This window comes from Oryctolagus cuniculus, chromosome 6, assembly GCF_964237555.1.
Source record: "Oryctolagus cuniculus chromosome 6, mOryCun1.1, whole genome shotgun sequence".
Lineage (NCBI taxonomy): Eukaryota > Metazoa > Chordata > Mammalia > Lagomorpha > Leporidae > Oryctolagus > Oryctolagus cuniculus.
Window position 1 is genome coordinate 46,743,480 of NC_091437.1, and position 72,089 is coordinate 46,815,568.

Sequence of the window (72,089 nt, forward strand, 5' to 3'; positions counted from 1 at the left end):
GCTATTGCATATCCTGGTCCATCTTCTGCCAGGGATCTGAAAGAACAGGATTTAAGTGTTTCTTTACCCTGCTTTGGGGCCTCTGACATTACATGGTCATGTTTATAACCTATTTTGCCATTGAGATCCTCTTAATAATTGATGAAAGGGAAGAAAATTGCTTGTTACCTCTTCCTAGAGTAATCAATGTGGTCCCCATCCCAAGACAGCCTATTTGGCTATTAGCTATTAGCTAGAGAAGAGGTATTGAGTTAATCTATTTCATTTTTGTCCTAAGTATCTAGTTCTTATCTCAGTATCTCCTGCAGGAAATGGAACTGGCCAGGGACTCCAACATGGACTGAGAGGTCCCCACCCCACACTTTCAGGACACCAGCACAGCATTCTGGAAATACCACCATTGCAAAAGGCAATTGCTCTCAGTTGTCTCCCCCTATGAAAGCTGATACTGAATGTACTGTCCCTGTGCATTCAGCCTTCTGCTTCCAAAGAGCTCAGTGATGAAGCCTTTCTTATCTTTAAAATCAAGACTTAGTCTCCTGTCTCATAGTGGGTGACAAATACCTAGACTATTTAAAAATATAGGCAATGATCTGATTATCTATGACTGTGTAATAAATGACATTAAAGCACAGTGGCTTAAGACAGCCATTTTATTTTGCTCAGGATTTTGATGGTCAGGAATTGAGGGCAAGTGTAGTAGGATAGCTCTTGTCAGCATTTCTTACACTGCACTCAGAGTCGGTGGGGGCTGCAGGCATCTGAAGGCTCAGCTGGGCTGGGTGCCTGTAAAGGTCCTCCCTTGTAGCTGCCAGTTTGGATGGTTGACTACTGGGAGCTCAGCTAGAGCTGCCAATCAGGACCCTTAAGACATGGCCTCCCCATTTGGGCCATTTCACTTCCCACAAGAGAGTGGGCTCCCCCTGGAGCATTCCCAAGAAAACCAGGCGGGGAGCTGCATGTTTTCTTTTCCTGATCAAGACTCAGAAGTCTCGCAACCGTATGGGTCAACAGGATCACAAGTCTGCAGGCATTACTCAAGGGACCATCTCCATCTGAATGATCAGATTTGAGGGGAGCAGAAATGGACCCCATCTTTGGAGAAGAGAGTGTCAACTCACATTGTACTGGACCCCATGGGATGGACTGTATTGCTATGGCCATCTCTGGAAAATAATATAATTTTAATATATAATATATAATTTGTGATCATCAGCATTTTAGAAAATCGTCAGATATTTCATATCTTATAGGCCAGGATTTCTCAGCTTTGGCACCTTTGATATTTTGAGTTGAAGCACTATTTGTTGGCCGGTGCCGCGGCTCAATAGGCTAATCCTCCAACTAGCGGTGCCCACACACCGGGTTCTAGTCCCGGTTGGGGCACTGGATCCTGTCCCAGTTGCCCCTCTTCCAGGCCAGCTCTCTGCTGTGGCCCGGGACTGCAGTGGAGGATGGCCCAAGTGCTTGGGCTCTGCACCCCATGGGAGACCAGGAGAAGCACCTGGCTCTTGGCTTCAGATCAGCGCAGTGCGCCGGCTGCAGCGCACCAGCCATGGTGGCCATTGGAGGGTGAACCAAAGGCAAAAGGAAGACCTTTCTCTCTGTCTCTCTCTCTCACTATCCACTCTGCCTGCCAAAAAAAAAAAAAAAAAAAGCACCATCTATTTGTGGTAGGGACTGTTCTTGTTATAGGATATTTAGCAGGATCCCTGTCCTCTGCACACCAGATACCTCACCCCCAAATTTGAGACAAATTGTCTCCACATATTGCCCATTTTCATATGTCCCTGAGTGGGAAATATGCCCCTAGCTAAGAACCACTAATACAAATACTACTTACAGCCAAAAACCATAAAGCTACAGGGGCAGACATGGGGATCTTTCTTAACCCAAGAATCCTACCTCAAAAATGGTTTTAGCCACAAAATCAGAGGCAGCATGAATTGGTACCAAATAGAGAAAAGACAAAGGTTCTTTTTGGGTTTTTGTTTGTTTGTTTGTTTTGACAGGCAGAGTGGACAGTGAGAGAGAGAGACAGAGAGAAAGGTCTTCCTTTGCCGTTGGTTCACCCTCCAATGGCCACCACGGCTGGTGCGCTGCAGCTGGTGCACCACGCTGATCCGAAGCCAAGAGCCAGGTGCTTCTCCTGGTCTCCCATGGGGTGCAGGGCCCAAGCACTTGGGCCATCCTCCACTGCACTCCCTGGCCACAGCAGAGAGCTGGCCTGGAAGAGGGGCAACCGGGACAGAATCCGGCGCCCCGACCAGGACTAGAACCCGGTGTGCCGGCGCAGCTAGGTGGAGGATTAGCCTAATGAGCTGCAGCGCCGGCCAAAAGGTTCTTTTTCAAACTGTTGTTTTACCTCTGATTTTTTTTCTGGCATCCAAATCTTCTTTCCTAGCTCCCCTGGGGTTGGAGTAAGTAATGCAGAGTAGGGGCAGAGTAGAGGCTCTTAGGAGTGGTAGATGTCCAATTCTGGGGATATTCACCACAGACAAAGGCAGGAAAAGAGCTTTGGTTTGCTTTTTAATGCTAGAAGAAGCCTCCTGCAATCAGCACTCAAGATGGACAGGGCAGCACACAGAATTTATTTCAATCATTTCTGTTGTTTAAAATGGAACTTTCATAGTACAGTTTGATTATATCACTTTTTTTAAAAGATGACATGAGGGGAAAAAATCAAGTATGATTCAATCCTACAGATATAATGGAACACTTACTGTGCCTCCACTACACCATACATTGGTGCACATGAGCGAAGGCATGGCAGAGAATCCCCAGTAGAACCTTGTTTGCATTTGGAGAACCAACTGCAAGTTGTTGGTATAGCAGGAAGGTGGGAGCATGAGGGAAACCAAAAGGGACAGGCTTAAAAGATAGATCAAAGTCAGATACTCAGGGCCTTGAATGCCAGGCAAAGGAATTTAAACTTCATCCCATAGGATATAGAAAAATTTGCAAGCAGGGAAGAGTCACTGTTATATCTATCCTGGAATAGATACTTCTATGAGAAGAGTCAAGAATCCAAAAACATTGTCCTTGTATTCAGCACCAGAGGACTACAGGGTTAATGTTCACCTTCAGCAAAGCTGACCTCTTGAACCTACATCTTATCCCAGCCTTATTTCTTCACCATTTGGCGCAAGTCAGCATGAGGGGCCCAGGAGGGAGAGCCAGGAGCCTCCCTGGGGAAACAAGCACCATCCAACCATTGCTACATCGTTCCAGATGGATTCCTGCCCCCCACAGGGTCATAGCGCTTGCCTCTGAAGGGAGTGGGAGGTGAAGATGTCTCCGGGACATATCAAGGCTTGGCAGCCCTGGAGATCATTTGGGAAACTTTGTACCAGATTTTATTTTGTTTTCTTCAACCGTCTTAAAGAAAGCTGCAAATCCCTCTCCAGCTTCCATAAGCTGCCAAGTGCCTCTCCTGATCGTTTCCCTGATCAGCATCCCAACTCCCTCAGGGTGGCAGCATTCTTTCCAAACTTGCACCTATCTGCCACAGAAGGACATATGGCCCCTGGATCAGCTCTGGGCAAAGGCACAGGGTGGCAGGAGACTGCTGATAATCACCACACAAATAATAGCTGTGATTGCTTCAGAAGCTTCATTTTATTTGAAAGGCAGAGAGACATATAGAAATCATCCATTCACAGGGTTGCTCCCTAAATTCCCTCAATGCCCCCAGAATTCATTCTGGGTTTCCCAGCTGGGTGCCCGAGTACTTGAGCCATCACCTGCTGCCTCTGGTGTTGCATCTCTGTAGAAATCTGGTTCGGAAGCAGAGTAGCCAGTACTCAAAACAGGCACTCTGATATGGGGTTCAGGTCCCCAAGCAGTGGCATAACGGCAGCACCAAGTGCTCACCCCCATCTGTGACTTGTTAAAAGAGTCTCACACACTGGACACCAAGTTAAATAAATGTATCCTCTCATCTAATGGTCAGAACAACCTCACAAATTAGCAGTCATAATTTTCTTCCCTTATCAGATAAACTAAAGCAGCTTGCAGTCACACTACTCTATTTGGCAGACCCTAGATTCAAGCTTGATGCTGACTCCAAAGCTGGGGTGCCTGGGCCCTCCAATTCCATGTCTCAGTGCTTCCTTGGAGAGTCACTATTCCTCTCTCCTTGCACCTATATTCCCAGATAAACATCATTCTTCCCCCTTAAAGCTCCTATACTTAGGGAGTCTCAGCTCTGCCATGAATTCATTCTCTGAGCTTGGGAAGACTCCCTTCATCTGTCAGACCTCAGTTTCCTAGTCAGGAAAAGGGGGATGCCCTGGCTAAGTTGTAGTCATGTTGGGAGGCCTTGAGAACCTGGGTTGTGCACATCCTCGAAGGCTGTGGTGAGGATGCAGTGGTGATTCACGTAGCTGTGAAGCTCAAACCCTACCTGGGGACAGGGAGCACCAAGGAGGTCTCTACAAATAGACTCAGGCAACAGGTGTCTGCACCTGGGGCCGCCTGGCACCAGCCAACTCTGTTGGCAATGCTCACTCTTGGCTCTTTCCACAGAGAGAGGTCACATTCCATGGCCCGGCAGCCCAGTACAAGAAAAAGTGAACTTTAAGGAGCTCTATTTGTTTTGAAAAGGCTTATGAACTTCTAAGTTCTCTTGTTTGCTGCTGAAGTAGAGAGGGGGAAGGACAGAACTGGGGCCAAGGGCAGGGTGGAGAATCCCCCAGGTCCTAACTGTTAAACAGAAACACCTCTGCCCAGAGCTGAATCCAGTGTCTTTCCCTACAGACAGGCTGTGAAGCCCTCAGTTCAGACCCACTTGGGCCTGCCTTAGAAGGAGCCTGGAAGACACATTGCAAGGTTGTGTCCTATCTCCTGTGTAATTCCCTTCAGTGCTATAATAGAGTGCCACAAACTGTTGTCTTAGAACAACAAAGATGTACTTTCTCACAGATCTGGAAATTAGAAGTCCAAGATCAAGCTTCATAGGACCATGTTTCCTCTGAAACCTGTAAGGCAGACGAAGATCTTCCCTTACCTCTTCCAGATTCTGGGAGCTTCAGATATCCCTTCTCTTGGGGCACCCCAATCTGTACCTCTGTCTGCAGGGGACATTCTCCCTGTCTTCCCTTTGTGTATGTCTTACTCTGTCTCTAAATGTCCTGCTTCTGTAAGAACACCAGCCATTTTGGATTGGGGTACACCATAATGACCTTCTAACTTGACCTCTGTAGAAGCTCTTTTGCAAGTAAGATATACTTCTAAAGTACTTGAAGTTAGGACTTCAACAAATATTGCAGGGAGGGGTGTACAATTCAACAACATCTGCAGTTCTTGGACTATGTGCCTGGTGAAAAAAAATTAGGAGCTCAAAAGATCTGAGTCTGGATTCCAATTTTCCAGTAACTGGCTACTTGCCTTTGACAAGTGATTTTTGACCATAGTTCCTCCTCTTGCTTACATGAGGAAAAGATTAAATGAGATCATAGAAATCACCAGGTTTATAGCTTGAAGCAGCCTCTGAGCTCATCCACCATTTCCTGAAATGTGCTCACCAGAATATTAATCCTACAAAGTCACCTTGGGATAGGAAGGAGGTCTAGTTCTGTGAGTCCCTCTCGGTGTCAGTGCACATCCACGGGGCAAAGCCCTGAGAAGTCCTGCAATAAAGAAGCCTTAGTGTAGCCCAGCAACTCCAGTCTCATTCACTGCAGATCCCTGCTATTTGTATCAACCCTTGTGGTTCCAATGTGGTAACCGATTCCTATTTAGAAAGCACTCATCTAGATTTACTCTTTTAGTGCACCTGAGAAAACTAGGACTTAGATCATCTCCTACATATACTGCCTACTCCCAATTGTTGCAGGAGTAACCCATATCAAGACAGACCTTTGTTTCCCAGTTTGCAAGCAGATTAACTGCTATTTTAACATTTCAAAACTTATGTTAATACTTTGCACTCATTAGTAAATTTTCAAACAACAGAAAAAATAAGGAAGATAAGAAAAGCTCACTTTGAGCCTTTCTACCCTAAAATGACCTGCTAATGTGACATTGTTAGTTTATTACTTTATTACTTCTGCCATCTTATAATCCCATGGGGAAGTGATGGGACTCAGGAACTGGGATAGAAACTGGACTCAGATTCAGTAAGCTTGGAAGCATGTCCTGAAGTTAGTTGTTGCTCAAATTTTAGACAAGTCCTTTGGCCTCCTTGTTTCCAAACCCTCTTAACTCCTTTAAGGAGATTGTGTCTATGGCAGAGTTTGAAAGTTAATAATATTCAAAATTGGCTACCATTTATTGGATGCACACAATAGTATAGCAATGGTACTGTACCCAGAAAGTAAGCCTAATCCTCATCTCTGTCCAAGGAGGCTGGCAACATCATTGAGGCTTTGAGAGTTTGAGTGACTTACCTCAGGTCTCACAGCTGGTAGCAGCAACAGAGCCAGAATCTAAACCCAGAGGTGCCTTGACTCCTCCACAATTAGAGCACTTTGACTCTCACATCGCATGATACACGGATCAGTATTGTATTCTGACTTCCTAGATCTGGTCAAGTGCCTTTGTTGTATCTGGGGTAGTCTCAGCCCTGTGCCTTCCACTTGTCCCAGGCAAAGCCCAGAAGACTAAGATCCAATCTCAGCCTCTCTGGAAGCTTGGATGAAGGTGTACGTCCAAGGTTCTGGCAGTCAGATGCACTCCTGGGACATACTGAATCCTAAGTACAGGATTTCTAAGTGGTCAAAGAGATCCATTTTGCTGCCAAGAATGGTGGAAAAGGATCTGACTCTGGGAATAAAAATGTTTGCAAGGTTGAGATCTTGGCACAGCAGCAGTGGTGGTCTCTTCTAGGACTAGGTGGGACAATAGCAGAGCCATCATATGCCCATCAATCCCATTCTGTTGAGTGGTATTTTCTTTACTTTTGAAGCTAAGGCTTCAGCTCTCCATTTCCCCTCACGAGCTCCTGGTATCCTTTTGATAATCTTCTCTATCAAGTCAGCCAGAAACAATTTCTGTTACTTGCCACCAGAAACCCTGACTAATATGTCTGTATCAGAGAAAGAGCTACACCTCACAGTGGTTTTGCATGTCCACAAACTACAAGCTAATAAACAGAATGTGTCAGTTTCTAATTGATTTCATCAGGATAGACAACACATTCATTTTTTTCCCCAAAGTGAACTTTTGACCAAAGTTGTACACATTTGTTTAAGCTGTACTTGTCTTAAAAATTACTCATCAATGGCCAATTTTCCAGTTGACATTGTATTTTGTGCCTAGAGTCCAGATGTCATAAGCCAACAGGAAACTAGACTTGCTTGAGTGAATCTTCTGAAAAAAAAGCTTAATTGAAAATCATATTTATCCTTTAATCCCCTGGTTCTCAACTTTTTAGTGTCGAAACACTTTCATACTCTTAATACTGAGGATTCAGACTGCTTTTGTTTATGTGAGTTATGTCTGTCCACATTAAGAAAATGGTATTATTTGACATTCTGCAAATCTCTTTAAGAATAGCCTTGTCAAAGACAGCTGGATTCTCATACTTCCTTCTGCATTTAGTCTGTGGTATGCCACATGTCATGTGGCCTCTGGAATACTGCACCACTTGTGGAGACTGAGAATGAAAAGACAAACATCATCTTGCCATTATTATGAAAAAAGTTTGACCTCATAAACCTCTTAAAAAGACCTCCCCATTTTGAGAACCACTGCTCTAATGTCTGAACCTGTTCATCCCTTAGAAGTTACATTTCAGACACAGTATGCAACTGATTCATGTGGCATGGCACTTGTATGTCCTGACTGTCAGCCTAACCATGCAGTCTCATATTTCAGATTTATTCTATTCACTGGACCCCACTCCTTCTATGTTGAGGTGTTATTGACGCGAAAAAGTTCTGTTCAAGAATTCAAGGAACCTTATTCTGCCACTAACTGGCTATGTGATCTTGGACAGATCCTCTCTGGGCCTTACTTCTGTGCTTGCCAAAAAGATACATGTTTACCTCATAAAACTACTTAAACAAAGATCTTGAGGCTAGTGCTGTGGCTTAGTAGGCTAAGCTTCCACCTGTAGCACTGGCTTCCCATGTGGGCACCAGTTCATCTCCAGGCTGCTCCTCTTCTGATCCAGCTCTCTGCTATGGCCTGGGAAAGCAGTAGAAGATGGCCCAAGTGCTTGGGCCCCTGCACCCATGCGGGAGAACCAGAAGAAGCTCCCAGTTCCTGGTTTCGGATTGGCCCAGATCCAGCCATCGTAGCCATTTGGGTAGTGAACCAGCAGATGGAAGACCTTTCTCTCTGTCCCTCTGTCTGTAACTCTACCACTCAAATAAATAAAATCTTTTTTTTAAAAAAAAAAAAAGGTCTAATGGTATGGTATACATTAAAATGTTTATACCACTTACTTAGGATATAATATTTCATTATTTAAAATAATTGTGGGGCCAGTGTTGTGGAACAGCAGATTAAGCCATTATTTGTAATGCTGGACTCCCACACTGGAATGCCAATCTGAATCCTCATTACTGCACTTCCAGTCCAGCTCCCCACTAAGATGCCTGGGAAAGTAACAGATGATGACCTATGTACTTGGGACCCTGCCATCCTTGTAAAAGACCAGAATGGTTTTTCTGGGTCCTGACTTAAGTCTTGCTCAGCCCTGGCTATTGTGGGCATTTAAGATGGAAGATCTCCTTTTCTCTGTATGTCAAATAAATGCATACACATATTTTTTTAAAAAATACATAATGTAATTATATTACTGAGGATTTTTTGGTTGCTAGCAACAGAAAACCTAACTTTAAAAAAGCACAAATGCATTAGCTCATTTAAATTTGGCTCTGTCTAGCTTCAGTCTTAACTACCTGCTCCAATAGCCACTGAACTTTCAACTCCACCTTCTTGTGTCACACCCCCAAAGATAAAGCATCAGTCCCAGAAGCTTACATGAGAGACAGAAATTTTCTATCTCAGAAGTCCTCACCAAATATATCCTCTTTGGTCTAAACCAGCTCAAGTGCCCATCCTGAACTAATCACCAAAGTGGGTCTTCAGATAAGCTGATTAGCAAAGTTAATCAAAGTGTACCCTGGAGCTGGAAGTAGGCTGTCTCACTCATATCAACTGGCTTAGAAATTCTGATTTCAGGCCAGAATTGCAGCATAGCATTAAGCCACTGCCTACAGTGCGAGCATCCGTGTTGGCACCTGTTCTATTCCCGGCTGCTCCACTTCCATTATAGCTCCCTGCTGATGTGCCTGGGAAAGTAGCAGAAGATGGCCTAAGTGCTGGGGCCCCTGCATTCACGTGGGAGACCCAGAAGAAAGCTCCTGGCTCTTGGCTTCAGCCTGGCCCAGCCCAGACTGTTGCAGTCATTTGGGAAGTGAACCAACAGATAGAAGACTTCCCTTTCTCTCTCTCTCTCTCTCTCTCTCTCTCTCTCTGTAACTGTCTTTCAAATAAATAAAATAAATATTTTAAAAATGGCTTTAAAAAATAAATTGAGTTAAGAAATGAGACAATATGAATAGATGTTTGGAAGGCAATCAACGAATATCTAGGTAACATCACATACCTGCTATTATTGACCTCCCCCCCAAAAAACCCACAACATTTTATGCAATTAAAAATGTCATTAAAGAGTATGTCTTCTAAAATAAGCATCCTACAATATACATGTGTATACATACACACATGTGTGTATGCTTATGTGTATGAATGGGGATATGTCTATCCTTAGTGATAATGAATGAAGGATGAGATTATATTTCACTATGCGCCTTTGTTTATTGCTTCACTTGTTTGTTGCTTCTCTACTTTTTATGTAATTAAAAAGTGTAGCATTTTATGTGAAATTTCAGTATATGAACAAGTCCAAAGTGCAATGTGAAACATGATCATTAACTCTCCTATTTCCCACTCCTAGCAACCTCTCATCTTACATCCTAGGACCTAAGACTGACGTCACCCATCATCCTTCATGTCACCTAATGAAATTCCCATCAAATGGTCGTGTCAACCTCATGAAAATTCTCCCATCTGTGTACATTTTACTTCAACATCCATAAGAATCACAAAACCCAGAGCTGTTGCTCAGAATAGAAAGCAGTCTATTTTCATTCAAATGCAGTTCTAATTTTCACTGGTTCTCTTTCCCTGTCTTCCCCTCTCCCCAAGCCCTCCATCAGCTCCCATGACCTCATCATGATATTTAGAATAATAGTCTTTTCCCACAGGTCATCAACTTCTAAAATAAATATATTTCCATCAACGGAAGCTGCAGAGTCACCGAAATTATTATACCTCAGTTCAGAGTCACAAGCTCATTAAAGACTGATTATTGTGTTTTCCAGAAAGAATGGCAGTGGAAGAATCAGAATGATTCTTTTTTATTTAACGGAGGAAAGAAATGCATAGGCAGACTAATGTCAAAGTCAGACTTCGGAGGAGGAAGCTGATACAGTTAAAAGGTAAGAAAATGAGAAACAACAATAAAACCAATGTGTTGGTAAGCATTTTGTTGACTTATGAATTTCAACAGAAGTGAGGCATTTTGATAAGGAGAAAGAAAACTTAAGAACTGACATCAAGAATCCTAGATCCCATACCGTACCTTACTCCAGATGGGACCTTGTCTACCTCTTGGCCTTTTCATTTTGGTAACATGAATGATAGCAAATGACTGGCATCTTTCCACTGCCCTCCACTTCTACTTCCTGGCAGTCATCACCAATCCAAACCAGCATCCTTTCTCAGAGAGCCAAGATGTGGCCTGAGAATCAACACTGATCCAGCCAATCATCCTTCCTTTACCAAAATGAGCACATGAGGCTATCTATTATCTGAAGCTAAAGGTGTCTCTAATGCCCTCAAAATTCTGACATTCTGATTTCTCTTTGCCAACCCAGGCTTACATTATTTGCTAAATGCTCATAACTGGCATTTAACCAATCCTAATATTATTAGAATCATTTATAAAAACAATTGATAGTTATTTAAAATGCTCACTATGGAGAGGAGTTTGACACATGTCAATGTGTTCAGCATGAAATGTCAGAAGGACTGCCATGTACAAGAGACAGTAAAATCTGTCTGAGCCCAAGAGCTAAAGCAAGAAGCCCCTTTACAGGAAGTTACAGGTGATGTTTGCAGGCAATGTATTGACCCATAGGAAAGCTATTCTTTATTTTTGGAGGTGTTATTAGTTCAGCCACTTACTGGCCTGGCTTTAGAATCCAGGATATAGGGCCAATGGAATTACGTGAGGATGACCCCATTGTAAGAAATTTATGGTAGAGGTGAGGCTTATGGTATGGTATAGTGACCACACATACAGTCCAATCTAATAGGGGTGTCCACCCCACAGCTCCAAACACAGGCAGCCCCCTTCCTCTCTTCCCTCCTGGACTCCCAACTGCCCTGCTTTCCTTCATACAAGTCTCCTTCCTGTTGTTTTCCTGCTAAGAACCTTGTAGTATTGGTCTGCTCAGACGTATATGTAGATAATGGGAAGAAAGTGTAAGTGGCATAAACCAAGTATCATGAGAATGCAAAGCAAGGAGAATAGATTTGGTATGATGACATTGACAGAAATTTCCCAAAGAATATGGCTTCAGTACTGCACTTTGAGATGGGGTTGAAGTGTATTGTTCAGAATTAAAAAGGAAAGGCCCTCCAGGCAGGGAAAGAGCATGAGCAAAGGACTGGGCTAAGAAAATGTTGAAGCAGGGGGGCCATGAAGATGGAAGAGATAAAGTTGGAAACATAGGTGTTAATAAGGCAATTTAGGCATTCGTACATTGTACCTTACATTGTACCCCACTCCTCAGCTTTCTGAGAATAGTCTTGCTGATATCTCGCCCCAGTCTTTCCTCATGCCTGCACTGGGAAGGGGTGGGAAACAGGCACAGCTCATCTGATCAGTGGGTTTGGGAGGAGAAAATGGGTGCAGGTAGCTCAACTCCTGGGGGCCCACCTGTCCTTGGAGCACCTGTGCTCTGGGCTGCTCCCTGCCAGGGCATCAAAGGCAAAGGTGTCCACCACTTGGTGGTCTCATGGTGCCCACAACCAGGTGTCTGTCTAATTCAGGAATGGACATGTTACAGAGTCTGCTTGGCTGGTACACCCAAAAGCTGGGTACCTGGGACATTAATGGCACAAAAACTGTGATTCTCACAGGAACAAGCTTTGCCCCTGAGAAGGGGAACAAATCCATGTGAACATGTACCCTGCTAACCCTTACTGTAAACATTTAAAACATATATGAAACAGTATTCTGAGTATAATGTGTCCTGTGAAGCCCAATGGCATGTGTCTATTGCCAAAAGGATCAGCCAAACAAGCTTTCATATATTGTGGAGCTCAGGATGGTGGTGGAAAAACAGATGGCTTTCCTGTTGGGAAATAAACATCAAAGAGAGAAGAATGTGTCCCTTGAGTTTATATATGAGTCCACAAAGCTCTGCTTTCTTAGCCAAACACAACCACATGCCCAGGAACCTCCAGTTATCAAATATTAGCATTTATTAAGAATTTCCCCTGGAAGATCAGGGCTCAGTTGCAATGTGTCAAGATGGAAGGGAAGTAAAAATCCAAAATGAAAAAAAAAAAGGAAGAAATGCCTTAGTGCTAAGGAGAAGGAGGAATGGTGAAACAATTCAAGTTTCCTGGCAGTTTCTCCAATTAACTAGTATGACCTAGAGCAGAAAATTAAACAAGAGCTCCTTTTTAAAGCAAGTTGGTGCTCACTCCAGAAGCAATAGATCTCAACCCCAGTGAGGCTAGGACCACTGGCGCCCTGGCTTGAAATGTAGATGCAAGAATCATACTCAAAGTGGATAATATTATAACTCACCACACAGTGAACTTTAGACAGGTGCATACTGTGTCTGTCAAGGAATATTGTTTGCAAGTTATTGGAACCTCCCTCAAACTGTCTTGCCACAAATGGCATGTATGGGCTGCCATGACTTGGCAGCCCTGCAGGAGTGCAAGTTTCAGGCATGGATTGGTGGTCATCAGGACCTGGCCCTTTTCCATCTCTTGACTCTGCACACCTTGGTGACGTCTCCTGAGAGCTTCCACATCCTGACTTACTTCCTTCTTCCTTGAGACCCAACAGGAAAAAAGAGCTATGATTTTGCCCAACAGTTCTCTTTGGTCAGAATTGGGTCAGATATCCGTCCTTAGCCAATCACATCAGCCAGAAGGATTAAAGGCCAGACTTGACACCCACAGGCTCATTCCTGAAGTAAAAGGTGAAGTCAGTATCACTGACTTGAGACATATGGGTTGTGAGGGGAGTCCTTAGCAGGAGCCACTGGAGGAAGATCAGGCACTATAACCAGAAGAAACATAATGAATGCTTCCTTGGAAAACAAATGCCTGCTATAAAATGTCAGAACACATGGTCCTTCATCTTCTGCTAGGTCTCCTCAAGGGAGAGTACTCACTACCTTGTGAAGGCTATCTACTCCATTTTTGTACTAACTTTCTAGAAAAATACATAGGGTCATGTATAATTTCCACAGACTATTGGTGACTTTGCTCTCAGAAAACCAGAGGGGGCCTAATCAGACACACAGCAGCCCTTGAAATCACCATGAACAGTTTTCATGAGCTTCTCAAGTTTCCATTCTTGTAGACAAACCATTCCAGTTTCTTCAGCTGTTCTTTTGACATTCCATCCTCCTTATGAGCTCTGACACGTCAACATACCTCTTAGATTAGAGCAGAAGCATCACATCCATGGATTGCAACATAGTAGACTCACAGCTCACATAGAAGGTGGACCCTAAAATCAGCACATGGTAAAAAATGGGTATTTCCTAAATTATGCTCCAGGAGAGATGCCACTTTGGAGAAGAGCATTACTACCTCTCAAGCCATCCACACCTACAGGTTTTCTCTGATGCTGGAGCAGATGCCTGCTCTTGGTTGGATGACACAATTGATTGCTTCATTTATGGAGCTGCTTACACTGTAAACTCAGCATTAATGTCTGTACCTATATATAGCAGAATCAGACTCAAAACAGGGAAGTACTCAAACTCAGAGAGACACAAAGGAAATGAAGCTAGCAGATTAACGATTCCCAGCTTTGATTCACACTGAAGCATACACTCATTGAGTGGCAGGCAAACAAAAATTCTGTACAATTTAACCTCTTTCTGTATATAGGTAAATATACATATATTTGTACATATGTATATAATATTTATCAACAAGTATGAGTATATCCCTCTCCCCTTCTTCCTAGTCTAACTGTTCCATCCAAATCCTTAGACTAGAAAGAAGACTTCACTATTCTTCTATTAACAAAAAATTATTACACCACCATATTTTTAGCAATACTTTCACATTAGTTTATATAAAGCTTACTTTAAGTCAAACTTCCAGGGCTTATAATGTTTTTTTTTTTTTTTGACAGGCAGAGTGGACAGTGAGAGAGAGAGACAGAGAGAAAGGTCTTCCTTTTTGCCGTTGGTTCACCCTCCAATGGCCACCGTGGCTGGCGCGCTGCAGCCGGCAGATCGCGCTGATCCGAAGCCTGGAGCCAGGTGCTTCTCCTGGTCTCCTATGGGGTGCAGGGCCCAAGGACTTGGGACATCCTCCACTGCACTCCCGGGCCATAGCAGAGAGCTGGCCTGGAAGAGGGGCAACCGGGAAAGAATCCAGCGCCCTGACTGGGACTAGAACCCCGTGTGCCGGCGCCGCAAGGTGGAGGATTAGCCTATTGAGCCACGGTGCTGTCCAAGGGCTTATAATGTTTTAACAAAAAAACAGTTATCAAATCAGATCTCCCTAATATTCTATTTATGTAATCAGTTATTACAACCTAAATATTGTACCTTAATATCTACTCCTATTCAATTTTATCTGGCTGATTTCACCCATGATTTATGTCTTCGATGATTCTTTGGGGATCCTAGTCCTGTCACAGCTTGCATTCATTACCCCTTCCCAGGTTAGTGTCTGGAAAAGAACTAATGACCTATGATTCAACCCAAATATTGCCAAAAGTACAGACAAAATAGAGAGAGTCTACATGCAAGGTCCTGAGACAACTCATCAACCTCTTCATTCTTACTTGTCAGATATAGTTGATTTCTCAGCAAAAAATAAAGGAGCGGGGACATCCTAGTCACATTTCTTTTCATCCCAAATAGATGGTACCACAGTTCTACTGAAGCCCAGATTACCTGTGCATGCCATTCCCTGAGCCATCAGTATCATAAACCCTTTAAAAACAAATGAGTCACATCTGGGGTGATTCTTAGAGAACTAGGCTGAATCACACAAACCACTCCTTAATCCGATTGCTCATCACTGTACAAAAGCTCATTCTCGAATTTTGCTGCCCCAAGTGGAAGCTTGTTATCAATCTATTTCATTAAGTTCCAATAAGAATCACTTTTCTGGGTTGAGCATTTAATCGGACTGTCCAGGTGTGATCCCCAGCTCCATGCAGCTCCTGACTCAGCTACCTTCTGCTGCAGACCCTGGAAGGAAGCGATAGCTTAGGTATTGGGGTTGCTACCTTCCATGTGCGAGACCAGGATTGTGTTCCCTGCTCCTGGGTTCAGTCTTGGCCCAATCTCAGACATTGCAAGCATGTGGGGAGTGCACAGGAAGATGAGAATGCTCGCTGTGTGTGTGTGTGTGTGTGCGTGCGCGCACGTGCCTGCCTCTCAAATTAATTGTTAATTAACTTAAAAATTTTTAACCACCCAAACCAATTTAAAAATGTTCATCAGTTTTCCAAAGTTTTACATCAAGCTCAGGTTCATTCTGGCAGAAATGCAGAAATACTAAAGAACTAAAAGAGCTTGAATGTTATCTGTCTCTGATCTATGGTATCAGTGTTCCCAGTGACTCCCAGTGAAAGGATTAGGCATCAAGTAGGCCCTGTTTCAGTAGGAATTTTAGGAATTAGTTACCTAACTCAGCATGCCTCTGTCAGGACTGCACTTTCAACCTGGGCCCAGAACAAAGATTCCCAGTGAGTGCAGGGAGGCAGCTGACTCAGGGCCAACATGCAACGCAAGAAAGAAATGGACCTTCACTGCTGTCAGCACTAAGACTAGGGGGTCTTTGTTGCCACTGGAAAGCTGAAGAATACTAGTTCATCATCACCCTTCAAATACAAGGAAATTGAGGTCCTAAAACTTTAGGTGATTAGTCAATTAATGTAACTACTTAATAATTACCCCTAGAGCTTGAATTCTGGACTACTAATAGTCACTAATTTAGCCTTCAGTAGATGCATGTTCAAATTTTATCAAGTAATAAAGGAAAAAGATCTTAAATTTTATGAGGAAACCACTCCTGTGAGGCTACTGTGGTTACTCTACTGATATTAACAGGAGACCTTCACGATAAGAACTAAGTAATGTTATGTGAGAATTTAGACATCCAGAAGAATTCCTGGGCACATCTTAAAATTGCTGTTAGTTTGGATATTTTCAGCTCAGCAATCCTCACACACTCACCATGAACCTACTGCAGTTGTGGGTTCTGAATGCTTAGGTGGAAGACCCAGACTCCATACAGCATAAGCAACTTTACAGCCTATACTACTGTTCTTCTAATGTGAGCTGAGCAAGATCTCTCTGGTGGATCCACTCTGATTTATTTTCCTTTTTCTCATGGATTCAAGGTGAAGTTAGTTAAGTAATACTCTTAAGAAATCTTATAGTGGAAAAATTTTCTCGACTTTGCCTAAGTCAGTATTTTCCCAATTAATTTGATCATGGAATCCCCATTTTGGACCACACGTGTTGCATTCTGCAAAACTGTACAGCTTTGTGGACACAGTACTCTGCCCCTGTGCCCAATACTACTGGCACTCTTTGTGCCAATCAGGCCAGTCACAAGGTGGGGTGTCACCACCACCTCCCTTTTAAAACCGATTGACCTTGAGTCCTCCTATGCTCTGGTCCTTTTCTTTGATTTCCACCTATGTAATTACTTCCTTAGCTCATGGATACTGGAGAGAGAATAGCTGGATGCAGCTCTCACACCAGTCCTGAGTAAGTTAATTTCATGTTTATCAGGTGGGAGCTTCCTGGAGCAGGCCAGGAGGTGGGACTATTTTGGTCCAGGTAGGCGGTAAATCACAGCACTGAGACAGCTGCCTACTCCTCCGACTGTGAGGCTGCCCTGTGAGATGTTCTCACTCTGCAGTGCTGCTGCTTGCTCTTCTAGAATGTCACCCTAACTCAACAGAACTGGAACAGAGCTGGGTTATGTGACTTGCTTACATAATCTACTCAGCCTCCCTTATTTGCACATTCTTTCTGCCTGGAGTTTCAGGAGCCCAAAGGTCAAAGAATTCATAGCATAGAGACGACTCTTCTGGTCCAATACCCTCATTTTGCAGATGAGAAAGCTGAGGTACCAAGAAGCCCTATGACATAGCCAAAATCAGTAAATTGCTATGGAAGCCCAAGGTTGTGGGCCTTCAAATCCAAGATGTTTTCAATTCTATAATGAAGTGTTAGTAACAGCAAAGAGCTGGGACAAATACAAAAGCTCTTCATGCATAAGCGTTTCTGGTATGAAAATACATACATGTAAATGAATATTCTGAAAAGTACAGAGTGTACCTGTAGGCACTTGACACAGCAGTTAAGATGCTGCTTGTGATGCCCATATCCTTTATCACAATGCTGATTCCAGCTTCCTATCAGTGCACACCCTGGAAGGCAGCTAGTAATGGCTCAAGTAGTTATGTCTCTGCCACCCCTGTGGGAGATCCAGGTTTGGTTGCCAGCTCCAAACTTAAGCCTAGCCCAGCCCCAGCTGTTGTGGGTATTTAGAGAGTAAATAATGGGGGAGAGATCTCTCTGTGTCTGCCTCTGTCTCTGACTCTATGTCTTTCAAATAAAATGAAAACAAATAAATAAAAAAAATTTAAATAATAATAAAAATTACAAATAACATACTTACAATTCTGCAACTTATTTTATTTTGCATTTCATTCAGTGATGTTGAAATGTCTCCCTTGTGGCTACAGATGAGCTACATCCTTACAAAATCCAGGTTTTCCTGCTTAGGACCCTGTCTTCTCGTCATCTCTGCTGAACAGTGAAGTCAGAGTAGTCTTTTAAACGGTTGATCAGATTCTGTTACTTCAAGGCTTAGAAAACCTTCAGGGCCGGCACTGCGGCTCACTAGGCTAATCCTCCGCTTTGCGGCGCCAGCACACCGGGTTCTGTCCCGGTTGCCCTTCTTCCAGGCCAGCTCTCTGCTGTGGCCGGGGAGTGCAGTGGAGGATGGCCCAAGTGCTTGGGCCCTGCACCCCATGGGAGACCAGGAGAAACACCTGGCTCCTGGCTCCTGCCATCGGATCAGCGCGGTGTGCCGGCCGCAGCACGCCAGCCGCGGCGGCCATTGGAGGGCAAACCAACAGCAAAGATGTCTCTCTCTGTCTCTCTCTCTCACTGTCCACTCTGCCTGTCAAAAAATTAAAAAAAAAAAAAAGAAAAAAAAAGAAAACCTTCAGAGGTCTCTGTTTACCCCCATGAGAAAGGCCAAACTGCTCAGCCTGATGTCCCAGGCCTCAGGCGAACTTGTTCCTCACTCTCTCCCTGGCCTCACCTCCCTACAGCACCACAGACTTCTTTTTGGTTCCTTAAAGGCATCAGGCTACTTTCCCCACCTCTTGGAATTCTAGAATGTTCTTTCTTGTTATGTAAATATCCCCATACATGCACACATACATGTACACCCTTGATCACATTTGTACATACTCTTATACACGTACATACTTCGTCTTATCTTGAAAACTCAAAGACTTCTAACCCCCAGTCCAGACTATGTCAGAACGATTACTATAACCCTTAAAGCAGCAGCAATTTTTCTTTAAGTTTTCATCCCAGTGTATATATAGGTAAATATCTGTAGAAATTATTTGGTGATATTTCTTCTTTGTAAACTGTAAAATCCATGGGTCTGCTTTGTGCATTTTTCTTTCCTCTGCATTAAACACAGTAGCTCATAAATAGTAGAGCCTCAATTAATATTTAGAAAACAAATGAATAGATGGAATAAAGAGTATTGCAGGTTCTGAAGGAAATTTTGCCAAGGAAAAGATCCACCCTGCCCTGGATAAGTCTACACCTAGAATCAAGAGAAAAAGTACAAAATGAAGGACCTAAACTCGAATTTGATAAGAATAACACCTTTTTTTTTATAAAGTTTTATTTATTTATTTGAAAGTCAGAGTTACACAGATAGAGAAGGAAAGGCAGAGAGAGGGGTCTCCCATCCCCTGGTTCATTCCCCAGTTGGCCACAATGGCCAGAGCTGCGCCGATCCAAAGCCAGGAGCTTCTTCTGGGTCTCCCATGTGGGTACAGGGGCCCAAGGTCTTGGGCCATCTTCTACTGCTTTCCCAGGCCACAGCAGAGAGCTGGATTGGAAGTAGAGCAGCCAGGTCTCGAACCAGTGCCCATATGGGACGCTGGTACTGCAGACAGCAGCTTTACCCACTACACCACAGTGCCAGCCCCAGAATAACACCTCTTTATTTTTTTTTTTCAGTCAATTTCCCACTCTGATCCCTCATCTGTCAGGCTGGAAGTGGAGGCATAAAACCCCATTGGGCTGATGCTGCAGCTCACTAAGCTAATCCTCCGCCTGCGGCGCCAGCACCCTGGGTTCTACTCCCGGTCGGGGCTCCGGATTCTGTCCTGGTTGCTCCCCTTACAGGCCAGCTCTCTGCTGTGGCCCGGGAGTGCAGTGGAGGATGGCCCAGGTCCTTGGACCCTGCACCCGCATGGGAGACCAGGAGAAGCACCTGGCTCCTGGCTTTGCATCAGCACGGTGTGCCAGCTGCAGCGCACCAGCCACAGCGGCCATTGGAGGGTGAACCAACGGAAAAAAGAAGACCTTTCTCTGTCTCTCTCCTCACTGTCCACTCTGCCTATCAAAAAAAAAATTTAAAAAAAAAAAAAAGAAACCCTATTGGAGTACCCCATCCTTGTCACCTCCCAGCCGTGGATAAGAACAAAGTTCAATCAAGTGATACCCCAAGAATAGAAAATGGGTGGGCTCTTCAGCCCACCGTGGAAACCACTGATGTTTTCCAGGTCCTCTTGGTGACCCCAGAATCACGGTAGGCCTGGGCCCTTTCCATATCCTACATGGGACACAGACTGCCACTGTGATTCAGGCCCCCAGTCCCAGGGGTCCTGTCCTCCTGCAGATACCAGCTGCCTTCCTCTGGGGTCTCCTTAGGGTGCTCCCACAGATTCATAGGCCCATGTGCCCAAGAGCAGAAAACACTACTTTTTAAGAATGTGCCTAGGAGATGCATCCCCTGGTCCTTACCCTGGTCTACCTTGGTCCAGATCACTCTTCCTTTTTCTGTTCCAGAGGAATAACTTGTTCCTTTGCTTCCTTTCCCTGAGGACACCTAACAGTATCTCTTCAAAAGGGGCAGAGGAGCTGTGGGCTACAGGCTACTTCTGCTGATAGCAGTCTCTGAATCTAAAAGCCCAAAATAGCCAAGCTGCCTGTTTCAAATGAGGAAGGAGAATTGAGAGAGCTCAAAAACAAAGTAATATTTCAGTAAATTATCTTGCCTTACAAGTCATTTTGACACTTTATATGCCCCCACTTCCTGCCTGAGCCTTAGCCAAATGCCATTTGCAAGAATATTCTGCACAGAATGAGAGGGAATTAGGGCCAGAGGAAAGAGAAGGGCTTGAACAGAGACTTGGGGAGAACTAAGATGACCGAGAGGCAGAGGTGTTATGTATTAGTCATCCTTTTGTTTCTATAACAAAATATCTAAGGAGGGCTAACATTATAAAGAAAAGACATTCATTTTGGCTCATGATTCTGGAGATGCTAGATCTATGGGCCCCATGTGGCTGTGGCCTTCTGGCTAGCAGGGTCCTGAGGTGGCACAGAATATCTCACAGTAGGAAACAGAAAGCACTCATGTCTGTCTGTATCAATCTGTGGTCTCCCCCTCCTCCTAAGCCACTAGGATTCAATCATGCAGGCTCCACTATAACAACCTAATCTAATCTTAATCCCTTCCCAAAGACCGTGCCTCTGAAAACCATAATTAAATGAAGTTTCCACATTCTTAGTTTGAGGTTTAAACTTCTTCGTGAGTTCAGGAGCCAAATCATATTCAAACCATACCATGAGGCACCAAGTGGGACACCCACCATAGCCTACACTAGAAGACTCCTCCTCGGAGTCATGACTGGCCCTTCCCTGCCTATACTGCCTCATAGTACTTTTACAAGACCATGTTGGGAAAGCTCTTACATCTCCAGGGAAATTCAACATGGTTGAGTCTGGAGATGATGAGAATGGCAAAATTTAAAAAGGGAATCCTGCGAAGTGTAGGTGGTACATGGTGGGTGAAACCAGCCATGTCAGTATTAGACTACTGGGTGGAAGAAACTGCAGGCCCTATTCCTCACAGCCAATCAACCAGAAGGGTCATCTCATCCCATGGAATACCAAAGACATAAATACATCAAATGGGGAGATTTGTTCAAGTAAGCTGTAACATCTTAGTACTTAGAAGGCAAGCCAAAGGGTAGACTGTGAGGGCATGGCCTGAAAATAGAAGATAGCCATACACGCTCCCATTCACAAAGCTTTCACCTGAGCTCAACTGTTCTCTCTGGCAGCTTCCAGCCCTCCCAGGAAGAGCCTCCCAGCTTCCACGCTGGTGCCAGCCCTCAGGTGAACTGCATGAGACTGGGATGACTTGTTTCCTTAGCTGATCTGTAGCAGCCCAGCTGGCTCATGACTCAAAGACAGAAATTCTTCCTTCAGTTCATCTGGCACATGAATCAAGACGCAGGCTGTGGTCAGTAGAGCCACTGATTACACAGGACCCTGAGCTCAGTGCAGTGTCATCTAGGATAGGGTATCTCCTTACCATGCACCCCACTCATCTGGAAAGCTCCTGGACCCTGGTAGTGATAAGCAGGGTGATTGTAAAGGCTTCACCTCACCTTGTCCTAGACAAAAAAAAATCCCCAGAGGACTAAATACCAATGACTGTGTTGGCCCTCAGTGAGTATTTGTCGAGCATTCATTGTGTTAGTTTCATATGGGTAATTAATTGCCTGGCATCTTGTAATTATTCGAGGTGCTGTTTTGAATACTCTCCCTCTATGATTACAGCCTAGGTAAAGAACCCAAATAACACAAGGAGCTCTGTTCATTCAATAACCATTGACTGAGCACTCTGTGTAAATCACTGATGGGCAACAGCTGAGACCAGAACCCTTCCCTTCACGAGGCTATGCTTTCATGAGCACAATGAGAAATTAACAAGTAATTTGCTGTGAAGTGCTATCAATATTAAGGAGTGCTGAGGAATGCCAAAAGAGGGGCTCTTTGATTAGAGCATGCTATTCAAAAAAGACCCCCCTGGGGAAAGCAGAAGGGTGGGAAGGTAGGAGATAGTCCCATGCTGTAAAGACTTAGAGAACAGACCACGGGCAGCCAGACCAGCTCAGAAGCTGGATGTGATGAACTTACATCTGAATCCCAGCACTACTACTCACTGTGGTTTGATGCTGGACACCTTCCTCACATGGAGCCTCAATTTTATCACCTGTGATAAGATTGTGATAATCATAGTACCTATTTCAGAGGCCGGCTGAGTGGATTAAGTGAGTTCATTAAAAAAAAAAAAAAAAAAGGAAAACTCTTACTTAGCTGAATAAAGTCTCCATTTGCAATAATTAATATTCTTGCTATTATCACAGGCGCTTAGCTGAGGGTAGAATGAAAGAAATCATAATAAATCATCCAAATATAGTGAAGTCATGAGACTTGTGAATAGGTTGTTTCCAGGTAACTGATAAGTAAAAAGAATCAACAGTGATTCTGTCATAAATAAGCAGAGTGCAAGCCGCAATAAACCCTGAATCAGAGCATTAGAAGACCTGAGCTTGACTCCCGGCTCTGACGTTTTGTAGCCAGCTTATGCTGCAAAGTCACTTGATACTATGAACCTCAGTTTCCACACCTGCAAAATGGAGGAGATGTCTGCTCTGCATACCTCACAAGGTGGCACTGCAAAGCAAGCAACATGCAGGGTGTGGAGGACTTTCAGTCACATTGCAAAATTTTCCAAGGGGTGAATTGCTATTCTAAAGGTTCTACTTTGGGAAATCAGAAGTATGTGCTTTGGGCAGAACCTTCAATGATGGAAAAGAAATTCTAAATTTTCACCACCTTGTTTTACTTACTTTTAAAAGTTCTAAGACTGTACTTCTTAAATTTCATTGTGCCCACAACTCACCTGGGAAGGTTGGTTAAAAAGCAGAGCATGGCTTGGTATGTCTGGAATGGGGCCTGGATCTCTGCATGTCCAACAAGCTCACAGGTGGCACTGTAGCTGCTGGTCCATGCACCAGACTTTGAGTAGCAAGATTCCCTAGAGAACCATGAGGCAAAGTGGCCACATTCTTCAGCATGAGCTGACAGTGTAGACTATGGGGATAAGTGTGAGCCTGTTCAGAATCCACCGCTGTTGGCCAACCACTTGCCCTTCCTTTATTAACAATTGCTCTCTGCTACCTGCTGAAATTCAAGTGCTATCCTAAATGCTTGTCAAGTATTTACTCAAATAATCCCTGCAAAATCCCTACCTGTTACTACTATTGTCTCTATCTTACAGAAAAGGAAATCAAGGTCCAGAAAGGTTAAATTATTTGTCCAAGATCACACAGCACACAGTCCTTACATCTCAAAATACAGAGCTGAATCCAGAGTGGAGGGTAATAAAACAGTGCTCAATCTGTGATCAGCTTCCCCTCCAAACCACAAGACAGAAGAGCAGCTGCTGACCCATCATCCACTCCTGAAGGCTGCTCATGGCTGAGTCAGTCCATCCCACCCAAAGATCCTCTCTTGTCAATTCTATGAGCCACCTAGGATCTGTCCACTCACCATTTCCCTTTGCATATCACAGGGCTTAAAACTTGGACTCTGAAGCCAGACTGGCTGGATTCAGATCTTGGCCTCACACTGACTAGTTACTTTACTGCTGCAAGGCTCAGTTTTCTCACCTGTCACATAGGAATAACAGTGGTGCTGACTGCCTGACCCGGTGGAAGAGGACTGAATGTGACCCAGCACAGTGAGCACACAGCCTGACGCCCAGTACACAGTATAGGTTGATCACTGTTCCTGGTATGATTATTAAGGCAAAAATAACAGGTCCTCAGCTCCTGCAGTGTGAAATCAGCCCACCAGCTCACAGCCCTCTGACCCCCTTCCTCAGATGCTCTGAGAGACCCCACGGGTGTGCAGGCTTGGGCAGCATGAACAACTCACACTTCTGACAGGAGCGTCAGGCCCATTGCACCTGCCAACAGTGTTTGACACTGCTTCTCTTGGAACATGGGGATGTGTCACATGTGTGGGGACCCTTTATCCTACATCAGGGAAGTGCTTAGTACGAATGTTTGGGTCGACTTCTCTTGATTATGGCCTGGGGCCTGCTGTGAGTCAGCCTTGCATCCCATCACAGCAGAGATGTTCCTGAGGTTATGGTCCCCATCCCTGCCTGCCTCCAGCCCCTCCTCCTTCTAATCCTACCTGCTGTCACTAGCCAGGGCCAGAAATCCCTGAGAAGCCCAGAATGAAAAGGAGAGATGTTAAGTGAAGTGATTGACAATTGCCACACTGGCCCTCGAGGATAGGCTAACTGCTATTAAAAGATACTCCGAGTTATTATTGCCACATTATGGGGACCTTGCTGATTGCAGCTAATCTCAGACTCCCTTTGTGCTTGGAATAGAGGGGAACTGCCTCCTGAAAAAAATCCCATTTTGTGCCTTTTTTCTAAAATTTGGTTTAAGAAAAATAGCTAGGGGCAAAATGTGATATTCAACAATTGCAAATGAGTGAGATAAGGGTTTAAGTACAGAGCAAGTGAATCACAAATAGAACTTTATTCAGCCAGGTAGACAGGAGAGACCACAGACACACAGGATGACTTAAGGGCCAGAGGACAGTGAATCACTTGGTGAGCAAATTATTCCCTTTTGATTCTCTTGCTCAGCCACCGATTACATCAGCGAGAAATTCTCTTTTCCTGCTGTGTGTCTTCAACACCCTGTAGCACAAGACTATCTCCCTTTTCTAACAAGGAGAATAGGCCCATACTGATAGGCAACACAGCACAGCCTGCTTGGGTTACAATCCAGCCAAGAAACACAGGGACTCTGGGACACTGGGAAAGTTAATAATACTCTCTGTGGCTCAGTTTCTTGATCTGTACAGTGTGGTTAATAAGGATCTTTCCTTCCTAGACTTACCATGAGGGTTAAATGAGTAACTTTGCAACAAGCAGGCTTGACACTCAGCTGATACAAATGCCTTTATCTGCAGGTTCACAGTATCTGACTGGAATAAGGTTCCCTTCTACTCTGGTTGCTACAGAAATCTGAGGTGGGAAGACTCCCTTTGTTCAAACAGGCACCAGAGACAGTGGAGGATCGAAGCAGTTTATTACGCCAGCGGGCTCAGCTGGAATCCTTTCCCGAGAACTGAGCAACAATCCTCAGTTTCTTACAATATTTATAGGTTCATCAGCATCATACCTTAGCTGTTAAGGTGGGTTTAAATTGCAGCCTACATAACTTAGGACCACACTTCCAATGGCTGGTGGGCCTGGTATGTTTCTAAAAGAGATACCCGGGGCAGATTTATTGGGACAGATTTATGACTGGAGTTATAGAAGCAGAACTTAGAACTGATGCCAGTGGACAGTGGCTTCATAGTTAATTGTGAGCAGCCACTTTTCAAGGTCTGTGTTGGGAGGAGGGGTCTGCTTCTCTTTCTTTGTCTCTGGTTGTGGCCATATTTCCTGTATGTGGTGACATGATACTGGTTTTCCATTTTCAATGGAAATGTAAGAATCTGTTTGTAAAAGAGATTTACTTAGCAGTCAGCCAAAAGAAGTATATGAACAGTAGTGCAGATCATAGGAGGTTGTGGCAAAAATCATGAAAATGAATGCCTGTATTTCGGGAAGCCTGATCCAATTTAATCCACTCGTTTTACAAGTGAGGACATAAAGTCGAGAAAACAAAGGTGAATTCCTCAAGTTCATGCAGCAAGCTGGTAGCAAAGCAGTTCTAGAATCCAGAACCCTAACTCCCAGCTGAGTGGTTCACACTACACACTATAGGCCACTAATTTGATAATATCTTAGAAAGGACAAGTAGGGGCCAGCACTGTGACCTAGCTGGTAAAGCCACTCACTGCCTGAATTGCCGGCATCCCATATGCGTGCAGGTTCAAGTCCCAGCTGTTCTACTTCCCTTCCGGCTTTCTGCTGTGGCCAGAGGAAGCAGTGGAAGATGGCACAGCTCAGACCGTTGCGGCCATCTGGGGAGTTAGCCAGCAGATGGAAAACCTCTCTCTCTCTCTCTCTCTTTCTCCCTCCCCTCCCTTCCTCCCTCTCCCTCCGCCTCTGCCTCTCTATAATTCTGCCTTTCAAATAAATAAATAAATATTTTTTTAAAAAAGAAAAGGACAAGTAAAAATACTCTTTGAAGTGAGTTTAACCCCTTTGAAGCCCTAGAACTGGGGTTATTACTACGGATATCTGCCACTACAGTCAGTCACTTTGTCATATATATATATATGCCATATTATATATATATATGTATGTATATATGTATATTCTGGCTACAGTACAAAATACTGTTATGACTTTTTCATTTAAGCACAAAGGGCAGGCAAAAAGGCATTTGTCCCAATGGTGAGCTGAGGATGAATTTATGTGCTCCAGTGTAGCCTCAGCATAACAAGATTACATCCTAGGGTAAAATCAGTGCAATGGCAATTAGAAAGCAAAAAAACAAATTGCTTTCCAACCCTAGGCTGAGTGGTCATTGACTCCAAAACTGAATGTTGAATTCCCAAGCCTCTTTATTGTTTCTCTTTAGTAGACAGGGCTAGGGGCCTTTTAATTTCCAACTTTGTTTAGGTATCAATAGCTTGCCAGTACTCCAGAGACCAGAGAGTGGGCTTAATTCTATTAGTCTGAATGAATAACCACCTCCACCCTGCACCTGCTGCCATGAGCAACATATTAAACTCCTCTGCCTCTTAACAAGTCCTTCCTCCCCTTTAAGGAGATCAGATTCATGTCTGATGAATAGAATCTGGGACCAAGAGGAAGATTTGATGTGGAACCAGAAAACCTGACTGACCCGAGAGAAGATTACTCAAAGAGTATGAGTATTCCCAGGAGTTCTACCCACCCATTACTTTGAGCTTCACAAACTCAGAAGTCTTCAGTGGCCAAACAGGCAATGAAAAAGAGAGTAGAGGGTCGTCTGAGGATAGTGGGGACATGGAGAGTGTGTGGCTCTCTAAAGGTAGCCACAGCTCAGCTCCTGTCACTTGTTGCCTTGTGATGTAGACCCTGAATTGGCAGATATGTGCATCATTAAACTGAAGCTAGAAACCCAGATTTCTATTTCAGTTGGTCTTATTTTCAAGTGTCAGTGACTAATTCACCTTTTCCACCCCAAAATTCAGTGTAAGCTCAACAAAGGCATCAGGCTTAACACCAGATTCAGCCTGCAGGTGCCTCAGTCCTGCACCCTTCCCCCATGGCTCAGTTTCAAAGCGTGAGCAATGACTCCAAAGGCCACACTCCAATCTGGACCTCCTCAGAGCTCTAGATCTTAACCTCTCTGCTCAAGCTCCTCCTCCCAGTTGAGGTATGTGTATGGTTCTTGTTTTCCTTTGCTCCTTTCTTTTTTTAACCAACATTTAAGGAACTGATTAAGGAAAGAGGAGAAGAACCAAGTGAATGATACCCAACATGACAGAAAAGTCAAGATAGACTCTTATTCTTCCTTTTAGACCAAACCCTGAACACAGTGCCTGGTACATAGTAAGCGCTTAATAAATGTTTATGACCAAATGAAATGAACTGGAAGACAAATAGAGACACTGTGATGTCCATAAGGAAAAATGGTCAGGATCTGAAGCACATATTATCATCTTGAAATGGAGTCAGGAATAGGAAAATGAGATCCTACAAAGTCAAAGCCAAAGTCAAACTGGAAAGGAAAAGAAAGAGAAAATTTTAAATTTCATAGCCTTAATTAAAGTTTGGATGTATCATTTGGAGATAGCCTGGATCTGAGTCAGTGTTTTACTAATTAGTAGCTATGAGATTTGGAACAAGTAATGAACCCCACTGAGTCTTGATTTCTACATATGAAAGTGAAGACTTGGATTACCTAGCTCCTAAAGGTGATTCAGGGATCAATCATCTTTGTTGTCCAAAAAACACCCCAGAAGAGGGAAAAGGGGACAGGAGAGTCAAGTCACATAATGGAGGATGAGTCAGAAGGACAGAGCAGAGCCAACATATTTCTTGGGCTGTCTGTATCATTCAATGTGTCAAGATGGCTGGTGTCTTAGCCCTTGGCTTGAGTCACCCTGATACCTGGCCTGCTGGAAGTTTGACTCCGATTAAGCTGATTGGATAATTGAGTGGGGAGGAGCTCCTTAATTTGACCAGTAATGGGAGAAAGCTGAAACAGTAGCCAAAAGACAAGGTAAACTTCCCCACCCATCCCAAGGACAAGTGGATCATCTATGAAGCTCATCTGACAGTCTGTCTGGAAGGGCACATGTGTAACATTCTTCCAGGGCCTCAGTGTTGATGAAGAAAGCACACCAATGAACAGGCTCCTTCAGGGTGTGAATTATTTATGTTTGTAACATGCAAGTTTACACATATCCATTAACAAAAATTCCATCTGGCAAGCACTTTGAAACAATTAAAGTCACTGTGGTTTTAAGTAGTGAGCAAGACCAAAAAATAGAGCAGCCATCCTCACGCCTGCTAAGTGTCTCTCTCCTTGACCTCAGCAGCTGGAAACTGGATAAATGGTTAGGAATGTGGACTTGGAAGACAGAAAGACCTGGTGCAAATCCCAGCTGAGTCACCTTTGACCACTTACCATTTCTGAGTCTTAGTTTCTTGAACTGTAAAGTGGGGATAATAGTAGTAGCAACTTTACAGAGAGCTTCTTGGATTAAATGAGATGACTTTGTCAAGACTCTGGGTACAGTTCTTCTATCAAGGAAAATGCCACAAAAATGATAACATAGCCACACCTATAGTCACTTTGAATGACATCTTAGATGCAGTCCCTTTCTTGCTGAGATCTGGAGGATTCTAGACTATTAAAAACAGAAAGACTTCATTAGAATGAAGAGATTTACTTTCTTGGAACCAGAATGAATCTTTATGGGATATAACAAACTCTTTCAGGAGACAAAGAGAACCCTAAATTACAAAAACTCTAGGCCGCCCATGAGCTCTGCAGCCAGAAGAGATCTTGCCAGCGCCATGGCTCAATAGGCTAATCCTCCACCTTGCGGCACCGGCACACCGGGTTCTAGTCCTGGTCGGGGCGCCGGATTCTGTCCCAGTTGCCCTCCTTCCAGGCCAGCTCTCTGCTGTGGCCTGGGAGTGCAGTGGAGGATGGCCCAGGTCCTTGGGCCCTGCACCCCATGGAGACCAGGATAAGCACCTGGCTCCTGCCATGGGATCAGCGCGGTGCGCCGGCCTCAGAGCGCCGGCCGCGGCAGCCATTGGAGGGTGAACCAACGGCAAAGGAAGACCTTTCTCTCTCTCATTATCCACTCTGCCTGTCAAAAAAAAAAGAGATCCATTTTGATCTGCTTTCTTATACTGGTGTTGGGTGTAGGGTTTCTCTTGAGGAAAGGTTTTCATTAGCATAAGAGATCCAAACTCTTCATTATATGAAAGAGAGGAGCTGAAACCCAGAGAGAAGTAACTTTCCTGCGGATATATTGTGAATGTGTCTCAGACACAGGGATGGCTTTTATGTCTCTCCAAAATTTAGTAAATAAAAATAATAATCTAAATGATTAATTATTAGGAAATTAGTATCTCCAATGCAACTATTTTGTCTTTAATCAGATCAATGTTACACTTAGCCCAGTGTGTTGCTTCTCCTTTAAGATATTATCTAAAAGTGCCCATCTCACATGCAGAGACATGGAGAATCTCACTTAGGCACATATACACCTGTATCTGGGATCTGCAATATACCCCCAAGAATCTTTGCATTCTGTTGTTTTGCTTTTGCTTTAATTTTCAAACTGGGTCATAGAAAAATAAACCAAGCCAATTCAAAACAGATAAGGAAGAAGGAAGGGGATTACAGTAAAAACAATCTATGAAATCCCAAAATAGAAGGGCTCTGTGTGTGTGTGTTTACACACACACACACACACACACACACATATATATATATATATAAAAATATATATATATATATAATGACTACCCCCCCCCAGGAAAGCCATTGAATTATCTTTGTCACACACTCATGAGCTGGCAGCTCAAGAGTATTTTCTTAGCTAGGCCCCATGCCTAGCACTTACACCTGTTTTCACATCTAAACCTCTCAAGAATCCTAAGAGGCAGATATTATTTTTTCATTTTACACATAAAGAATGAGATACTGAGAGAATTAAGTGAGCAATAGAGCCAAGATTACAAGATAAAGGCAGAACTGGAATCTGTATTCACATCAGTGTGAATCCAGAACTCTTGCTCTTATCCATGATCTACAGGCGGACTCCCCTACAAATTCAGCTAGGTATGTCCAAACAAGCAAACACAAGAGGGAGAAGGAGAGGGAGAGGGAGAGGGACAGGGACAGGGAGAGGGAAGGAGAGGAGAGAGATAAGTCAACAGAGTCTGGGGTCCCACCTGTCCTTCCACCCACAGATCATAGGTCCAGGATGAGTGTCAGGGAGATGTGCTCTTATGGTCAAACACAGGCATATGCCTTTTATAGCATCATCCTCACTGCAGGCAGAGAGTGACTCCAGGATTTAAAGACACATTTTTTCATTTCACCAAAATCTAAGCCATCTACATCATCTGGGGCTCTGAGGAACGGCAGCATTCTGGTCCAACTTCGGGAAAAATGATTTGTCTCCAACAAGAGCAAACAAACCCTCCTGATGTATGTTCAAGGGAGATTTAGGCCGCCTCCTATTTTTCTTCTAAGGAGCTCACTTTAGAACCCCTCTCCCTTATAAGATATGTCTCCTATCTCCTGAGCAAAAGGGAAATGGGAAAGCAAGAGTTTCTTTTTTTTTACTTTCATATATTTGTGTTTATTCTTTTTTTATTTTATTTTATTTAATGAACATAAATTTCCAAAGTGCAGCTTATGGTTTACAATAGCTCCCCCCCCATAACTTCCCTCCCACCCACAACACTCCCCTCTCCCACTCCCTCTCCCCTTCCATTCACATCAAGATTAATTTTCAATTATCTTTATATACAGAAGATCAGTTTAGCATATATTAAGTAAAGATTTCAAAGTTTGTACCCACACAGAAACACAAAGTGTAAAATACTATTTGAGTCTTCCATAGTGGCTTTACCAGTTTGCATTCCCACCAACAGTGGATTAGTGTCCCTTTTTCCCCACATCCTCGCCAGCATCTATTGTTGGTTGATTTCTGTATGTAAGCCAATCTAACCAGAGTGAGGTGAAACCTCATTGTGGTTTTGATCTACATTTCCCTGATGGCTAGGGATCCTGAGCATTTTTTCATGTGTCTGTTGGCTATTTGGATTTCCTCTTTTGAAAAATGTCTGTTAAGGTCCTTGGCCCATTTTTTTATTGGGTTGTTTGTTTTGATTATGTGGTGTTTTTTGATCATTTTATAGATTCTAGTTGTTAATCCTTTGTCTGTTGTGTAGTTTGTGAATAACGTCTCCCATTCTGTTGGTTGCCTCTTCACTTTCCTGACTGTTTCCTTTGCTGTAAAGAAACTCTTCAATTTGAGGTAATCCCATTTGTTTATTTTATCTTTGATTACCCATGCCTCTGGGGTCTTCTCAAGGAATTCTTCACCTGTTCCAGTATCTTGAAGGGTTTCCCCTATGCTCTCAATTAGTTTCATGATGTCGTGGCGCATCTCTAGTTCTTTGATCCATGTTGAGTGGATTTTTGTATAAGGTGTAAGGTAGGGGTCTTGCTTCATACTTCGACATGTGGACATCCAGTTTTCCCAGCACCATTTGTTGAAGAGGCTGTCCTTGTTCCAGGGGTTGGTGTTAGGTCCTTTGTCAAATATGAGTTGGTTATAGATGTTTGGATTGATCTCCGGTGTTTCTATTCTGTTCCATTGGTCTATCCATCTGTTTTTGTACCAGTACCAGGCTGTTTTGATTATAACTGCCCTGTAGTATGTCCTGAAGTCTGGAATTGTGATGCCTCCGGCCTTGTTTTTATTGTAAAGGATTGCTTTAGCTATTCTCGGTCTCCTGTTTCTCCATATGAATTTCAACATCGTTTTTTCTAGGTCTTTGAAGAATGACTTTGGTATTTTGATTGGTATTGCATTGAACTTGTAAATTGCTTTTGGGAGGATGGACATTTTGATAATATTGATTCTTCCAATCCATGAGCATGGCAGGTTTTTCCATTTTTTTGTGTCGTCTTCTATTTCTTTCTTTAGTGTTTTGTAATTTTCATCATAGAGGTTTTGACATCCTTGGTTAAATTTATTCCAAGGTACTTGATTGTTTTTGTGGCTATTGTGAATGGGATTGATCTTAGAAGTTCTTCCTCGGCCCTGGCATTATCTGTGTATACAAAGGCTGTTGATTTCTGAGCGTTGATTTTGTATCCTGCTACTTTACCAAACTCTTCTATGAGTTCCAATAGTCTCTTATAGGAGTTTATTGGGTCCCCTATATATAGTATCATGTCATCTGCAAATAGGGATAGTTTAACTTCCTCCTTTCCCATTTGTATCCCTTTAATTTCTTTTTCTTGCCTGATGGCCCTGGCTAACACTTCTAGGACTATATTGAATAGCAATGGTGAGAGTGGGCATCCCTGTCTGTTTCAATGGAAATGCCTCCAACTTTTCCCCATTCAATATGATGCTGTCCATTGGTTTATCATAGACTGCCTTAATTGTGTTGAGGAATGTTCCTTCCAACCCCAATTTGCTTAGGGTTTTCATCATGAAAGGGTGTTGTATTTTGTCAAATGCTTTCTCTGCATCTGTTGAGATAATCATATGATTTTTGTTTCTCAATTTATTAATATGATGTATTACATTGATTGACTTTCAAATATTGAACCATCCCTGCATACCAGGGATAAATCCCACTTGGTCTGGGTGAATAATCTTTCTGATGTGCAGTTGGATTCGGTTTGCCAGAAATTTGTTGAGTATTTTTGCATCTATGTTCATCAGGGAGATAGGTCTGTAGTTTTCTTTCTCTGTTGTGTCTTTTCCGGGCTTAGGAATTAAGGTGATATTGGCTTCGTAGAAAGAATTTGGGAGGATTCCCTCCCTTCCAATTGTTTTGATTAACTCGAGAAGAACTGGGGTTAGTTGTTCTCTAAATGTCTGGTAAAATTCGGCAGTGAAGCCATCCGGTCCTGGGCTCTTCTTTTTTGGTAGTGTGTTTATTATTGATTCAATTTCTTCCATGGTTATGGGTCTGTTTAGATTTTCCATATCTTCATGGCTCAGTTTAGGAAGGTTGTATGTGTCCAGGAATCTATCCATTTCTTCCAGGTTCCCCAATTTGTTAGCATACATCTCTTTGTAGTGGTTTCTGATGATTCTTTTTATTTCTGTTGTGTCTGTTGTTACATTTCCATTTCTATCTTTGATTTTACAGATTTGGGTCTTCTCTCTCCCTTTTTTTGGTTAGTTGGGCCAATGGTGTGTTGATTTTTTTTATTTTTTTCAAAGAACCAGCTCCTGGTTTTGTTGATCTTTTGTATTGTTTTTTTGGTTTCAATTCTGTTTATTTCTTCTCTGATCTTTAGTATTTCTTTCCTCCTTCTGGATTTGGGCTTGATTTGCTGCTGTTTTTCTAAATCCTTGAAGTGCATGGAGAGTTCACTTGTTTGGTTCCTTTCCAGCTTCTTGATGTAGGCACCAATTGCTATAAACTTTCCTCTTAGCACTGCTTTTGCTGTGTCCCCACAGGTTTTGATAGGCTGTGTTATCATTTTCATTTATTTCTAGAAATCTTCTGATTTCTCTTTTAATTTCTTCAATGACCCACTGTTTGTTTAGGATCATGTTGTCCATTCTCCATATATTTGCATATGGTTTAGAGATTCTTGGGTTGTTGATTTCGATTTCACTGCATGATGGTCTGAGAAGCTGCATGGTATAGTTTCAATTTTTTTGAATTTGTTGAGGCTCCCTTTATGGCCTAGCATATGGTCAATCCTAGAGAACGTTCCATGTACTGGAGAGAAATACGTGAACTCTGTGGCTGTGGAGTGGAAGGTTCTGAAGATATCTATTAGGTCTATTTGGTCTATAGCGTCAATTAACTCTGTTGTTTCCTTGTTGAATTTATGTCTGGTTCATCTGTCCATTGGTGAGAGTGGGGTGTTGAAGTCCCCTGTTACTATTGTATTTGAATCTATATCTCCCTTTAAATCCTTTAGTAATTCTTTCAGGTAGCCAGGCACCCTGTAATTAGGTGCGTATACATTTATAATAGTAATGTCTTCCTGTTGGATAGATCCTTTAATCATTATATAGTGCCCTTCTCTGTCTCTTTTAATAGTTTTTATGTTAAAGTCTATTTTGTCTGATATCAGGATGGCCAAACCAACTCTTTTTTGATTTCTGTTAGCTTGGAGTATCTTTTTCCATCCTTTCACTTTCAGTCTGTGTGCATCTTTGCTGATAAGGTGTGTCTCCTAAAGGCAGCATATAGATGGATTCTCTTCCTTGATCCAATCAGTTAGTCTATGTCTTTTGGTAGTAGAATTAAGACCATTCACATTCAGTGTGATTACTGTTAAGTACTGTCTTTTGCCATTCATGTTTCCTAAACGAGCTGTTTATGTATTTTGAACTTTGTTTGTAGGTTACTCTACATTCGCTTTTTTTTGTAGTGAAGTTTTTGTTTTTGTATTTCTGTGTGCAGCACGTCTTTGAGCAAGTGTTGTAGGGTTGAACGCATGGATACAATTTCTTTCAGTTTCTGTTTGTTGTGGAAGATCTTTATTTCCCCTTCATTCATAAATGATAGCTTTGCAGGGTATAGTATTTTAGGTTGGCATTGTTTGTCTTTTAAAACTTGAAATATATCATGCCATTGTCTCCTTGCCTGTAGTGTTTGCGATAAGAAGTCTGGGGTGAGTCTGATTAACTTACCCCTGGATGTGATTTGTCGTTTTTCTCTGGCACATTTTAGGATTTGTTCTTTGTGTGTCACTGAGCTGAGTGTTGCCACAATGTGTCGCGGTGAATTTCTCTTCTGGTCTACCCTGTTTGGAGTCCTGGCTATCTGTTGAATTTGCCTGTTGTTATCCAGCTGCCTTTGAAGTTTTCTGATATTATTTCATTGAAAACACCTTCCAATCCATTCTCTTTCCATCCCCTCAGGGACTCCTATTATCCAGACATTACACCATTTGATTGAATCTTGTAGGTCTCCAACCATATTTTTTAATTTTTTAATTTCTTCTTCCTGTGTTTGAACTGACTGTATTATTTCTCGAAGTTTGTCTTCGAATTCTGATATTCGGTCTTCTATTTCATCTGTTCGATTTCCGAGGGATTCCACGGTGTTTTTTATATGGTCAATTGAGCTTTTCATTTCCAGTATTTCATTCTGGCTTCTCTTTAGGATCTCTAATCCTTGGGCTTGTTTTCCATTCAGCTCTCGACACTGTTTCTCATTATTTCTAAGTAATCTGATTATTAATTTTCTGAGTTCTTTTTCTGGCATAGTTTCAAATTCTTCTTCTTCAGCCTCTGTTATGGTTGGTTTAGCCTGCTCCATTGGTGAGTTTATATGTTCTTCTATATTCTTATTGTGGGTTTTTGTTTCGTTTTTCGGCATTCCATCTGGGTGGTTTTTCAGGTTGATTTCCCTCTGCTATGGGCTGCTGTGAGACTGTACCAATATCCAGTGTAAGCAGGCTGCTCTGCCTTCTAGAGTCTGTTTATTTTTTACTTATTTATTTATTTATTTATTGTAACTTGAGTGGGCTGGTGTCAGGGCTTTGAGGTGCCAATCTCCGCCCCTTGGGGGCCAGTTTCCTTGTTCCTATGTTCGCCCTTACGTGTCTGTGCCTGGGGTTCGTTGGTCAGCCACTCTTTTTCACTGCACCTCCTGCGTGAGGAGTGTCAAGTAGCTCCAGACCACCTTTGGACTCTGCCCCTGCTGCTTCCTCCTTTGGAGCAGAGGCCAGCCTCCTTTAAGCCCGAATGTAAACAAACAAGATGGCTGCACTCTGCCCGCTGCAGCTCTGATTGTGGGTTGGGCGGCTTCTAAGGATCCTGGCATTTTTGATCCCTCAGTTCGTCCCCCTGGATCCTGCCCTCTTTCCGCGGGTGCTATTCAATTTTTTTTTTTTTCTGGTAACTTGAGTAGACTGGTGTCAGGGCTTTGAGCTGCCCTCCCTCGCTGCCTGCCCCTGCGCAAGGAGTGTCGTGTCACTCCACTCCACCTTTGGGCTCTGCCTCCAAAGGTTAGTGCGGAGGCAGAGGCAGTTCTCCTTTAAGCCCGAATGTAAACAAACAAGATGGCTGCTTCCCGCCCGCTGCTGCTCCGATTTGGGGGAGGGTTCCTGGATTGTTTAGTCCCTCAATTAGACCCCCTGAATCGCGTACTCTTTCTGCAGGCACTACTCACTCTGTTCCGTTTTCTATTTCCTCCCCAACTCAGTCATGCATGTCTCAGTGTCCGTCCCAGGGTGGGTTGGGGGTGGGGCGGTGGCGGCTGTTGCAGCAGTGCTGGGCGAGCACCCTGTCTCACCTCGGCTTCCAGCGCTGGTGCGTACACACTCCTGCTGGTGTCCTGCTCTTCAGGCGTCCGCATCCTCCTCGCAGGTCCACCCTGTCTCCCCTGTTTCAGAAGAGTTTCCCTTTCCCAAAAACTACAAATTCTCACCCCTCTTTGAACCTTCCCTTCCCGGACCATCGGTGTGCTCCCTCCCTATTCCGCCATCTTGGAACACCTCTGTGTTTTCGAAAGCAAGAGTTTCTGACTCTCACTCTGCCACCAAACTGAAGGCTTGTACCAGGCTGGTCACTAAGGAGCCAAATGATAGAGCCCTTACTTGGTGTTTGGGTCTAGTCCCCAAGGCTGTGGGAACTGGGGTAATCCTATAAAGAGACTTCCAGACCCTCAGGAGGTTCTGATACCCGTACAGAGGAGACCTACCAACCCCTCCAGTCCTAGGCACTCCATGTTATTTAGTTCCTCGGGTGACCCTCTTCCTAGTCCTTCGGGGAATAAGAGGGGACAGATTCTTGGCCTGGAGGCACAGTGATAGCTGGGCCGGGCTTGAACTTAGCCTCAGCTGCAGCTCCTCTTCATTCAAACCAATCTCCTGACCCCCAAACCCAGCAACTGGTCACTTGATAATTCATGTCTCAGTGAGAGAAGAAGCGTTACAGGAAGGAGAGATATCCATGCCAGCCAACTGTGATCTGACTTGTGACTCCAGAAGTTTCTTTTATTAAAATAAATAAGGAAAGGAAAAGGAAAAAATTGACTAAGGGTGGTTCCAGAGAAGCTGAGACTACACACGGCGGAGCCACCTGGGAAATGATAAGACCTTCTCCTTCCGCCTCTGACTTTTGTCTTCATTCCGCCAAACAGCCATCCACTTTGTCCTTGCTGTCTTTAAACGAATTGACCCATTTTATTCAAACAAATAGACCAATTGTTTCAGTGCCAGGCATCCCAGTCTTCATATTCTGCTGCAACTGAGCAAAGTTTCTCACATCACAGCTTTGTGTGCCTGCCCAGGCTGATGAAACATGCAACTTAATCATCTAGGGCATGAACTAATGTGACTGCCAGAGGAGAAAGTCAAACCTAACAGTCTACATGTAACGTGGGCCCAAGGTGCAAACACATAGAGTCCAGAGGACAAGGGTGCTCTTTCTCCAACACTGACAGTAAAAGAAAAGCCCTGTGGCAAAGTCCTAACACCTTTAGCAGCTGCAAGAACACAAAGGACTATGTCTGTTGTCATCTTCGTCCCATCACTGCAGAATCTAATCTTAGCAGCCAAGGAAGATGTCAGCACCTTCCACTGTCAGCGCTGCAGAATGTTTTCCACAGCTGCCAGAGAGGCTGCCAGCCCAGACGAAGAAACCAGCATGCCCATGCAGGATTGAGTCCCCGGCCCTGTAAGGTCGGCACAGCACACAATCTGAGGCAGTGACCAGGATCAAATATCCTAAAGAACTTACAAACACAAGTTGTGCTACAAAGCCATGTTTGAGGTCACTATGCTGGGATGAATTCTGAATTTGGATGGAAAGAACAATTGAGAGATGTGAAAAGATGTATTTCAGCATGATTTCCAGGAGCTTTTGGATTTCCTGTGGCAACGTCAGGATCACATGCATGGCGCCCACCGCTGTGAGTCTGGGCTCTGGCCACCAGCCATGAGAACTGCAGGGCCAGCTGCCTTCCTTCCCAGGCTGACATCAGTAGGAAATCAGGTGAAGCAGCCAAGTCCACCTACTGGTTTTACGGATGTAACAGAGGAAATCCCTCTGGCTTGGTCTCCCTGGAGCCCCCAGTATTCCCTCCGCTGACAAGAATAATAATAAGGAATGGTTTGATCTGAACCCTAGTGGAAATTAGTGCTCTGTCTCAGGCTGTTCTCCAAAAGGGAAACCGAATGGCTCGTTCCAACCAGGACAGCTTGTCCAACCTCCTGATTTCACATGTGAGAATATGAGGCCCAGAGAGGAGAAAGTTACATTCCTAAGATCACAGAGTTATTTAACAGAAGATCTAAGATAAAAATGCTAGATTTTCCTAATTCCTGGTGCCATATATTTTGCTCTTGATTAATTTATATTAAATAAGCCATTTTTGCTTTAGCACTGAGTTTTTTCCTCTTTCTTTTCTCTTCTCTCTCTCTCTCTCTCTCTCTCTCTCTCTCTCTCTGTTACTTTTCAGCTCTTGGTGTGGTACATAGACTCTCATTCAACATCTGATTATATAAGTAGACAGGTGGATGAGATTGGCGTTGTGACAGAGTGAGTTAAGCTGCCACCTGTGATGCCAGCATCCCCTATGAGTAGCAATTCAAGTCCTGGTTGCTCCACTTCTGACCCAGCTTCCTGCTCGATCCTCGAAGGATCCTTAGGTCCCTCCTATGGTCCAAAGCAGAGAAGTTCATCAAGAGCTTGTCTGGGGCACCAGTGCTGTGGTATGGCTGGGTAAGCTTCTGCTTGTGATGCTGGCATCCCTTATTGGAGTGCTGGTTCAAGTCCAAGCTGCTCTGCTTTCCATACATCTCTCTGCAAACGCTCCTGGGAAGGCAGCAGAAGATGGCCCACGTACCTGGGCTCCTGTAACCCATGTGGGAGACCTATATGGAGTTCCAGACTCTTGATTCTGGCTGGGCTCATCTCCAGCAGTTGTGGCCATTTGGGGAGGAAACCAGTGGATAGAAGATCTCTCGGTATATCTGTCTCTCTCTCTCTCTCTCTCTCTCACACACACACACACACACACACACACACACCCTGTCTCTCACTGTGCCTTTCAAATAAATCAATCAAATTTTATTGAAAAGAGTGGAGCTAGCACTGTGGTGTAGCGAATTAAGTTGCCACCTCCAATACCTGGCTTCCTAAATGGACGCTGGTTTGAGTCCTAGCTACTCTACTTCTTATCCAGCTCCCTGCTAATGCACCCAGGAAAGCAGTGGAAGATGGACCAAGTTCTTTGGCCCCTGCACCCACTTGGGATACCTGAGGAAACTCCTGGTTCCTGGCTCTGGCCTGGCCCAGCCCCTGCCATTGAGGCCATTTGGAGCTTGAACCTGCAAATGGAAGATCTCTCTCTCTATTACAGGCTGCACTTGTCTTCTTTTGGCTTTACCTGCTTATCATTAGCATCGAGCATTGCAAATCAGGCAGTAGATTTTATCTGTGTTATTTAGATTCTGCTATTTACTAACCAGTTTTTTCTTTTCAATAAAACAGGCTCACTATAAGTGTGATTTGTTTTCAAACAACACAGACACTGACAATGAAGAAAATAAAAATCACTGTCAACATTTTAATAAGCATTCTCCCTTTCATTTTCATTCTCTCTTTCATTCTCCCTTTCATCACTGAACACTTTATCCTTGTGCTGGTGCTGCCAGCCCCCTAGAACTTCCTTTTGTTAGTATATTGGGTTGAACCCTCTGTGTTACCTCATTTGATTCTCATATCACACCATGTGCCAGTTATCCCCATTTTACAGACTGAAACTGAGACTCAAGAAGGCTGTGATCGGCAACAGAGCTTGGTTTCAAATCCAGATTTACTTTATCTCCAAATACCAAATCCAAAAAGAAAGATAGTTACCTTTTTCTATAAGTTTACCATGTGCCAGGCACTGTGCTAACTGCCCTAAATGCATTATCTCACACCTCTGCAGGTTTTATTCCACAGAATATAAGGGTTTAGTGATTTACCTGGGATAACACAGGTAGTAATACGCAAAGCTGTGAATCAAATCAGGATTTCTGACTCCTAAATCCATTCCTCCACCAGAAAACTGTGTGGTACACCCCATTCCACAGAGTGAGACACATGTCTGCTTGAATAGAATCATACTCAAAATGTCATTCTGAAATGTATTTGCTATTCTGATAGGTAATGGTAGTAGATTTTTTTTTCTAATGGACTTTTTTTTTAAAGATTTGTAATTGTGTTTATTTAATAGGCATAGTTACAGAGAGTCAGAGCCTGAGAGAGAGAGAGGTCTTCCATTCTCTGGTTCACTCCCCAAATGGCTGCAACAGCTGGAGCTGTGCCGATCCAAAGCCAGGAGCCAGGAGCTTCTTCTGGGTCTCCCACGTGGATGCATGGGTCTCCCACGCGGATGCAGGGACTCAAGAACTTGGGCCATCTTCTGCTGCTTTCCCAGGCCACAGCAGAGAGCTGGATCGGAAGTGGAGCAGTTGGGACTCGAACTGGCGCCTACATGGGATGCCGGCACTGCGGGTGGTGGCCTCACCTGCTATGCCATTGCGCTGGCCCCCTCCCCATAGGTTTTGTTTTGTTTTGTTTTTGACAGGCAGAGTTAGAGAGAGACAGAGAGAAAGGTCTTCCTTTTCCGTTGGTTTACCCCCGGAACAGCTGCCATGGCAAGCGCGCTGTGGCCGGCGTGCTGTGCAGATCCAAAGCCAGGAGCCAGATGTTTTCCTCCTGGTCTCCCATGTGGATGCAGGATCCAGGCACTTGGGCCATCCTTGACTGCTTTCCCGGGCCACAGCAGAGAGCTGGACTGGAAGAGGAGCAACCAGGACAGAATCCGGCGCCCCAACCGGGACTAGAACCCCGGGGTGCCAGCGCCACAGGCGGAGGATTAGCCTAGTGAGCCTCGGTGCCAGCCAATCCCCATAGGTTTTTAATCCTTACCTTTAAACTTGAAACAGGAGCCAGACTTGCTCCCTGAAGCCTATTGGTCCATCTGTATTCTGAGGATCCTAATGGACTACAGCCCACGCCCTGACCACTGAACCACCCTGCCCTCTGTGCCTCCTTAATCCCTCACCTTGGACTCACTTTTGCCTGTCATCTCTCATCCACCCTTCAAACCTGGTACTCCACACAGGCCACTGAGCCAGACCTTGGGTTTCAAGGAAACCCTCGTTTCTGTGGTTTGGTCACTTCTGACGAAGACCTTAGAGAAACACCTCCCCTCATCCAGACTACTGCCCACAACTCTGATCTCAACATAAGCCCTTTGGCTTGTGAGCAGTTGTACCCTCATCCTTGCTTCCCTGGATTGGCTCTAGCTTAATGAGTAAGTCAGCAGGGGAAATGACATCAGATAAGCTCCAAAAACCCTATAGTTGAAAAATATCCAGTGTTATCACTTCCACTCCCACAAGGACATGAAAGCTCATTGATAAATGTGCACGGATGACAGACTCTGAGGTTGAATTGTGGCCATTACTCTGCTTGAGCTGTGTGGCTTCGGACAATCACTTTCCCTTGCTGGCTCTCAGCGGCTTTATCTTTCAAACAGTGGTTGAACCAGGTAGTTCCAGGCAACCACAAACCCCGCAAATCTATGTGTCTGTGATTTTAAAAATGACAAGCCTGGAAGATATTACTCCCATCCAAAGTTTTGTTCAATCATTAACCAAACTAATGAAGCTGTTTCTGCAATCTGACTGCAAAGTTCACTGGCAGGGAGAAAGGGAGGATCCCAAGCAGTTAGACGTTCCAGGACATCGCCGAAATGCACACTGTAAAATTATTTAAAAATGAATAAATAAAAATTTTATAAAAAGAAAATTAACTGAAGTCAAGATGAAATCCACTATTTGAAAAAAATATTATAAATTTGGCATATTGCTTGTTTTTCTCTGTTCCTTATGTAATAGTGTGGGGTGTGATGTCAGAAAGTCACAAATCATTCATGGTGCTATGAAAAAGTCATTGTGCAAAACAGATGTGACTTAAAATGCATGGGAGATATTTTTGCATAAAACCCAAAAGAAAAGCATAACTCACATGTCTTTTAGCCCATTGTGATCACCAATTCCCACAATCGCTGTGTGGTTTAGTCACTTGTTTCTGGTTTCTTGATGTGTATGGTTTTAAATAGCAAGGGAGTTAGAGATACAGCCTGTTGCAATTGCTACCACATTCCCCCAGGAGTCTTAGGGAAAAGAGGGTGTAGTCATGGCATTTTCAGGGACAGCGAAAGCTGGGAAATTTCCTGCCTGAAAAAACCCAGAAAGCCCCCTCTGTCCAAAATTCCCTTTTCAATGTTTGTCACTGTTGTCTTTCATTCCTATGATTTAATTAAACTTCTTTTGTAAAATATAAGCATTTTCCCCAAAAACCCACACATAACACAAGTAGCCCTCAGCAGAGGTAATCTATAAAGCTAACTCTAAAATATTAACTAAACCTTAATAAAATTGGTTTGGTTAAATTATTTCTAATGTGGCAATTAGCTATGATAGAGTTTCTAATAAACAGACAAATGAGTGGGTTTTTAAATTTGTTTTTCATATTCATTAACTCATTCAAGCTTCACAGAAGTAACAAAAACAGAAATGTGTTCATTCATTAGTTTATAACGAATTTTATTGGCTGCCAAGTGCTCTATTCAGATAATAAAGATGCAAGCAAGACAATAACACTACTTTTTGTGCCACCCAAAGTGTAGGGGGTGACCGACACTTAAAAACCATTACAGTAACACAAAACAAAATGAGGATGGCTTCCCCAAATTAAGTGCTTTGCCCTGCATCAAATAGCGAGAAAGTTCTACAGCACAGATTTCCTCATAGTTCTCCCAACTCTGTATTCAGAACACTCTGAAAAACATCCTGTTAAGTTTCCTGTAGATTTTTGTAAATAAAAGGTTTTCCTTTCTTCCTTCCTTCCTCCCTCCCTCCCTCCCTCCCTTCCTCTCTCCTTCCCTCTCTCCCTCCCTTCCTTCTTTCTTTCCTTCCTTCCTTCCTTCCTTCCTTCCTTCCTTAGGCAGAGAGACACAGAAAGAGCAAGATCTCCCACCTACAAAAGCCCATAACAGCCAAGGCTATATCAGGACAAAGTGAGTAGTCAAAATGCAATCCAGGTCTCTTGTGTAAGTAGCAGGGTCCCAACTACTTGAGCCATCACCACTGCCTCCCAAGAGCTGCATTAACAGGAAGCTGGAGACAGGAGCTAGAACCAGGAATCATGCCCATCCAATGCCAGACATGAGGATCTTACCCTTTAGGATAGATGCTCTCTCTGAGGGACAGATTTTGATGGGAGAGAGAGGAAAAGAAAAGTTCTAAAAATGAAGTTCTGCTGCTGGAAGGATGGTTTATGTTCATTTGCTCCAGAATCAGTGAGCAGCCACTAGAAGCGAGGGAGATTTCTCGGCAGAACAAGGTGGGGACTCAGTTTCATAGTTCATTAGTAGGCTGTATGGTGTCCAGCCAAGAACAATATTGGCATTGGGTTAGTGCTCAAGAAACATCTGTTCAGTTCTGTTCAACTGAACCCAAATTAGTCCTATGAACTCTTGCAGGTATGTCACTAAGTGACAGTTTCATTTACTACCACCAAAATCCTGGAGATCTCAGGATGTTACCTTGAGCCATTTCTACAGATGAGAAAGCCTTAAATTGTCCTCAAGATTTCTGCTTTTGGGTCTGGCATGTGACAAAGCAGTTTAAGCCACCACTTGCAATACCAGCATTCCAAATCAAGTCCTAGCTACTCCACTTCCCATCCAGTTTCCTGCTAATGTACTTGAGAAGACAGCAGAAGATGGCCCAAGTGCTTGGGGCCCCTGCCATCCATGTCAACACCAGGATGGAGTTCCTGGCTCCCAGCTTCAGCCTGGCTCAGCTCTGAATATTGTAGTCATTTGTGGAGTGAACCAGTTTATGGAAAATATTTCTCTCTCTCTCTCTCTCTCTCTCTCTCTCTCTCTCTCTCTCTCTCCCCCTTCCCCTCCATGCTCTTCCTTTCAAATAAATAGTTTTTTTAAAAAAGAAAAGACTTTTCTCTGATGCTGAGAATCTAATCATTTGGCTCATAAGTTCCATTATACCTCCATGTCCCAAGACACAGTCCTTTCTCAATTTTCCAAGATAAATCTATTTGTCCCCAGCCGTTTGCTAAGCTTTCAAGGATTCAATGAAGCTCGAACAGTGCTGGGGAGTGACTATATCATGCACAGTCGGCACAGCTCATTCACCATCTCACTGGCGTTGCCACCCTCTCCCTCTCTCCTATTTCTCTCTCTCTTTCCAAAACAACAAATGCATTCTTCTCATTGCTTAGGTACTTTATTCCGTATATACATGATCTCAGTTTCTCTAGTAAGTGTATTTATCAAGGGATTTTTCCTCCACTGTAGGGAGAGGCCTTTTTTAAGGAAGAATTCTCAGACCAACTGCTAAGACAATAAAAATTGTCTAACTTGACAGAAATTTTTGAACTCTCATTCCACTGAAGATTAAAATCAAAGCTGTAGATCAGTTCTCAATATTTTCAGTACTAACTCCGGCCACTTGATGAAAGATGGCAGAAAGTCGCTGTCATAGTAAAGCTCCTTAATGCTCTTTTTGATCAATTTAAGAGTTCTTATCACTTTAGTTTAATGCCTGGCATAGATGCCTGGACTTTTTTTTTTTTAATTCAAAAGACAAACATACAGAACTCATACCATACAATTTACTTCCCAAATGCCTGCAACAGCCAGAATTGGGCCTGGGGCCAGAGCTGGGAATTGAATTCAGGTCTCTCATGTGGATGGCAGAGACCCAGGTCTGCATTGGCAAGAAGCTAGAATTGGAAGCCAGAGCCAGGAATCAAACCTGGGAAGTGGTTAACTTAACTGGAATGTCAACCACTAAGTCAAATGCCCACCCCTCCATCTGGTTTTAATTCTCTGATACCACAGGTTTTCTACCACTGAGTATGGGCTGATGTATTCTAGATCTATGACTATACTCAAAGAAATATGTGTGTGTGTGTGTGTGTGTGTCACCCACTGCATACAAAATACTACATTAGTGAAGGGAGAGAATAAAGAATCATGTCCTCTGCATTCCAAGTACTTGTGAGCCCAGCTCTGGTACCAATTTAGCACATTATCCTAGGAAAATTATGACCTCCAAGCCTCAGTTTCCTCATTTGCAAGATAGGAATGTTATAAACACCTACTTCATAGAGTCATTCTTAAAAATAAGTAAAGTAGTACAAAGAAGGGCATGGTTAACAATAATAATAAAAAAGTTTTATAGAAGAAATACAATATACTATCATTGTCATATGAGAAAGAAATATTCATTCTAGTTGAAAGGACTAAGAAAAACTACTCAAGGGAGTGGCGTTGTGGCTTAGCGGGTTAAACTGTCACCCGTAGTGGCATCCCAGCAGGATATCAGTTCCAGTCCTGGCTGCTCTACTTGCAATCCAGCGCCCTGCTAATGTGCCTGGGAGAACAGTGCAGAAAAGTCCAAGTCTTGGGCCCCTGTACCCACGCGGAAGACCTAGAAAAAGCTCCTGGCTCCTGGCTTCGGCCTGGCCCAGCCTCAGCCATCATGGCCATTTGGGAACCGAACCAGCAAATGGAAAACTTCCTCCCTCTCTCTCTCACTCTCTCTCTCTCATTCTACCTTTCAAATAAATAAAATAAATCTTTAAAAAAAAAAAAAGACTACTCAAAGTAGGTAGAAGTGGAGCCAGATATGAAGAATGAGTAGGATTTGGACAAATGGTCTTGGGAAGTTCCTACAAGGAGCTGGCGTTCAATATTCAAAACTTGTTTCTCTCTGGTAGCATTTCAGACATGAAGGACAATGCTGCTGACGGCTACCAGTTAAAGTGAGAAGCAATGTGGCCATATTTAGAAACTATCTGGTTGAAGAAGTCTTGAAAGCCTATGGTAAAATTCTACCTGCCCTCCATGCAGTCTACTTGAAGTATAGAATTTTAAGACTTGATATCTTACCTGAAAGATCATGTAGACCAATACACATTAGATGTCTCAACTGTTTTTATAGGTTTGTCTTTGTCCAAAAATCATCTAATTATCAGTTTTCATACTTCCTAGGATAGGAAATTCATTGGCAATAACATTTTGATCACAACATACAGAAAATAACTGCAAGTTGTAAAACCTGCCAGCTTTCGGAGAAAACATGGTAGGAAGGAAAGTTTCCAGAAACTATATACTTTAGAATGGAACTTAACTTGACCCTAAGCAAGCCATCCAGCTCCTCTGGACCTCAGAGCATCGCTCATGCTGCTTATAGCTCTAATATCCTAAAATTTCGAATCAAAAAGGTATTGCAGATCAAATCACAAGTAGAGAAAATCAACTGAAATCAGGCATGCCAATATATTGTGTCACTTCTCAGCTACAAAATAAAGGAATTATTATTATCACTATGAATTCATTCCACTTCAATTCAGCAGTCTGCAGGGATACAGAGATGAATAATCCCACCCTACTCCACCCTGGACAAACCAGGCCTGGAAAGTCTTGTATCCACCCTGTGGACACCATGATTTAACAGAGAGAACAATACAAGATAGTCTGGCCAGAAACTGTAGATATCACTAGGACAGATATCTGGTCAATTAGTTGGAAACGTCAGAGCTAAAATTCTATTAAGGACAGAATAAGCTTTACAGGTGGAATTCCCATGGGAGTGGATTTCAGCTTCATGTAAGGAGGACTATCACAACACAGTTTCCCAACTGAAAAAGTCAGTGAATCCCCAGTGCCAAAATATTTCTGTTTTTAATAGAAAGCTTTTATTTAATAAATATAATTTTTTAACTTTTATTTAATGAATATAAATTTCCAAAGTACAGTTTATGTATTACAATGGCTTTCCCCCCCATAACTTCCCTCCCACCTGCAACCCTCCCCTCTCCCGCTCCCTCTCCTCTTCCATTCACATCAAGACTCATTTTCAATTATCTTTATATACAGAAGATCAATTTAGCATATATTAAGTAAAGCTTTCAACAGTTTGCACCCACACAGAAACACAAAGTGAAAAATACTGTTTGAGTACTAGTTATAGCATTAAATCACGATGTACAGCACATTAAGGACAGAGATTCTACATGAGGAATAAGTGCACAGTGACTCCTGTTGTTGATTTAACAATTGACACTCTTATTTATGGCGTCATTAATCACCCTAGGCTCTTGTCATGAGTTGCCAAGGCTATGGAGGCCTTTTGAGTTCACCGACTCTGATCATATTCAGACAAGGTCATAGTCAAAGTGGAAGTTCTCTCTTCCCTTCAGAGAAAGGTACCTCCCTCTTTGATGACCTGTTCTTTCCACTGGGATCTCACTCGTGGAGATCTTTCATTTAGGTCATTTTTTTTTTTTTTTTTTTTTTGCCAGAGTGTTTTGGCTTTCCGTGCCTGAAATACTCTCATGGGCTAATAAATATAAATTTCATAAGTACAACTTTTGGATTATTTTGGCTTATAGTGGTTCTTCCCCCCCCCCCATATTCGACCTCCCACCCCCAAACCATCCCACCTCCTACTCCCCCTCCCATCCCAATCTTCATTAAGATTCATTTTTAATTATCTTTATATACAGAAGATCAACTATATACTAAGTAAAGATTTCAATTTTACACCCACACAGACACACAAAGTATAAAATACTGTTTGAAGACTAGTTGTACCACTAATTCTCATAGTACAAGACATTAAGCATAGAGGTCCTACACGGGGAGCAAGTACACAGTGACTCCTGTTGTTGATTTAACAACTGACACTCTTATTTATGATGTCAATGATCATCCAAGGCTCTTGTCATTAGCTGCCAAGGCTATGGAAGCCTCTTGAGTCCACAAACTCCAACATTATTTAGACAAGGCCATAATAAAAGTGGAGGTTCTCCACTCCCTTCAGAGAAAGGTACCTCCTTCATTGATGGTCCATTCTTTCCACCAGGATCTCACTAACAGAGATCTTTCATGTAGGTCATTTTTTGCCACAGTCTTGGCTTTCTATGCCTGAAATGTTTTCATGGGCTTTTTAGCCAGATCCGAATGCCTTAAGGGCTGATTCTGAGGCCAGGGCCAAAAATATTTCAAAAGGTTCCAGAGAACTAACTCAGAGTAACCATAGGAGACATTTTAACTGGCTAGGAGATTGGCTCAGAGATTGGAAGTATTCTCTCAATTCTAACTTCCAGTATCCTTCAGTATCCAGTAATATCTGTTATGATTCATTCATTCATCCAACAAATATTTGTCACAATTCATTCACTTACCAACACATATTTAGTGAATGCCTCAGAAGTCTGAGTCTGCCATTACTGGGTTTAAAATCTCAACTCTACCACTTCCTGCCTGTGATTCTTTGGACAAACTAGCTCCCCTGTATTTCCCAGATCATCAGCTATAAAATGAGAATAATAATAATTCATGTCTCATAGAACTGTTATGAAGATGAAAGGAGGTGATTTATGTAAAGCACTTCTGAACACTCTCTGGCATATAAAACACAATTAATATTAGACATTAGTAGTAGTAATATGTAATATGCTACTTCTATAATATATTGCAATAACATGTCAGGCACTGAGCTAGACACTAGATCATTAAGGCTTAGAAAACAGATATGAAACTTACCTTTCTTGAGTTTAAAGTCAGCCAGAAGGTGAGAAGTTTGAAGAGATATTGAACAGTCACAAAAATATAAATATGGTCTCAAACTGTGACAGTTGATATGAAGGAAAAAAAGAGGATGCCATGATAGCATGTGACAGAAGGGAGGGGGACTCATTTAGATTGGGAGGGGTAGGAAAGACTTCTTCAAGGAACTGATATTTAAGCTGAATTATAATACAGATATATCCGGCAATGGTGATTTAAAGAAGTGCCCACCTGTTTGTATTTTTTAGAAGATGTATTTATTTGTTTCTTTCTTTGAAAGACAAAGTGATAGGCAGAGGAGGAGAGTCAGATCTTCATCTGCTAGTTCACTCCAAATGGTAGCAATAGCTAGGATTGGACCAGGCCAAAGCCAGAGCCAGGAATGCTATTTGTGTCTGCCATGTTTATGACAGGTGCCTCAAATACTTGAATCATCTTCCACTGCCTTCCAAGGTCCATCAGCAGGAGGCTGGATCAGAAGCAGAGCAGCCAGACTCAAACTGGTTCTCCAATATGGAATGCCAGCATCCCAAGAGAAGCTCAACCTGCTATGCCTCAACATTGGCTGCCAGCTGTATTTTAAGTCCAGAAAAAGCAAGCCAGCCATCGGCAAAAGCATACAGTTGGAAATCTGATTTCCAGTTTTTACATCAAATATCACATTAAGCAATGTACGGATACACTGGATATTAGAGTCCATTTGATTTTTCTCTGAAATCTACAAACCCATCATTCTTTACATACATCTGTCCATCAGTTCATGCACCCACATATCCATTCTTCCATTCAGTCTCCAGGAGGCTAAATGATGTGAATTTACCAAGCCCAAGGAACACTATAAGGGAAGCTGAACTGTGCATATATTCCTGGAAGTGAAGATACATAGGTAGATGGAGAGAAATCATGTCAAAGTTTGAAGAAGCTAGAAATTGAACACAGATGAGAGTATAAATAAGAGAATGTTTCAGAGAAGGTGGCATGCCAAAGCAGATTCCAAACAAAGTGAATTCAAACAATTCAAATCTTACTCAGCATTTGGGTTCTAAAATCAATACATAAATCCCAAAAAATGAAAAAAAAATGATAATCAAAGGCACCTTTACAAGTCCCTTAAACATGGACCAGATTGGAGAATAACACACTATCTCTCAAGAAATCAATGCAAGCATTATTTCCTCTAGTCTTTAAATCTACTGTTGTTGCTTTGGCAGCAGGTGATTTTGAGAACTTTCTTATAGGGACTTTGTTGTTTGAAATCTATGAATTCTTCTATGTTGGACTAACATGTAGTGTGAAGAGATGCTCTTCCTGTGTGTACAGCTCATGGGAATGGAGGGGAGTGTTTATGGCCATGCCTAATGTATCCTGCAGGGCAGCACTCACCACTCAGTGTAGAACTGCCCCTTGCAGTTTAACTCTATCTGAGCTCTCTCTTGCTGTATGATCTCTCAACCTATTCATTGTATTTTGCACCAATTACATATTTAAATGTACATGCATTAAATACAAATATGGATGATATATGTCTAATATAACATGGCCAAAAATGTGAGGTAGAAAAGAGCTGAGGTATTCATGAAATAGCTTGGTGACATACTCCAAGTAGAAGTTGGGATCTATATTAGTTTCCTTGATCTGTCATAATAAAGCACCACAAACTTGATGGCTTAACACAATAGAAATGTACTCTGTCACAGTTCTGGAAGGCAGAAGTCTGCAGTCAAGAGTCAACAAAGCCACACACCCCTGGAGTCTCTGGGAGAGAATCTTTTCTTTGCTTCTCCCACCTTCTGGTGGCTCCAGCATTCCTTGGCTGGTAGCAGCAGAGATCTTATTTCTGACTTCATCTTTCTAAGTGTTTTTTATTATTTATTCGAAAGTCAGAGTTACAGAGAGGCAAAGGTATAAAGAAAGAGAGAGCTCTTCTATCTGCTGGTTCACTCCCCAAATGGTTGCAAACAGCCAGAGCTGGGCCCATCCAGAAGCTTCTTACAGGTCTCCCATGTGTGTGAAGGAGCCCAAGCATGTTGTCCATATTATTCTGCTTTCCCTGGCCATAGCAGAAAGCTGGATCAGAAAAAGAGCAGCAAGGACTCAAACCTGTGCCCACATGGGATGCTGGCACTGCCGGCGGTGGCTTTACCCACTAAGCCACAGCACCAGCCCCCTGTCTCTGCCTCCATCTTCATCTGGCTCTATCCCTGTGTCTCTGAGCCTCAACTCTCCCTCTCCTTTCTCTTATAACATCATTCATTGTATTTAAGGCCCACTCCAAATCCAGGATAATCTCATTTCAAGACCTTAAACTTAATTAACATCCTCAAAGGCTCTACTTCCAATAATGTCATTTTACAGGTACAGGAGTTAGGACATGAACATATCTTTTGAGGGGCCATTATTCAACTCTACAACTTGATTGAGAGGGAGATGAATACAGTGAACTGAAGCCCTATCTTGACAGGGTTTGAATGCCAATTTCAAATGACTTACGATCCAGTTTTATACAAAGTTATGAAAGGTGCAAATTTTACTTCCATTATTGTTTAAATACTTCTCTATAGGGTTTTCTCCTCTCCTTTACTGTCCCTACCTGGCACCCTGAAGCCTTCCTTCCCTGCTTTGGCTACTCACTAGGGTACCCAAAAAGCCTTGACATACTTCAAAGTCTGCTATTCTACATCCTAATCAAAATGTACATCCTGTGTCCCATACTCTAAATAATTGGTGTTTAAACAACCAAAATCATCTTTTTCTAGACACTGGCTTGCCATCATTGCTTCAATCTATACATGTGGCCCTTAGAGTGTGGCTCTGCTTGAGGAGATGCAACTGCTGTTACAGACAACGCCTGAAGAGATGGGGAAGGGAACAATGTCCCAACTAGCCTCTTCCAGTCCCCAGATCATCAGCCAAACCCAACAAGAAGCCAGCTGATGCTGGAGCCTGGGAGCTGCAGAAACAAAACAGAGGATGTAAGGGAAAGGACAAGTTGGCCCAAGACCAATACACTATTAGTATTTGTATTTTACAGACCTGAGCATGGAGCTCAAGGAAGGTGATATAATTGCCAAGACTCACACAACTCATAATTATCAGTGTGGACTTTGAATCTGAGTCTGTCTCAATCCAAAACTTCAGATCTGGCCATGCTGTACTCTCACTACCATCATGGAAATTTCATTTGCTTTGTCCAAGTGCCTTAATTGAGAGATAGCTTGGGGTTCTGAAAAGCTGTTCTATGGCTATCAAATTGGCACGAAGCCCTTGTCTGAATTTAAGATCTAGATTTTATGAAAGGCACAGTGATATACACTCAAAAACCCCTACAAGGAATGACTCACTGAGCCCACTGATGTGAGTGCTCTCAGCAAAAACTCCAGCAGTCAGCTAGAGCTTATCCATCTGAGCTGCCAAGAGCCACCTTGTACAGATGGTGTCCTTCTCTGACAGACCATACCCAACCTTGTATAATGGTTCAGTCTTTTGGGCTCACTGAGCATCATTGCTCAACTTCTCCCTCTGTCTCATCCTGCATGATCCTTTCCCCAGTTGTAGATATCAACACCAAACCCTGCGCATGACTTTGTTGTCAGACATTGTGATTGTTATTGTTCTCAGTTTAGCACACAACCCTTTAATCTACACACACTAGCTTTAATCTACACACACTAGTTAATGATGGTGGCTACAGCAGTGGAAGCAATGGTGATGACCTTCATGGAGACTTCATCTGCTCCCATCTTTAGAGTGTCTTTAGGCTTGTCCTCACTGAGATTTTTCTGTTTAATTTAGATGGACAAGCAAGTAGAGGTACTATCATGTGGTGAGGCACTTGATCATTCTCTTGATGATCAACTGTTGTTGAGCCCCCAGGGATAAATCACCAAGAAAGTATTTGATCAAGGATCTGTAGAAACACAACCATCAACTCTTTAAACTCACTCTTGTTTTTATTCAGAAGGCGGAACATGCCTCTGACCCACTTACTATCTTGGTATGTCTCCCCACTGGGATGAAACATACCCTAACATTCCTCAGTGCTTCTGAGCTGTTGGAATCTGCTCTCTAAAATATCCAATGTTGTTCTCTGCCTTTCTGTAGAGTGTTCCTTATGAAGATCCCCAAATACTTGGAGAAATGATTGGAAAAGATGATTTCTAGATGTCAGCTGCCCACCCACCTCTGCACCCCCTGCCTCCACAACCATGATAAAGGCCTAGAGCTTGGTGGAACTTCCAGATGCCATCAAGTCTACCTCTCTGCCCTGAGGAAGGATTCCCCACCACCAACTGCACATACATTTTCTTCCTTTAAAATGGAAGAAATTCCTTCTTTCCTTGTTTTCTTGGCTAGCTCACTACCATCCAGAGCAACCGCAGTGGGTTCTAGAAGCTCTGTGAATGTGTAGCTGGCCTCCCCCACATGCTGTTTTCTTTCTTGCCAGCTAATTCCTGCCCTTAACCTTCTTAGGTGTTGCTACAGCACCTATTATTCATGGTTTCATTGACATTTCTTCCAAGTCCCTGAAGTTGGTGGTGACTCATCCTCTCTTGTCATCAAGGGGCATCACTGGGCTGTATGCAGCACCCTGCATGAAGTTCATGTTAGCTATTCTCTGATGCCTTTCAACAAAGGCTCTCTGAAAACTTTTAACATGATGACCTAGAGGCAATCAGGAAGATTTTCAATTTAACATCCTGCAGTATTAAATTAAGCAACCCACCTGGGTCACACAGAGACTGGGACTCCAGAATTGTCTCTGAGGTGCAGAGTCCTCAGGTTAACAAAAGTCTTAAGTATCCAGAGTTGACCAGGCCTTCCCTAGTGGGACATATTTGAATTTATGCACCCACCAAAATGCCATCAGCATGGAACGGTAATGGTGTTTCAGTGCAAGGCTCTTTCTGCAGACTGTATCCTTGGATTTTTCCATGGACTGTTTATTTGTCTGAAAAGAACTGAGTGCTTACTGGGCTGAATGGAAATTAAGAAGATTTGCTCCAATACAAAACTTAGGTCTTGGTACAGGCATTTAGATTAGCAGTTAAGTTGCTGCTTGGGATGCTCACATCCCATATCAGAGTGCCTGGTTCAAGTCTAGGTTCCTTCACTTCTCATCCAATTTCCTACTAATGCACACCATGGGAAATGGCAGTAACTTAATTACCTGGATCCCTGACAGTCACATGGGAGACCTCTGTGTAATTCCATGCTCCTAGCTTCAGCATGTCCCAGTCCAGGCTATTGCAAGCATTTGGCAAGTGAACCAATAGACCCCCACCCCCCCGCCACCTGTGCCTGTGCCTTTCAATAAACATGAACAAATATTAAAAAAAAAAAAAACTTGTGTCTCCCAGTACTAATTAAGCCATATAAGAGGGCAAGTTGCTAGGAAGTTGCATGTATCCAACATCCTAGCTTCAGGACTATTCAGTGAGACAGATCCCCTCTACCTCCAGTCTTACATCCTGAACCATGCTAATGCTTGGTAAAGGGAAGGGGGACTCTGGTAACATGAATTATGGTGGAAAAAGCAACAGTGACCCTTTCAATAGACTCACACAATCAACCTATGTTAAGAAAAGGTTTGCCTTTCAGGGTAAAAGTTTATTATCTTGCAAATGCTTCACTTTTTTTAGATTTTTTTTAACAAACATATCTCATCAAGGTTGCATGTACTAATACCATCTCACTAGTCCAAGTGATCAATTTCAGTTCACAATTGATCACACTGATAGGTCTAAGAGTCAAAGGGATCACATAAACAAGACTAGTGTCTGCTAATACTAACTGATAGAATCAAAAAGGAGAGAACGATCCAACATGGGAAGTGGGATACACAGCAGATTCATAGAATGGCAGATGTCCTAAACAGCACTCTGGCCTCAGAATCAGCCCTTCAGGCATTCGGATCTGGCTGAAGAGCCCATGAGAGCATTTTAGGCATGGAAAGCCAAAACACTCTGGCGAAAAAAAAAAAAGGGGGACCTAAATGAAAGATCTCTGCGAGTGAGATCCCAGTAGAAAGAATGGGGCCATCAAGGAAGGAGGTACCTTTCTCTGAAAGGAGGAGAGAACTTCCATTTTGACTATGACCTTGTCTGAATAAGATCGAAGTCAGCGAACTCAAAAGGCCTCTATAGCCTTGGCAACTCATGGCTAGAGCCTAGGGAGATTACTGACGCCATAAACAAGAGTGTCAAATTGTTAAGTCAACAACAGGAGTCACTGTGTACTTACTCCTCATGTGGGATCTGTCCTTAATGTGTTGTTCAATGTGAATAATGCTATAACTAGTACTGAAGCAGTATTTTACACTTTATGTTCTGTGTGGGTAAACTGATGAAATCTTTATTAATATATACTAAATCGACCTTCTGTATATAAAGATAATTGAAAATGAATCTTGATGTGAATGCAATGGGAGAGGGAGCGGGAGATGGGAGAGGTGTGAGTGGGAGGGAAGTTATGGGGGGGAAAGCCATTGTAACCCATAAACTGTACTTTGGAAATTTATATTTACTAAATAAAAGTTAAAAAAAATTTGAAAGAGTTATGGGATGGGGGGGGGGAGAGGGAGAGAGGAATCTTCCATCTGTTGGTTCACTCCCCAAATGGCCACAATGGCCAGGGCTGGGCTAGGCTGAAGCTAGGAGCCTGGAGCTTCTTCTGGGTCTCCCACATGGGAGCAGTGGCCCAAGCACTTGGGCTATATTCCACTCATTTCCCAAGAACACCAGCAGGGAGCTGGATCAGAAGTAGAGTAGCCAAGTCTCGAACCGGCACCCATATGGAATGCTGGCATTGCAGGTAGCAGCTTAACCTGCTTTACCCACAACACCAGACCCTTAATGACAAGCCGCCATTATAACCTTTATCTTCTTTCCACCACAGTACACAGATGTGTTGCTTTAGCCCATACATTATTTTCTTTAATATCAAATGTATATTTTTTTTTGACAGGCAGAGTGGACAGTGAGAGAGAGAGAGAGAGAGAGAAAGGTCTTCCTTTGCCGTTGGTTCATCCTCCAATGGCCGCCATGGCCAGCATGCTGCAGCCGGCGCAACGCGCTGATCCGATGGCAGGAGCCAGGTGCTTATCCTGGTCTCCCATGGGGTGCAGGGCCCAAGCACTTGGGCCATCCTCCACTGCACTCCCTGGCCACAGCAGAGAGCTAGCCTGGAAGAGGGGCAACTGGGACAGAATCCGGCGCCCCGACCGGGACTAGAACCAGGGGTGCCAGCGCCACAAGGTGGAGGATTAGCCTAGTGAGCTGCGGCGCCGGCCTCAAATGTATATTTTTAATTGAGGAACTCCACATAATAATACAGTTTTCCAATTTTTTTGAAAAAGAAAAGGATCTGGCCACACTGTACTAGCATGCCAGCATGGTCACCACCAGCTGGAGCTGAGTAGCCACCACTGGCCTGTGATGAGGAGTACACTCTCTGCAGTTCACCTCTCTTACACCAGGCCAGTTTCACTTTTCCATATTGTTTCTCTGGACCCTCCAGGTTTAGAGGCTTTAGTCCCTAGGATAAAGCAGGGAAGGGAAAGGAATGAAAGAGGGTCAAATGGGGAGTTTCTTGTGATATATCAGTTCAGATACTTTTAGATGGATGTAATAGGATACCTGACTAAAAATGACTTAAACAATAGAAACTTTTATTTAACAAAAGTGTTTAAGTTGGCAGTTAGATTGTTGAGGCAGTTAGATTGTTGAGGTTCTGTCGAGTTTCTCTTGCAGTGTTCTCAACTTTCTCCTCCTGGTAGCAAGATGACTGCCATAGCCTCAAGCGCCATATCCTCATACAGCAACATTCCAAGGAAAAAAGGAAGAAATTAAAAATTTTCCTACTGTATGGCTCTCTTATCAAGGACAAAATATTTCCATACATCCTGTTTGCCAGAATGACTGCATAACCACCCATAAGACAAACATTGATAATCAGGAATGGAATTCCTTAAGTGAGACCAAATAGGTTTCATACTCTGAATCTAGCAGTGGGGTCCACCTTAGCACAGTACCACATATACAATTCTGCTAAATAGGAAAATGTGGAGAGCGCTAGGGTCTGTAAGACATACCATTTGTGAATGGTGTGACCGCACAGGGCACCCTGAGATCCTACTATAATGGATACACATCAGTTGGTATGAGACTGAGAGAAATCAGTCACCATGGTGTCTGCAGGGGCTAGAAGATAGGACGTGAATACAAAATAAAGGATGTTCCGCTCCTTCTGAACCCTGTGCATGCCAGCTGACCATGAAGTCCTGGTGTGTGAATCCTGACACCCCTGCCTTTCATCGCTTGGGGCTAGAGCTTGTGTTTCAGCTATTTGCCTCACCAGGAGAGCATAGGGTGATCCAGTCCCACTTGCTCTTTGGGCTTTCTTCCCCTAAGGCAAGTATAGAAAGGGATCGGCCCTTAGAAACAGGTCTAGGATTCAGTCCTACAGTCAGAAGGGCAGCTCATCTGGTTAAAGTTCTTTCCCGAAGAAATGATGATGTGGTTTCTGGAATGGGAGCCTTGAATCATAAATCAGGGCTTGTTTTGTGGGCCCTTGACACTTCCTCAGCTCACTCAGCCCCAGGCAGCCTCAGATCCATGGGCTCTGAGAAGCAGCAAATAAAGCTTTAGCTCCCAGCCCATGTGCTACCCTATCTTACAACCCATCCTACTAAGCAAAGGATTGAGCAAAACTGATGGCCTCAGAAAAGCCTGGGACAACAGAAGACTGAGCCCTTCCCTCCCAACTGCACCAGAAAGAAATATCCCAAAAGCCATCACATAAGCCATCATAGCCATGATTTTATGACTCTCCACTGTGCCCCAGGCACTGTGCTGAGCACTTTCTATTCATTATTTCTCTAATGCTCTCAACATCCTCATAAAGAAATACTGTTCCTAACCTCATTTTACATGTGAGGAATCCAAAGCTTACAAAGATGGTGCAACTTGCCCAAGGTCACACAGCTAGCAAGTGACAGAGTCAGGTTTCAGTATGTCCAGTTTGTAAATCTAAAATTTCAATAATCACTGCATTCTCCTCTATAACTCTAAGAAGTGATACTTTGGGTGGTACTTTGAAGATAAAGGATGGACACTATTCCATTCAGGGGATGGACTGGTTCTTCCTTCTCTTCTAAGCCTCACTTCATGTTCTAAGTTGCTTCTAGCCTTCTCTAGGAACAATTCCAAGTCTCAAGCGCTGGACATGGTGCTCTGTAACATATCAGAACAGGTTAGGTCTCTTCAGGTTGGTCCTATCAGGACCAAGAATCAGAGGAGGACACTCACAGACACCACGGACCACCAGGGTAGTCTCAGGCAACCATGACATTTCAAGAGATTGGGAGTAGCAAATCCAATGTGTTCCACTTGAATCAATAGAGTTGACTAAAAGTTGTTACCTAAGTCATATTCAAGGCTGGGAGCCAAGGTGATGGTCAAGGACCAAGTGGAAGAGCATGTGAAAGCAGAGCACAGGGTTTACACTGGACAACTTGTGTCCTGTCCAAGGGTCTCTTGCTTCAGCTAGAAACAAAGTTCCAGGTACATACCTGTGCCAGCTGAGAGCACTGGGAGCTAGAAGAACAATCACATTCAAAGCGAGACTCCAAGCCAAGCAAGAGGGCTGAGAAATAAGGAGGGAAATAGACTAAACAATCTCAGATAATCCAGGGATTCCTGTATTCTTCCAAGTTCAATATGGCAAATTAATTCTACTAAAGTGTTATTGGTTAACAAAAATATCACAGTCTTCCAGAGCATATTGGGATAACATACTTGTACCATCTCTAGTTCTTTGTCGTGATTCCCAAGACAAAACTAAGTATCAGCAAGTTTCCATTTAGCAGATGAGCAAACTGAGTCTTAGAGAGATTAGGTACCCTGACCAAGGTCATCTAGAACAAGAGGTTTAGATCCTTGGTCTGCCTGGCTTTCCAGAAAATAGTCCTTTCTCCCTAAAATGCATCCTTCCCAAGAATTTTCTCATCCACTAAGAAACTGGAGAAATCAAGCACATTTTTCCATCAGCTAACATACAGGCACTGCCACCAGGTCAAATAATGTGTGGGAGTGCTAGAGGTGCCACAGTGGATAAGACACAGAGCTTGTGCCCAAAGAGCACGCTGCCCATCCCCCACTCCCATGCATGACCTTTCTGATGTCTGAAGCTTAGCAAACAGACAGCTACCTCCTCCCACCCATATCCCAATCTGCAGTAAGGAATGCCAAGCCCTCTGTTGCATATTCCCCATGCCACTTGCTCTGCTCAGTACAGGAACCACGACAGAGGCAGGGCCGTTTGGGTGGGAGGATTAGACTGTATCACTTTGAATCTAAACTGCATCTTCCATGATCAATGGCCTCTGCTGGCCGGGAGAAGCTTCAGTTTGTTTGGGGCCGGGAGGATTTGCTCAGATTAGCATACAGATTGCCTGTGCACTGGGGAAAGGAGCCCAGGGGATGCTGGCTGCCGATGGACCAGCTGGAATGCAGTCAGTTCAACTACTCCCCAAGGACCACAGCCCTGGAGTGACACAGCGCTTCTCCAGGCTCCAGCAGCAACAGGCGCCTGCCTCTAAGCCAACCCGACAGTGGGAATGACATCGTTTGGTTATCTGATCACTCTCCATCACTGAAACTCCTTAGGAATGATTTCAGCCCCCTCTCTAGCAGCCAGGGCTATAAATAAAAATTCCCCAGGGATGCTGAATCCTGCCCTTCATCCCGGCTGCCTCTGTGTGACTCATCCCACAAGCTGATTCTTTATCCATTTTCTTGATTATGGGGAGAATGGGAGTGAGAATCTGTGTGTGTCGGGGGATGGGTGAGGGGAAGGAGTCCTTGTCCATGCACAGTGACTTAGGTGCAGCCCATGCACATATATGGGTGGGTCTGTGTGTACCCATGTGTGTACTTGTGCCTCAGTAGTTCATTTTAGAATAGAAATGAGATGCCTCTCTCATACAGATTTCCATGTAGCAACTGCTTGCTAAGACTCCATGTTAATTCACACCTCCCGACATTTATGAAGGCCCTTCTTTGTGACTGTCTATGCTAAGCAGGGTGAATAAGACACAAGCTCTCTCATCTTCATGGACTACAGTTGCTTAAAGCAAATAAAATCTCTGAAGCACCAGCAGCAGTTGAGAAAACAACATTTCATGAAAAGGAGAGCCTTACTTGTAACAGCGTCAGGAAAGCACTCATTTATTGAGTGTTCTCTGTGCCAGGCACTTACTACCTACTGCATAACTTATTCCTCAAAGCAGCACAGCAAGACAGAGTTTCTGATCCCATTTTTCATAGTTGAGAAGACAACCCCAGAGATGTGAAATAAGTTGCCTAAAATCATTCAGACCATGAGGGACCAAGGCAAAATTTAAACCAAGGACATAATCTTAGAGGTCATCTCAACCAAAGCTTCATCCAATGAGACAGCTACCCTATAAAATCCCTGAAAGTTGGTCATCAGTCCCTGGGTGGGAGAAACTCTACTCCCAAGACAAACAGTTCCATCTGTAGACAATGTAAAATTGTTAGAAAGCTCTTCCTGATGTTGAAGTCATACCTAGCCACCTTTTCATTTCTACTTACAAACTCTTATGCTGAGACTAACAAAGCAAGCCTGGTTGCTCTTCTTATCACTGCCTTTCAAATAACCAGTGCAGTTATCCTGCTCTTTCTCCACCAAGGCAGACCCTTCAACCTCTCCACACTTGAAATAATTTCAAATCCCCAGGTATTTTTGCATCAGTGGACCCTCTATGCTGCTACCCACAGTGCTGCCACATTTAATTTGGTAAAAAATAAATAAATAAATAAATAAAATAAAAACAGTTGAGTGAATAAAGAGATGAGCCCTTTCAGAGTAGATGGTGATATGGCTTGTTCTATTAAGTCTTTTGTCCTAATTAAGGATTGCCTGGTGGCCAAGCACAGAGCCTACTATGACTAGCTCCAGCAAAAATCTAGGTTTGTTGGAAGGATCCAGAGAACTTGAAAGAAAATTGCATGTAGGATATACAGGGCCTTGTGGAAAGGCAACAACATTAGAATCTCAATCTCTTTCTCTCCCTCCCTCCCTCCCTCTCTCTTTCTCTCTCTCACTCACTCTCCCTTTCCCTCCTCCCCCTCTCCCAATCCCCTTCTCCCTTTCCTTCTCCCTCTCCCTCTCTTCCTTATCCATCTCTCCCCTTATATTCTGTGCTCTTTATCTTCTTTTTCCATGTCTGCCATGTTCTTGTGTGGGCATGCTAGTTTCCTCTGTCACATATGACCCAATATGGCAGCTGTCCCAAAATCATATCCCTACACTGTTTTGTGTCCATCAGCATTTAAATGACAGAGCCTCTGTGCTCCAGTAGAGAAGAATCTCTTTGTTAAGTGACTACTCCCAGACCATTCAGTGTGTCTGGTAGGCAGGCAGTAGAGGGATGGATTGCCAAGCACAAATACGGCTGTTTTGGATATCTCTTCAACAAAATTCAAACAGTGTCTTAGAAGAAAGAGGCTGACTCTGCGGCTCGCTTGGCTAATCCTCCACTTGCGGTGCCGGCACCCCAGGTTCTAGTCCCAGTTGGGGCGCCGGATTCTGTCCCGGTTGCTCCTCTTCCAGTCCAGCTCTCTGCTGTGGCCCAGGAAGGCAGTAGAGGATGGCCCAAGGGCTTGGGCCCTGCACTGAGTGGGAGACCAGGAAGAGGCACCTGGCTCCTGGCTTCGGATCGGCGCAGTGCACCAGCTGTGATGACCATTTGGGGGGTGAACCAATGGAGAAAGACCTTTCTCTCTCTCTCTCTCCCTCTCTCTCTCTCTCTCTCTCTCCCTCTCTCTCTCTCTCTCTCTCTCCCTCTCTCTCTCTCTCACTGTCTAGCTCTGCCTGTCAAAAAAAAAAGAAGAAAGGGAGGATTCTTTGGGAAAGGGTATATAGGTGAATAGAAATGGTGACTTTCCTGGATATTTTTAAATACTAATATCTCAATTGAGCTGAGAGGCTCAGGATGCTCTCAGAGCATTTTATCTTTAGGATGTCCAGACTGGGCTGTGGAAACTAAGGACTTTGGAAAACCTGACTGGTGGCCATGAGTGGCCTGGGAAAAGCTCAAACTTCCATCTTACAGAAGAATGTTCTACTGTAGATCCTTAGCATCTTGTCAATGATCCTTATCATCCCCCAAAACACAAAAGATATGACCAGCATTTGCTAAACACACCAACAGCCCATTTATTCTCCTTGTATGCATAAAGTATGTGTGCAGGTATGTGTGCAGCAATGAAGACTGTGGTTAGGGGTAGGGAGATGGAGACAAGGGGAATATGAAAATGAGATTTTTAAGTGAAATTAATTCAGTTGTAGATGGGAAAGTCATATAGCCATGTAGTCATCACAGCATATTCCTCAGATCTCTAAAGTCTCCCAGAAGCACCTTAAGGACCAAAAGAGGAGGTGTCATGAAGAATTGAATAGGTAGGTTTCTACCCACCCACAGTCTTCCAGCAACCAAAACAAACCAAAACTGCTGTTCTTAGTGTTATGTGTTGGGTTGTTGTGTGTCATTTCACTTACTCATAGGTAAGGAAACTGACTACAGAGAGGTGAGTGACTTGCATATGGTCACAGAGCTAGCTTGGGCCTGAGTTGTGCTGTCCTCAGCCATGCTGCCTCCCAGAGCTCTTTTTACTGGCACAAGTCATATTGAGACAAGCAAGAGAACAGTGATTTTTGACAGCAATAAGTGTCATGACAGCTAACCATCTGTGCCTCCCACTTGCAGTGAAGATTTGGGCACTCACTACTGACATGTTTCCATCACCCAGCAGCTTGAGCATACAGCTGTGCTCAGCAGTGTCTAATCAGCAGAATGGTGATGGACTGGTGGCTTTAAGTCTCAAGCTCCCTCCCTCCACTGCCAAACTTGTTCTTTTGGAATCTGTTTATTTTTCAATTACTAACTAATTGGCAAAGTGACACTGTGACAGTTAGGATAATTTAACTGCAATCAACAGACCTCAATTTTAACTAGTGAAAGAGGGAGAGAGAACATTCCTAGGAGAGAACATTGAGGAATTTTTCACTCTGACAATGTCCAGGCAACATGACTGAAATGAATGAAAGACAACCAGTCCTTCCAAGTCTCAAGGTCCCAGGAGAGGAGACAGCTGGGTGAGCTCAGTTCACCTGAGCACCTTCTGAGTGGCCAAGAATGTTCTCTTGTACCACTCCTAGTTCTTGACCTTGCTGGCTCTCATATTTACCTTTACCTTTGCACCAAGTCTCAGGTAGTATGACTTGAGTAGTCACAGATTTCCTATCTCACAAGTGGCCCCTGTTCCTTCTCTCCTCTTCCAATCCAACCTAGTTCTTGTCATTCCTCCATTCTAGGAATCATAAGACTCAATTCTTATCCAACTCAATTCTTATCAAACTCTTTCCTTTCATTTTCAGTATCTCGTAGCTTGCTGTATTATTCTCTTATTTGACTCGTATATGTACTGTTTTACCATGCCCTGTCTTTAAGGAAATTGGGAGAGGTTTATTTGTGATTGTTATAGAGGGTAAAATGCAAAGAGTGTAGCATCCAACATTGTCTCCCCTGAAATCCCATCCAGGAACTAGATCCAAGCTCAGAGTCTGTTAGTGCAAGAGTTAAAAAGCCACCTTTGTGCCCCCATTTTGGCTCAAGAATTTTAGCTTAGAGTAAGCAGTGTCAAGTTAATTCCTCACTGGTTACCCTGTAAGGCCTATGGGGACTCCATACAAACAGAATCTCTGTGTCAGAGTCCTTACAGCAGGACTGAATTTGGGCCCATTCCATTGACTTGGCTGCAAAACCATTTGAACACATAACAAAGTCACTTCTAGCTTGAAAAGTCCATGATTCTCTGATGAACCAAATGGAAATCATTTCTAAAAAGAGGATAATGAACATTTTACTCAATGAACCGTAATTCACTCCACAAAATTCTAGAGACTTCTTGGCTGATTCTTGAAACTACTCCCATGGTGTTGAATTTCTGTCACTTGCCTGGGGGTTTATGACATCAGGGAGCAGGATCAGACCTGCCCCTTGAAGGAAAAATTTTGTCTAAACTGTGCAAAAATTGGCCCATATATACCCTCAAAACAAAACATACCACTTACTCAGGCCAATTGACCAGCAAATGAGGGTTTGATGATGGCTGATTGAACTGACTGCTTGTAACAGAGAGGAGATGGGGTTGGTTGAGCCATCTGCTCAACAAGCAGCATTCAATGTGGCCAAAAGTCAACAATAAATTAATAAGAAAAAAAGCAATTCAATTATGCATGTGGAGCAACAAAAAAACGAATGAGTTACCCCATGTGACTGAATCCCAGTCCCAAATGGTGTGTTGTTACAGTTTGACTTGTTTCTCTAAAAGTAGGAATGGGTTTTAACTAGGCCATCTACACTGACCCTTCATCTTTAAAAGAAAAACAAAGGTATTAATCACAAAATTTATGGTCATTAGTCTCAATGAAGCTATCTCAATGATAAATAAATGTTCAATCTACCACCCTTCAATCCAGAAGACTACCTGAAGTGGGCTAGTTATCTTGGGTAGAGGAGGGAGTCCCAGGTATATAACTGAAGTATAAAAGGCTAATGCTTTGGCACATAATCAATTGTCTCATTAACTCTATTGCACAACTCACTGCGTGAGTGACAGATACTGGCATCTTGAAGTCAGTTTGTTTTGGCTGATTCCTAGTAGCTCTGCATACCTGAAATATATCGCTATTTAACCTCAGGTATTTCTAAGAGGGGAAAGAAAAAGAAACTTGGGGTCATGAATTATACATTTCAGTTGTCTTCTCATCAGTAGAGAAACCAAACTAAGCCCAGCCCATACTGAAAATGCTGAGAAAGATTGGAGCCTTGGACTCTCAGAGTGCAAAGAATACTGGGAGTGAAAACAGTCTAAAGCAGAAGCTGATGATAACAACAGTAACAATAAAATAGTAATAGGGAAATGTATTGATTATAGAGATTGTTGTCAAATACCCAACAGGATTCCATATCTGCCTTCTTGTTTCCTAATAAGAATTTCGATTTTGTTGCTGTATCCAACCTCCCCCATGTAGCTTCTGCCCCCAACCCCAAAATAAGTTCCACTGGTCAAGTGCAACTTCCCACTGATTGGTCCTCATAAGCATGTGACCCAATTCTGGCCAATGAGACATAATCAAACATGTGCTGGTGGAATTCTACCAAAAAAAAAAAAGTTTCTTCATGTCACATAATGAATCTGAAAAGACACATCATCTTCTTCCTCTAGAAACTAACACATCTAAATATGATGCCTGGGAGTGATGTACCACTCTTTAAAAAATTTATGTATTCTTTTGTTTGTTTATTTTAAAGGCAGATGGACAGAGAGAGACAGGCAGACAGAAAGAAAGACTTCAGATCCACTGGTTCACTCTCCAAATGGCCACAACAGTCTGGGCTGGGCCAGGCTGAATCCAGGATCCAAAAACTACATTTGGGTCTCCCATGTGAGTGACAAGAACTCCAGCCATCATCCGCTGTTTCCCAGACACATTAGCAGGAAGTTAGACTAGAAGTGGAGTAGTCAGAACATGAACCAGCACTCCATGATGGATGTGGGTGTCCCAAGTGGCAGTTCAACCAGCCTACAACACAATGCTCTCCCTGTGATGTGCTGTCTTGCTACCAATATTCAGGATCACAGGTTGCAGTCAATACTCAGATCACAACACAGAAAAGTGGGAAGGTTACATCACTAAGGCACCAAATTAACAAACCTTGAAAAGCCTCTCTTTCTGAATTCTACTTACATGGAACTCTTACATTTCCTCTTTAAAGCCACATTGAAGGGCTGACATTGTGGCCTAGTGGGTAAAGCTACTGCCTGCTACACCAGATGTTGCCAATTGATGTCCCAGCTGCTCCACTTCCAGTCCAGCTCACTGCTAATGGCCTGGAAAGAGCAGCAGAAGATGGCCCATGTGTTTGGCCCCCTGCCACCCATGTTGTAGACCCGAATAAACTTCCTGGCATGGCCCAGACCTGCCCATTGCAGCTATTGGGGGAGTGAAGCACTGGATGGAAGTGCTCTCGCTTTCTCTCTCTCTCTCTCTCTCTCTCTCTCTCTTTCTCCTTCTCTATGTGTTAACTCTGACTTTCAAATAAATAAATAAATCTTTAAAACTACATTAAGCTGGAGGTTCCATTAGTTGCAGCCAAAAACATCCCAAGTTAGATAATAATTACCATGTGTGCACCACTGTTCTTGATACTCTACAAACCCTATAAAATAAATATTATTGTTCTCCTCATTCTACTTTTGAAGAAAACTAAGTTTTGATAAGATTAAATAATTTTCTCAGAATCAGCTGGTAAGTGGTAGAGACTAGATTTAAAATTTAAGGAGTTTCTCTCTTGGATCTGCCCTTCAGCTCCATGCTTTGCAACTCAGAAAAGGGAAAGACTTACTCCAAAAAGCATGATAAGGTAGTATCACCCAGGGATTGAAATCAAGGTCAAATGCTCTTTCAATGTTGATGTGACAAAAATGATGATTTCAGAAATCCTAAGTCTATGTTGTTACCTTTTCAAAATTTCATCTGAGGCATCCTTTCTCATGGAACACTTACTCTGCCTTAGATCAGTAGTGCTTCTCTCCAATCATTGGCAATCTCTGGCTCTCTATCTTCCATTTCTTTCTTCATTTCTGCCTTTGCAGCTCATTAATTGGACTACTTCAGCCAAAGAAAAGAGACATATGATTTTTCTAGAAAATCCCCCATGGCAGAGGCAAGATCATTGCCAGTCAGAAATTCTCACCAGCAAAGAAATTAGGTTGTCTCCTGGGGTCATGCAGGTTGAGTTGGCAGGTTTCCCATGATAATTGGTTTCGATCTTGAGTCCATGGATCTCCCAAGTCAGATGACAACTCAACAGTATGCAGCAGTCTCAGGCATGGAAAGAAGGCACACACTTAGAGCTGCTTCAAGCTGAAAATGAGTCACAGGGAGTTCCACTACAGGGATCTCATAGGCCTTGCATTGTCCATGAATGAGGGAACAGATTGGTGATGACAACACTATTGTGTTCATATGACAAACATGAATGGGGATCCCACCCTTGCATTGTGGGTTCTGAAAGTGGTGAGTCAGTAGAGTGTCATAGTTATGAATATATTTAATCAATTAGATGTAGGCTTAACTCTAAGTTCAGTCATTTGCCAGCTTATTAATGCAATAACGTAAGTAATGGAATTTACCTGAGTCTCAGTTTCGTCCTCTGTAACAAACAAGGGTACATGGTTATGGATATTTGATGTGATGAGTATAGCACCTGGTACATAGTGGATGCTCAGTGCCTCTGAAGAAAATGACATTGGCTATAAAGGTGATGATGATGGTGGTGGTGATAATGATAATGATGGTAAAGAAAAATTGAGTGGGTATAGAGCATGTGTTAATTATCATGGTCAAAGTTTCTTCTTAATAACAACTCAAGGCAGGTCCCAGCCTCACCGAAGAGATTCTACCGCTAGCTTGCCACATGCTCTTATTTTTTCTTCCCTCCTTAATGAAAGCACAATTTAGTACACTTGAACTTTACCCAAACAATGAAGTGGCTCTTCCACAGCTGCTAAAAAGATGATTTCCCAATGTATCAAGCTGTGTTAATGGTGAACATCCACCTCAGCTCCCTGAAGCCAATTAGTCAAGCTACATACAAAGATGCAAAGGTGAACTAAAACAGATAAGATTGCTTTCAAGATGGAATGTTGGTTACAGGGGTACCATGCCCCAATGTTCAGAGCTATTATCTTATCAGGTTCACATCTTGTTTGAAATGATTCTAAAAAACATTTTCACCCATATTTCTGAATTTACTGGTAAGGCCATGTGCAGACTTCATTTGAGCAATGCATAGGCATCATATTAGATTAGGTTTTGATCACTTTCTTGTTAGACCTATATGTGTATAACTGGAATATATAAAAGAAGTTATCTAATATAGAGTTATAATCATTAATATAATTCATGGAGCCCTACTATTGTGGTGGAAGTGTCAACAAAAACCTGGGAGTACAGGACCAGTGAAGTTCACAAAATTCTGGGATGCCCACCCCACACGTCTGCTAATGTAACTATTTCTATTTTCCATATTGAGCTCTCAAATAATATTTCTCCCAGCTTTTAAGCTGAAAATCACTCTCCCAGTTGAACCCACCCATTTTTCAGAAGAAGAATCTGCAATCCAGAGAAGTCAACTGATTTGTTGTACAGCTAGCTACTAATGGAATCTCTACAGGCTCATTCATTGATATGTCTGGTGATTGATACTGACTGTTGGTTGGGTCTCAAGTGAATGTTAGCAAGTGAAATAACCACATATATGTGTAGGTTTTCTTACCATAGTATTACCTTTATTTTCTTTTTTTAATCTTTTATTTAATAAATATAAATTTCGAAAGTACAACTTTTGGATTATAGCGGCTTTTCCTCCCATAACCTCCCTCCCACCCTCAACATTTTATAATTGAAACTTTAAAGCTATGTGGAATTACTTCTACAGCATTCTGTTGGTCAATACAGTTATGGAGATCCATCCATTTCAAAGGGAGGAACATAGACACCTACCTCTCAGTGAAGAAGTGTTACTGTCACACTGCAAGGTGAGCCTGTGGAATGGGACATATATTGACACAGAGAAAATACTTTCTGCCATAGACACCTTCAATAATTTCTGGGTTAAAAAGACTTCTTTGGACTCACTGTGCTTGGATAATTCAGAGCACCTGCAAGGTGCTAATTGTTCTCCCTTGTTGAGTCCCGACTGCTCCCCCCCCAACACAAACAAACACACACATGCACGCGCACACACACACACACACACACACACACCCCTATTGAGAAGGGAGCTACTGGGGCAGGAACTGTGGTATAGTAGGTTAAGTGTCTGCCTGTGGCACCAGCATCCCATATAAGCACCAGTCCATGTGCCCGCAGCTCCTCTTCTGATCCAGCTCTCTGCTTTTGGCATGGGGAAGATGGCCCAAGTGCTTAGGCCCCTGCATCCACATGGGAGACTCAGAAGAAGCTCCTGGCTCCTAGCTTTAGCTTGGCCCAGCCCTGGCTGTTGTGGCCATTTGAGGAGTGAACCAGCAGATGGAAGACCTCTCTCTCTGACTCTCCCTCTCTGTGTCTGTAACTCTACCTACTCTACCTCTCAAATAAATAAATAAATCTTAAAAAAAAAAAAAAGAAGAAGAAGAAGAAGAAGGAGGAGGAGGAGGAGGAGGAGGAGGGGGCTACACTCAGAGAGTTCCGGATTGTCTGACTCCTTTTTCTGAAGAAAAACAAATATAACAGACGCAAATGTCATCTCCAAAGGGCGCTCTGCTACAAACGTTAACCCAGCAATACTAATTTTAATAATCCCTCAGAGCAATACACTGCCTTATAGTTCACACTGTTCTTTTGCTTGCATACATTCATTTAATCAATAATCTCCAAGATGACTTTTCCAATGAAAAAAAGTAAATAAGTAAAACCACACAATGTTGGGTACAAACATAGCTCAAAAATCACTCACATTGCACTTCCCCAGTTCAACTTCTGCCTGCTTGAATTATATTCATTAGAATCCAGCCCCTCAGGGGCTGACACCTCAGCCTGAACTACGTTCCACATCAGCAACCTTGCCGAGGTGGGAAAGGGAACTAGCTAAGAAGGTGGCTTACACAATCAGGAAGGGGAGGCTCTAGCAAACTTGAGTTAATGTTCCCAAGCTAAAGATCCTGCAGGAGCTGGATAATTTGGAGGCAGAAAGGCACCAAATAAATTGACTGTGCTTTTAACCCTCGGGCAAAGCATCAGTGATTCATTGCTGAGAATTTTCATAACACTCTCCTGCAGTCCTGCTTCCTCAGTTCATCGGCTACAGGCCAGGTCTGACTTCGTGTGAGACAAGGGCAAAGTCATGTTCGAGGAAGCCAAAATTAGGTACACATTCTCAACGGCTAAACCAGGCTAGAGATTCTAGCCCCTAATTTCGATAGGAAAGAATCGCTTTAAGTTTCATTCATGACTATAGGCTAGGAGTGCCTTGCACATGTCCAAAACGTTAAGTTATCAATGCTGAATTTTGAAAGGGGTTCTTTGTGGCAAATGAAAACAGCAGCTATCTTCTGAAGATGCTTCATTTGTGCCAGTCACTAGAACCAAGAACTTTGCTATAATTAAGAGCTTTAAGATTAATAAAATTAATCAAATGTTTTTGAATATCCACCATATCTTCTTTTTTTAATGTTGTTTATTTATTTTTTGAGGTAGAGTTACAGATAGTGAGATAGAGAGACAGAGAGAACGGTCTTCCATCTGCTGGTTCACTCCCCAAATGGCCGCAATGGCCGGAGCTGCGCTGATCTGAAGCCAGGAGCCAGGAGCTTCTTCAGGGTCTCCCACATGGGTGCAGGGGCCCAAGGGTTGGGCCATCTTCTACTGCTTTCCCAGGCCATAGCAGAGAGCTGGATGGGAAGAAAGCTCAATTTGTGAGTTTTTCTATTATAATTGTTAACTATCCCGAACTAGAACCCGCGCCCATGTGGGATGCTGGTGCCGCAGGCAGAGGATTGACCTACTCTGCCACAGTGCCGGCCCCTCCACCATAGTCTTCTAGAACTTACATTCTTTGAGCTTGGTGCTTTTCGAATGGAGATTGAACACCGGTTTTATGAAATTCCTGCGCCTGATACATTAACTAAAAAGCCATAGCACCCCATACTGGTACCTTTTGTGTCTTCAATGACCTTGAAGGATTGGTACCATGCATTTCAAGGGTCACTTTGGACTACAGGGCTCAGCAAGCCAAGCTAAGACGTTAGTATATCTTGGTATTTAGTATATCTTGGAAAGTAGTGAGCAGTGATTAAGACATTGCTTGGGGGACCAGTGCTGTGGTGCAGTGGGTTAATGCCCTGGCCTGAAGCACCGGCATCCCGTATGGGCGCAGGTTCGAGACCCAGCTGCTCCACTTCCAATCCAGCTCTCTGCTATGGCCTAGAAAAGCAGTAAAAGATGGCTCAAGTCCTTGGGCTCCTGCACCCACGTGGGAGACCCGGAAGAAGCTCCTGGCTCCTAGCTTCGGATCAGCGCAGCTCCGGCCATTGCGGTCATTTGGGGAGTGAACCATCGGATGGAAGACATCTCTCTCTCTCTCTCTCTCTCTCTCTCTCTGCCTCTCCTTTCTCTGTGTAACTCTGACTTTCAAATAAATAAATGTCTTTAAAAAAAAAAAAAGACATTGCTTGGGACACCCACAGCACATATGCTCAAGTCCTGGCTCCTCTTCCTATTCCAGCTTCCTGTTAGTGTACATCCTGGGAGGCAGCAGTAATTGCTCAAATACTTGTGTGTTCATCACCCACATAGGAGATCTGGACTGAATTCCTGGCTCCTGGCTTCAGCCTGGCCCAAATCTAATTATTGTGGGCATTAGAGCAGTGATACAGCAGATGGAAACCCTCTTTCTGCCTGTCTCTCTGCTCTCTCTCTCTCTTCTCTATTTCTTCTTATCTGTTTGTCTCTGTCTCTCTGCACTTCAGATAAATAAGTTTTTTGAAATTAAAAACAAATTCTAAAGTAGCAACTCAAAATAAGATAATAGAGATACTTCAGTAAGTCCAGAATATAAAGGGATGTCAGAAGGAAAGGTCAGGCCTGAGTTTGAAACCCAGCTCCACCATCACCAGCTGTGTGGCCTTGAGTGAGTTAATTCATCTCTCTGTAAAGAGGAAATAAAGCAATAAAGGGGCCAATGCTGTGGCGTAGTGGGCTAAGTCTCTGCCTGAGGCACCAGCATCCCATAT